General features: G+C 52.4%; 4 protein-coding genes and 1 long non-coding RNA gene across 7 annotated transcripts; 3 read left to right on the top strand and 2 right to left on the bottom strand.

The window, feature by feature from the left end:
- The first annotated feature begins 11,398 nt into the window (after positions 1-11,398).
- On the top strand, positions 11,399-16,220 carry SEPTIN1 (septin 1). Of its 2 annotated transcripts, XM_071084397.1 has the most exons (11): positions 11,403-11,501; positions 11,662-11,752; positions 11,849-11,935; positions 12,144-12,267; positions 12,565-12,699; positions 12,794-12,911; positions 14,301-14,402; positions 14,792-14,891; positions 15,148-15,313; positions 15,655-15,745; positions 15,835-16,220. In XM_071084397.1, exons 1-11 carry the CDS (start codon positions 11,484-11,486, stop codon positions 15,919-15,921), a joined length of 1,119 nt encoding a protein of 372 aa, XP_070940498.1. In that variant the 5' UTR covers positions 11,403-11,483; the 3' UTR covers positions 15,922-16,220. The 2 variants fall into 2 exon arrangements, with proteins under 2 accessions (XP_070940499.1, XP_070940498.1); XM_071084398.1 differs by lacking the exon at positions 14,301-14,402 and having other exon boundaries at positions 11,399-11,501.
- A 143-nt stretch (positions 16,221-16,363) lies between these two features.
- Positions 16,364-19,624, bottom strand: MYL11 (myosin light chain 11). Its single transcript, XM_011743378.2, has 7 exons — positions 19,499-19,624; positions 18,455-18,547; positions 18,138-18,213; positions 17,831-17,935; positions 17,660-17,738; positions 16,653-16,701; positions 16,364-16,559 (listed from the first exon to the last, which is right to left on the bottom strand). Exons 1-7 carry the CDS (start codon positions 19,499-19,501, stop codon positions 16,455-16,457), a joined length of 510 nt encoding a protein of 169 aa, XP_011741680.1. The 5' UTR covers positions 19,502-19,624; the 3' UTR covers positions 16,364-16,454.
- A 4,605-nt stretch (positions 19,625-24,229) lies between these two features.
- LOC105482910 (TBC1 domain family member 10B) lies at positions 24,230-39,734 on the top strand. The gene is made up of 9 exons (XM_011743375.3): positions 24,230-25,485; positions 30,349-30,448; positions 30,732-30,839; positions 30,938-31,044; positions 36,968-37,082; positions 37,206-37,271; positions 37,448-37,637; positions 37,982-38,136; positions 38,226-39,734. The coding sequence occupies exons 1-9, from the start codon at positions 24,542-24,544 to the stop codon at positions 38,889-38,891; spliced, it is 2,451 nt and encodes an 816-aa protein (XP_011741677.2). The 5' UTR covers positions 24,230-24,541; the 3' UTR covers positions 38,892-39,734.
- On the bottom strand, positions 36,284-41,458 carry LOC105482911 (uncharacterized). Of its 2 annotated transcripts, none has more exons than XR_987934.3 (2): positions 40,730-41,458; positions 36,284-40,515 (listed from the first exon to the last, which is right to left on the bottom strand). It is a non-coding gene; the product is annotated as an uncharacterized lncRNA (long non-coding RNA). The 2 variants fall into 2 exon arrangements; XR_987933.3 differs by having other exon boundaries at positions 41,064-41,458.
- Positions 41,445-46,026, top strand: LOC105482912 (CD2 cytoplasmic tail binding protein 2). Its single transcript, XM_011743377.2, has 7 exons — positions 41,445-41,592; positions 42,100-42,203; positions 42,484-42,619; positions 42,745-42,902; positions 43,003-43,438; positions 43,519-43,625; positions 43,711-46,026. The coding sequence occupies exons 2-7, from the start codon at positions 42,126-42,128 to the stop codon at positions 43,819-43,821; spliced, it is 1,026 nt and encodes a 341-aa protein (XP_011741679.1). The 5' UTR covers positions 41,445-41,592; positions 42,100-42,125; the 3' UTR covers positions 43,822-46,026.
- The last annotated feature ends 18,263 nt before the right edge of the window (positions 46,027-64,289 follow it).

Below are 64,289 nucleotides of genomic sequence, written 5' to 3'. Positions count from 1 at the left end.
ACGGGGCGGGGCGGGGCGCCGAGACATGGGAAACAAAGCGGGGCTGGTCCGAGAGGCCGAGGGCCCGGGGTGGGGGTGGGGGTGGGGGTGGAATGGGGGCTGGGCTGGGGAGACCGAGGCAAGAGCAGAGGCTAAAGGCAGACACCGGGTAAATGCTGCTGGGGAAATGGAATCAGACCTGGGGCCCGGAACAGAGACCCTGAGCCAGAGACTCACATCAGAGCCTTGAGTCACAGAGGACGCAAGGGCAGAGAGAGACCGAGGGACAGCGGCTGACCAAAAATACGGGGAGCCAAAGATTGGCCGCTAGAGACAAAGAGACGTAGAAACGAATAAGAGATAAAGTCATTGATGCAGAGTCCGAGGAGCAGTAAGAAGAGGCTGGGAGCCTGGAGAGAAACAGGCCCAGGAGCAGAGGAACAAAAGACGGCAGTCAGCGAAACGGGCAGAGACAAAGAGAAAGAGACACAAAGAAAGAGGCGGCCAGAAAGACTCTGGACAGGTCGGCAGCACTACAAAGGCCAGGCTCAGGGAGAGGCTGAAGAACAAGCCCTGTTTCCCATCCTGGTGGGGCCCTGGCTGGAGCTGTGTTCCCAGGTTCCCAGGCCCCAGGAGCAAGATCCCAGTATCCGCCCACTGGGCGGGCTTGGTTTTGGGGTGGAGAGAGTCTGGAGGTGTCTTCAGCCCCTCTGCCAATGATGGTGGGGGTAACTGTGGTTTGTGTATTAATTCACATTTATTAGCATCTTAGTGCTAAGCCAACAGTTGGGGATAAAGAGTTGAAACACCTGCAAGATTTGTCCTTGGAGAGCTACCAGTCTAAAGGAGCAAGTACACAAATCACTGAAATTAGAGAATTTAGCTGGGCCTGGTGGCCTGCCCCTGTAATCCCAACTGGGAGGATTCCCTGAACCTGGAAATTCAAGGATGCAGTGAGCCATCATCATGCCACTGTACTCCATCCTGGTCAACAGAGCGAGACCCTGTCTCTAAAAAAAAAAAAAAAAAAAAAAAAAAAAAAAAAAAAAAAAAAAAGAGACACACCAACATGGCACAAGTATACATATACCCTAGAACTTAAAGTATAATAATAAAAAAAAAAAAAAGAGAGAGCGGGCTGGGCCCAGTGGCTCATGCCTATAATCCCAGCACTTTGGGAGGCCAAGGTGGGAGGATCACTTGAGGCCAGTAGTTCGAAACCAGCCTGGGCAAAAAAGTGGACCTTGTCGCTACAAAAAACCAAAAATTTAGCTGTGCATGGTAGCACATATCTGTGGTCTTGGCTACACTGGAGACTGAGGCAGGAGGATCACCTGAGCCCAGGAGGTAGAGGCTGCTGTGAACCCCGTTTGTGACACTGCACTTCAGCCTGGGCAATAGAGCGAGACCCCATCTAAAAAAAGGAGAGACTGTTAAGGTAGTTGTATGGACCCGGCCGGGTGCAGTGGCTCATATCTGTAATCCCAACACTTTGGGAAGCTGAGGCAGGCGAATCACATGAGGTCAGGAGTTTGAGACCAGTCTGGCCAACATGGTGAAACCCTGTCTCTCAAAAGATACAGGACTGGGTGCTGTGGCTCATGCCTGTAATCCCAACACTTTGGGAGGCCGAGGTGGGCAGATCACGAGGTCAGGAGATCGAGACCATCCTGACTAACACGGTGAAACCCCATCTCTACTAAAAATACAAAAAAAGTAGATGGGCATGGTGGTGGGCGCCTGTAGTCCCAGCTACTCAGGAGGCTGAGGCAGGAGAATGGCATGAACCCAGGAGGCAGAGCTTCCAGTGAGCCGAGATCATGCCACTGCACTCCAGCCTGGGTGACAGAGTAAGACTCCACCTCAGGAAAAAATAAAATTAAATAAATAAATACAAAGATACAAAAAAAAAAAAGAAAGAAAAGGAAAGAAAAAGAAAACCTTAGGCTGGGATCAGTGGCTCACGCCTATAATCCCCACACTTTGGGAGGCTGAGGCAAGTGAATCACCTGAGGTCAGGAGTTCGAGACCAGTTTGGCCAACAGGGTGAAACCCCATCTCTACTAAAACACAAAAATTAGCTGGGTATGGTGGTATGCGCCTATAATCCCAGTTATTCGGGAGGCTGAGGCAGGAGAATTGCTTGAACTTGGGAGCTGGAGGTTGCAGCGAGCTGAGATCACACCACTGCATTCCATCCTGGGCAACAGAACAAAACTCTGTCTCAAAAGAAAAAACCGCCAGGCACGGTGGCTCACACCTGCAATCCCAGCATTTTGGGAGGCTGAGGCGGGCAGATCGTGAGGTCAGGGGTTTGAGACCAGCCTGACCAACATGGTGAAACCCCGTCTCTACTAAAAATAAAAAAAATTAGCTAGGTGTGGTGGCACTCACCTGTAATCCCAGCTACTCAGGAGGCTGAGGCAGGAGAATCCCTTGAACCCTGGAGGCAGAGGTTGCAGTGAGCAGAGATCACTGCACTCTAGCCTGGTCGACAGAGTAAGACTCCGTCTCAAAATATAAAAATAAAAGAAAACCTAATGTGTGCTAGAAGCTTGAGATCCAAAGATGACTATGGATTATGACCTATCTTCAAAGAGGAAAATAGAGAATAGTTCTGTTTTAATGTGCCGTGAGTTTACATATTAGGAAAGCAGTGAAAGATGAAGATAGAATGTAAGCTTATTTGGCCAGGTGCACTGGCTCACGCCTGTAATCCCAGCACTTTGGGAGGTCGAGGCGGGCAGATCACGAGGTCAGGAGATCGAGACCATCCTGGCTAACACGTTGACACACCCTCTCTCCTAAAAATACAAAAAATTAGCTGGGCGTGGTGGCGGGAGCCTATAGTCCCCGCTACTCAGGAGGCTGAGGCAGGAGAATCACGTGAACCCGGGAGGGGATGCAGCAGTGAGCCCAGATTGCGCCACTGCACTCCAGCCTGGGTGACAGAGCGAGACTCCAACTAAAAAAAAAGAGAGAATTTGCCAGGGATGGTGGTGCAAAGCTCTAGTCCCAGCTACTTGGGAGGGAGAAGTGAGCCCAGGTGTTCAAGGCTGCAGTAAGCTATGATCGCACTACTACATTCCAGCCTGGGCAACAGAACAACACCCTGTCTCAAAAAAAAAAAAAAAAAAAAAAAAAAAGAACTAATCCAAATTACTAAATAATTACTAAATGGGAAGAGAGCTGTCCTGTCCACCACACACTGCCCTATATGAAACTCAAGGTACTGGCCGGGCGCGGTGGCTCAAGCCTGTAATCCCAGCACTTTGGGAGGCCGAGACGGGCGGATCACGAGGTCGGGAGATCGAGACCATCCTGGCTAACACGGTGAAACCCCGTCTCTACTAAAAAAATACAAAAAACTAGCCGGGCGAGGTGGCGGGCGCCTGTGGTCCCAGCTACTCGGGAGGCTGAGGCAGGAGAATGGCGGGAACCCGGGAGGCGGAGCTTGCAGTGAGCTGAGATCCGGCCACTGCACTCCAGCCTGGGAGACAGAGCGAGACTCCGTCTCAAAAAAAAAAAAAAAAAAAAAGAAACTCAAGGTACTGCCTTCCTTTGTCGAGGCAAACAAGCCCCAAATATCGTGTGAATGATTCGTCATAATTAGTTGGAATTAAGCACATAAATGGACTATGGTGTCACTGTTAATTCATATAAACTCTACATTTAACACAATGACCAAGCAAGAGTCTTTTTTTTTTTTTTTTTTTTTTTTTTGAGACGGAGTCTCGCTCTGTCGCCCAGCTGGAGTGCAGTGGCACCATCTCAGCTCACTGCAAGCTCCGCCTCCCGGGTTCACACCATTCTTCTGCCTCAGCCTCCCGAGTAGCTGGGACTACAGGCGCCTGCCACCTCGCCTGGCTAGTTTTTTGTATTTTTTTTTTTTAGTAGAGACGGGGTTTCACCGTGTTAGCCAGGATGGTCTCGATCTTCTGACCTCGTGATCCGCCCGTCTCGGCCTCCCAAAGTGCTGGGATTACAGGCTTGAGCCACCACGCCCGGCGTCTTTTTTTTTTTTTTTTGAGACAGAGTCTTACTCTGTTGCTCAGGCTGGAGTGCAGTGGCACCATCTCAGCTCACCACAACCTCCACCTCCCAGGTTCAAGCAATTCTCCTGCCTTAGCCTCCCGAGTAGCTGGAATTACAGGAGTGCACTACCATGCCCAGCTAATTTTTGTATTTTTAGTAGAGACGAAGTTTCATTTTGTTGACCAGGCTAGTCTCTAACTCCTGATTTCATGATCCGCCTTCCTCAGCTTCCCAAAGTGCAGGGATTACAGGCGTGAGCCACCACGCCCGGCCGCAAGAGCCTTTTCTGCAGGGCAATTCGTTTTCTTTTTGTTATTGTTGTTTTTGTTTTATTTTTATTTATCTTTATTTTTAATTTTCTTTTGAGATAGAGTCTTACTCTGTCGCCCAGGCTGGAGTGCAGTGGCGCGATCTCAGCTCACTGCAACCTCCACCTCCTGAGTTCAAGCAATTCTCCTGCCTCAGCCTCCTGAGTAGCTGAGATTACAGGTGTGCGGCACCACGCTCGGCTAATTTTTTGTATTTTTTTTAGTAGAGATGGGGTGTCGCAACGTTGGCCAGGCTGGTCTTGAACTCCTGACCTCAGGTGATCCACCCATGTTGACCTCCCAAAGTGCTGGGATTACAGGCGTGGCCACTGCGCCTGGACTGTTTCGTTTTTTTGAGACAGGGTCTCGCTCTGTTGCCACTGCACCTGGCCTGGCATTAATATGTAGAAATGCTTCAAATATATAACTTCCTGGGCCAGGTGCAGCAGCTGTAATCCCAGGACTTTGGGAGATCAAGAAGGGAGGATTATATAAGTTCAGGAGTTCAAGACCAGCCTGGGCAACATAGCAAGATCTTGTCTTTACTAAAAATCAAAAAGCTTAAGTGGGTGTGGTGGTGTGCACCTGTAGCCCCAGCTATAACAAACACAAAAACAAAAACAGATAATGTACATGTGCATATATCATGGAAAGATGTAGAGAACAGGCCTGGCACGGTGGCTTACACCTGTAATCCCAGCACTTTGGGAGGCTGAGGTGGGTGGATCACCTGAAATTGGGAATTCGAGACCAGCCTGACCAACATGAAGAAACCCTATCTCTACTAAAAATACAAAACAAAATTAGCTGAACCTGGTGGTGCATGCTTGTAATCCCAGCTACTTGGGAGGCTGAGGTAAGAGGAGAATCACTTGAACCCAGGAGGCAGAGGTTGTGGTGAGCCGAGATCGCGCCATTGCACTCTAGCCTGGGCAACAAGAGCAAAACTCCCTGTCAAAAAAAAAAAAAAAAAAAAAAAGGCTGGGCGCAGTGGCTCATGCCTATAATCCCAGCACTTTGGGAGTCCGAGGTCAGGAGATCAAGACTCTGTCTCAAATTAAAAAAAAAAAAATGAAGTGACAAAAGCATGTTTCCAAAGTTACAGTGTGACCCTATTTTTATAAATATAAACAGTATGTATACATATATATAGGCGTACGAGAAGGATAAATACTAAAATTGGGTTATAGAAAGATAGTGATTGGGAGGCCAAGGCGAGCAGAGCACCTGAGGTCAGGAGTTCGAGATCAGCCTGAACAACATGGTGAAACCCTGAGTCTACTAAAAATACAAAAATTAGTCAGGTATGGTGGCAGGCGCCTGTAATCCCAGCTAGTTGGGAGGCTGAGGCAGGAGAATCGCTTGAACCCGGAAGGCGGAGGTTGAAGTGAGTTGAGATCGCGCCATCGTACTCCAGCCTGGGTGACAAGAGTGAAACTCTCTTTGTTTTGTTTTGTTTTGTTTTGTTTTGGAGACAAAGTCTCACTCTTGTCCCCCAGGCTGGAGTGCGATGGCTGATCTCTTCTCAGTGCAACCTCCGCCTCCCAGGTTCAAGAGATTCTCCTGCCTCAGCCTCCCGAGTAGCTGGGATTATAGGCATGCGCCACCGTGCCTGGCTAATTTTTGTATTGTTAGTGGAGACAGGGTTTCAACATGTTGGCTAGGCTGGTCTCGAACTCCCAACCTCAGGTGAACCGCCCGCCTCAGCCTCCCAAAGTGCTGGGATTACAGGAGTGAGCCACCGCGCCCCACCGAAACTCTGTCTTAAAAATAAATAAAAAAGAAGAAAAAGAAAAAGGCCGGGCGCGGTGGCTCACGCCTGTAATCCCAACACTTCGAGAGGCCAAGGCGGGTGGATCACGAGGTCAGGAGATCGAGACCATCCTGGCTAACACAGTGAAACTCCATCTCTACTAAAAATGCAAAAAAATTAGCCAGGCATGGTGGCAGGCGTCTGTAGTCCCAGCTACTCAGGAGGTTGAGGCAGGAGAATGGCATGAAGCTGGGAGGCGGAGATTGCAGTGAGCTGAGATGGTGCCACTGCACTCCAGCCTGGGCGACAGAGCAAGACTCTGTCTCAATAAAAATAAAAAAATAAAAAAAATTAGGCCAGGTGCAGTGGCTCATACCTATAATCCCAGCACTTTGGGAGGCCGAGGTGGGAGGATCACTTGAGGTCAGGAGTTTGAGACCAGCCTGAGCAACACATTGAGATCCTGTCTTTGACAAAAAAAAAAAAAAAAAAAAAAATTAGCTGGGCATCGTGGTGCACAACTATTGTCCCAGCTAGCTGGGAGGTTGAGGCAGGAGGATCACTTGAGCCCAGGAGTTTGAGGCTGCAATGCGTCATTGTGGTGTCACTACACTAAAGCATGGGTGACAAAGCGAGACCCTGTCTCAAAAATAAATAAAAAGAGATTACAGACGTGAGCCACTGTCTGGCCTACATTTTTTATTTTATTTTATTTTTTATTTATTTATTTATTTATTTATTTTTTTGAGACGGAGTCTCGCTCTGTCACCCAGGCTGGAGTGCAGTGGCCGGATCTCAGCTCACTGCAAGCTCCGCCTCCCGGGTTTACGCCATTCTCCTTTCTCAGCCTCCCGAGTAGCTGGGACTACAGGAGCCCGCCACCTCGCCCGGCTAGTTTTTTGTATTTTTTAGTAGAGGCGGGGTTTCACCGTGTTAGCCAGGATGGTCTCGATCTCCCGACCTCGTGATCCGCCCGTCTCGGCCTCCCAAAGTGCTGGGATTACAGGCTTGAGCCACCGCGCCCGGCCTTTTATTTATTTATTTTTTATTTTTTATTTTTTTGAGAAGGAGTCTCGCTCTGCCAGATCGGGTCTTGCTATGTTGACCAGACTGCTCCTGAACTCCTAGCCTCAAGCAATCCTCCCACCTCAGCCTCCCAAAGCACTGGGATTACAGGCATGAGCCATCACCCCCAACTTTTTTTTTTTTTTTTTTTTTTTTTTTTTTTTTTTTTTAAGACGGAGTCTCGCTCTGTCACCCAGGCTGGAGTGCAGTGGCCGGACCTCAGCTCACTGCAAGCTCCGCCTCCCGGGTTCCCGCCATTCTCCTGCCTCAGCCTCCCGAGTAGCTGGGACCACAGGCGCCCGCCACCTCGCCCGGCTAGTTTTTTGTATTTTTAGTAGAGATGGGGTTTCACCGTATTAGCCAGGATGGTCTCGATCTCCTGACCTCGTGATCCGCCCCTCTCGGCCTCCCAAAGTGCTGGGATTACAGGCTTGAGCCACCGCGCCCGGCCTTTTTTTTTTTTTTTTGAGACAGAGTCTCGCTCTGTCACCGGCTGAAGTGCAGTGGCACAGTCTCAGCTCACTGCAAGCTCCACCTCCTGGGTTCACGCCATTCTCCTGCCTCAGCCTCCCAAGTAGCTGGGACTACAGGTACCCGCCACCATGCCCGGCTAATTTTTTGAATTTTTAGTAGAGATGGGGTTTCACCGTGTTAGCCAGAATGGTCTCGATCTCCTGACCTCATGATCCGCCTCATGATCGGCCTCCCAAAGTGCTGGGATTACAGGCATGAGCCACCACGCCCGGCCCAACTTTTTTTTTTTTTTTTCCTTTAAACATGTTATTCTGTCAAAGGCTGTTGAATAACTCAGAGAAGAATTGATCAGGATCTGAACCCAAAGCAGGTTAATGGCATGGAGAATGTGGAGAAAAGGGGACCAATTTTTCTGAAGGATAGGCGGGAATTGGAAACTCACTGGAAACACTTGCGGGGAGTGAGGGTGGGAGGAGTTCAGATTTTTTTTTTTTTTTGAGACAGAGTCTTGCTCTGTCGCCAGGCTGGAGTGCAGTGGTGCGATCTTGGCTCACTGCAACCTGCGCCTCCTGGGTTCAAGTGATTCTTGTGCCTCAGTCTCCCGAGTAGCTGGGATTACAGGCATGTGCCACCACACCCAGCTAATTTTTGTATTTTAGTAGAAACGGGGTTTCACCATGTTGGCCAGGATGGTCTCGATCTCCCGACCTCCTGATCTACCTGCCTTGGCCTCCCCAAATCCTGGGATTACAGGTGTGAACCACCATGTCCTGCTGAGTTCAGAATTTTAACTAAGACCATAGAGATGCTCAGCCTGGTGAGAGATGCAGGAGGAAGGCCGGTGGTGGAGTGCTCAGAGTTAACATGATCCCTGCCCTTTGCTTATTTATTTATTTATTTATTTATTATTTGAGAAAGAGTTTTGCTCTTGTCACCCAGATTGGAGTGCAATGGCACGATCTCGGCTCACTACGACCTCCGCCTCCCAGGTTCAAGTGATTCTCCTGCTTCAGCTCCTGTGTAGCTGGGATTACAGGCATGCGCCACCACGCCCGACTAATTTTGTATTTTTAGTAGAGTCAGGGTTTCTCCATGTCGGTCAGGCTGGTCTTGAACTCCTGACCACAGGTGATCTGCCCGACTTGGCCTCCCAAAGTGCTGGGATTACAGGCATGAGCCACCACGCCCGGCGTATTTATTTATTTTTTTGAGATGGAGTCTTGCCCTGTCGCCCAGGCTGGAGTGCAGTGGCAGGATCTTGGCTCACTGCAACCTACGCCTCTCAGGTTCTAGCAATTCTCCTGCCTCAGCCTCCCTTGTAGCTGTGATTACAGGCACGCACCACCACACCTGGCTAATTTTTGTATTCTTAGTAGAGACGGGGGTTTCACCATGTTGGCCAGGCTGGTCTCCAACTCCTGAACTCAAGTGATCCGCCTGCCCTGGCCTCCCAAAGTGCTGGAATTACAGGCGTGAGCCACTGCGCCCAGCTACCCTTTCCAGATTCTTAACAGTCCCTAGATGGTATTAAGTAGCATTTTTGTTTGTTTTTGTTTTTTGAGATGGAGTCTTGCTCTGTAACCAGGCTGGAGTGCAGTGGCATGATCTTGGCTCACTGCAACCTCCACCTCCTGGGTTCAAGCAATTCTCCTGCCTTAGTAGCTGGGACTTAGTACCTGAGTAGCTGGGACTACAGGCACACGCCACCATGCCCAGCTAATTGTTTGTATTTTTAGTAGAGATGGAGTTTCACCATGTTGGCCAGGATGGTCACGATCTCTTGACCTCGTGATCTGCCCAACTCGGCCTCCCAAAGTGCCGGCATAACAGGTGTGAACCACCGTACCCGTCCTGGGGTAGATTTGTTTGCTTGTTTGTTTGAGATAGGGTCTTGCTCTGTCGTCCAGGATGGAGTGTAGCGGTGCAGTCTCGGCTTACTGCAACCTCCATGTCCTGGGTTCGAGCAATTTTCTTGCCTCAGATTCCCAAGTAGCTGGAATTATAGGCACACACCACCACGCTTGCTAATTTTTGTATTTTGCTAGACAGGGTCTCGCCATGTTGGCCAGGCTGGTCTTGAACTCCTGACCTCAAGTGATCCACCCACCTCGGCCTCCCAAAGAGCTGGGATTACAGGCATGAGCCACCATGCCCAGCCTGGTGCTGGGAATCTGAAGAAGGAACAATGACCCTGCCTATGGTAGGTGGGGAGATTGCATAGAGGCAGAGCCCTTGGAAAGAAACACTTGAAGGATGAGGAAGAGTTTAACTGATTCGGAAAAAGGAAAAGCTCAATGTGGGTAGAGAGCCAAGGATGTTTGGAAGAGTGAGAGATGGGGTGATGAGGCCAGCTGAAGGAGGCTTTGGCAGTCAGGCCAGAATTCCGACTTGACTCTGAGTTACTGGGGAGTTCCTAAAGGATTTCGAGCAGCGGAGTTCCTTGGCCAGGATTCTGAAGGAAAATCTCTCCGGCAGTGGTTTCCAAAGACCTGGAGTCCTTTTATGAATCCATTGTCTTAGCTGGAAAATGGATGGCCTTACCCACTCCCAATCCCATCATGGCTTCTGGTCCACTTAAACCATGAGAATTTTTTTCTTTTTCTTTTTTTGAAACAGGGTCTTGCTGTGTTGCTCAGGCTGGAGTGTAGTGGTGTGATCACAGCTCACTGCAGTCTTGATCTCCTGGGCTCATGCAATCCTCCCACCTCAGCCTCCCCAGTAGCTGGGACTACAGGATTGTACCATCATGCCTGGCTAATTTTTTTTTTTTTTTTTTGAGACGGAGTCTCGCTCTGTTGCCCAGGCTGGAGTGCAGTGGCCAGATCTCAGCTCACTGCAAGCTCCACCCCCGGGTTCACGCCATTCTCCTGCCTCAGCCTCCCGAGTAGCTGGGACTACAGGCGCCCGGCACCTCGCCCGGCTAGTTTTTTGTATTTTTTAGTAGAGACGGGGTTTCTTTTTTTTTTTTTTTTTTTTTTTTTTTGAGACGGAGTCTCATGCTGTTGCCCAGGCTGGAGTGCAGTGGCGCGATCTCGGCTCACTGCAAGCTCCGCCTCCCGGGTTCCCGCCATTCTCCTGCCTCAGCCTCCTGAGTAGCTGGGACTACAGGCGCCCGCCACCGCGCCCGGCTAATTTTTTGTATTTTTAGTAGAGACGGGGTTTCACTGTGGTCTCGATCTCCTGACCTTGTGATCCGCCCGCCTCGGCCTCCCAAAGTGCTGGGATTACAGGCTTGAGCCACCGCGCCCGGCCGAGACGGGGTTTCACCGTGTTAGCCAGGATGGTCTCGATCTCCTGACCTCGTGATCCGCCTGTCTCGGCCTCCCAAAGTGCTGGGATTACAGGCTTGAGCCACCGCGCCCAGCCATGCCTGGCTAATTTTTAAAGTTTTTGTAGAGATGGTAGAGGGGCACATCCCTCTGTTGCCCAGGGTGGTCTTGAGCTCCTTGGCTCAAGCAGTCCTCCCTCCTCTGCCTCCCAAAGTGCTGAGATTACAGGCGTGAGCCACCTTGCCTGTCCTGGGAACTGGTTTTTAATCAGCTCATCAAAACCTTCATCTCACTTGCTAACAAAGGGAGCCGCTTCCTTCCTCTCTGCACATACCCCATGTCTCACCATGATAATGGAGTTACAGTGGGACTTGGAATCCAGATGTGTGAAAGATGGAGGGGTTGAAGGTGCATAGAGGGGTGATGGGCAAAGGGGTCCAGGAGGTGATAACCCCAGGTATTCTTGGCCTTGGCCTTCCCCACCTCTCTGGGACTGGGCCAGTTTGAGCATCTCAGCTGCCTCTTCTGCCCGCCCACTCGTTAGCCGCACTCAGCTTCCTGCCCCACCAGAGGAAGTGGGGAGAGACGGCAGGTGCAGTGATGGCTGGCGGAGTCATGGTGAGTCCTTATGCCCAGAAACCCAGGCATCTCGGCCCCCAGCCCCCTATGCCTAGGGTCCCCAGACCCCACTGACTCTTCCTAGCCCAGGAACTCAAATGATCCTGGGGACCCTGCCTGCCATTGCCAGCAGCCTTATATTGTCCACCCCCATCCACAGGACAAGGAGTACGTGGGTTTTGCTGCCCTCCCCAACCAGCTGCACCGCAAGTCTGTCAAGAAGGGGTTTGACTTCACACTAATGGTGGCAGGTCTGGGGGCTTTTGGAGAGGGAACTGCAGAGAGGATGCCCTTAGGAGACCCTGGTTGTCCCCTCCCCTGACCAGCTGGGCCTGTTCTGTCCACAGGGGAGTCAGGCCTAGGGAAATCCACCCTCATCAACAGCCTCTTCCTCACCAACCTCTATGAGGATCGCCAGGTGCCAGAGGCCAGTGGTAAGACCCTCCCCACCCTCCCCAGGCAGTGGCCCCTGTCCCCAGGTTACACCCTAGTCTTTTCCATCTGGGGACTCAGGTAGTTGACTACTTTTTTCTGAGACTTTCCTCCCCTGGAAAATGGGTGCAGGCAACTGCGATATTAACAAAGGAAATTAATCTTGCCTCAGAGCCTCCCTGGATCCCTGACCTCTCCCCCCTCCCACAGCTCGCTTGACACAGACCCTGGCCATTGAGCGCCGGGGTGTGGAGATCGAGGAAGGAGGTGTGAAAGTGAAGCTAACCCTTGTGGACACGCCTGGCTTTGGGGACTCAGTGGACTGCTCTGACTGGTGAGGAAGAGGGAAGGGGACAGAGGCTCAGCCTCTCACAGTGGCGACTCCCTGAAGACCAACGGGTCAGTTACAGGGCTGGTTTGTGCTGGCTCCCTATTCCAAAAGGTTGTGTCTGTTTCAGAGGGTCACTGGGTCTCTGTGCTTCTTGATGACTCGCCTAGGCCCCCACCAGTTCCCTTTAATGTCTTTGGAGGGAGCCAAAGAAATGATGTTCTATTCCCACAGTCCTGGCTAGCCTCGCCCCCTGCCCTCTGGCCTTTGATCTCTGACCTCACATCCTCTTCCCACACCCAGCTGGCTTCCCGTGGTGAAATTCATCGAGGAGCAGTTTGAGCAGTACCTTAGGGATGAGAGTGGCCTGAACCGGAAGAACATCCAGGACTCCCGCGTCCATTGCTGCCTCTACTTCATCTCACCCTTTGGCCGGGGGTCTGGTGGGGGGATCCTGGGGGCTGGGGCATTTAGGGAGGGCTGGGGGGTCTCTGCCCCCTGAGGCTGGGCACTGACCAATCCCTGGGTGCAGGCTCCGGCCCCTAGATGTGGCCTTCCTTCGGGCGGTACACGAGAAAGTCAACATCATCCCAGTCATTGGCAAAGCGGATGCCCTGATGCCCCAGGAAACCCAGGCCCTCAAGCAGAAGGTGTGAGTGATGACCTCTGGCCTTTGACCCCAAGTGAGGCCAAACCTGATTTCAGCTTAGACTTCTTTGATCTTATTATTATTTTTTGAGACGGAGTCTCCCTGTGTCGCCCAGGCTGGAGTGCAGTGGCGTGATCTCGGCTCACTGCAAGCTCCGCCTCCCAGGTTTTCACTATTCTCCTGCCTCAGCCTCCTGAGTAGCTGGGACTACAGGCGCCCGCCACCGCGCCCGGCTAGTTTTTTGTATTTTTTAGTAGAGACGGGGTTTCACCGTGTTAGCCAGGATGGTCTCGATCTCCTGACCTCGTGATCCGCCCGTCTCGGCCTCCCAAAGTGCTGGGATTACAGGCTTGAGCCACCGCGCCCGGCCGACTTCTTTGATCTTAAAGTGGCCTTTTTGGAGCATAGTGTCTCAGGCTAGATTGTAGGAGAAGCTTCTGAGGAATGTGGGTGGTAAGCTGCCAGCCAGCGTAGCCATGTCTCTGAAGGCTCAAAATAGGCTAGATATGCAGCCCCTGGGCTAGATGCCTGGCTAAGGCCTATTTGAGGGCGGGAGCATAGACATAAGAACATGGTGACTTCCATCTGGCCCCCACCCCGTGTCTTCAGAGCCCTTTCCCACTGTTTCTGCTTATATATCTCTCAGCCTCTCTCTCTTTTTTTTTTTTTTTTTTTAGATAGAGTCTCACTCTGTGGCCCAGGCTGAGTACAGTGGCAAGATCATAGCTCACTGCAGCCTCAAATTTGTAGGCTCAAGTGATCCTCCTGCCTCAGCCTATTGAATAGCAGGGACTACAGATGAGCACCACCATGCCCGGCTAACATTTTTGGCTGGGCGTGGTGGCAGACACCTGTAATCCCAGCACTTTGGGAGGCTGAGGTCAGTGGATTACTTGAGCTGAAGAGTTTAAGACAAGCCAGGGCAACATGGCAAAACCCCATCTCTACAAAAAATATAAAAATTAGCCAGGTGTGGTGGTGTGCACTTGTAGTCCCAGCTATTCAGGAGGCTGAGATGGGAGGATCACCTGAGCCTGTGAGGTTGAGGCTGCAGTGAACCAAGATGGAGCCACTGGACTCCACCCTGGGTGATAGAGTGAAACCTTGTTTCAAAATATATATATATTTTTGTAGAGATGGGATCTAGCTATATTGCCCAGGCTTCTCCTGGTCTCTTAATGTCTGCCCCATATTAGAATCTTGTGTTTCTCACCATCTATGTCTCTGAGATTTTGTTTTTGTCTTCCTGTACGTCCATCTCTCCCCATCTCTGTCTTTCATGTCTTTCTGTCTCTGACCACCCAGTATCTCTGTGTCTCCCTGTCTCTGGTCATGCAATGTCTGTCATTGTGGCCTGTTTCACACTGTCTCTGTATCTGTTTCCCCTGAGATCCGGGATCAGTTGAAGGAGGAGGAGATCCACATCTACCAGTTCCCTGAATGTGACTCTGACGAAGATGAAGACTTCAAGAGGCAGGATGCAGAGATGAAGGTGTGGGAGACAAAGAAGGAAGGCAGGCTGGGCACGGTGGCTCATGTCTGTAATCCCAGCACTTTGGGAGGCTGAGGCAGGCGGATCCCCTGAGGTCAGGAGTTCGAGACCAGCCTGGGCAACATGGCGAGACCCCGCCTCTACTAAAAACACAAAAATTAGCCAGGTGTGGTGGCGGGCACCTGTAATTCCAGCCACTCGGGAGGCTGAGGCAGGAGAATCACTTGAACACTCCAGCCTGGGCAATGGAGCAAGACCCTGTCTTAAAAGAAAAAAAAAAAAAAGAGGAAGGGGCAGGAAGCAGAGGAGGTGGGTGTGGAGATTGAAGCTGGGAAAGAGAAAGTTTCTGCCATGTGGGCCAGCGGTGACCCCTGCCCCCTGCCCTCCAGGAAAGCATCCCTTTTGCAGTCGTGGGTTCATGCGAGGTGGTGAGGGATGGCGGGAAGCGACCGGTGAGGGGACGCCGCTACTCCTGGGGGACCGTGGAGGGTGAGTGAGGCCAGGCAGGGTTCCTAAGGCCAGCAAGGAGCCCGGGGCCTCTGGGTCAGGCGCACTCAACATGTGAAGTTGGGGTGGGCTTTGGTCCCAGGGGATCCTAGGGGGAAAGGGGTTCTCCTTTCCATGGGCTGCAGACCGCGGACCCTCCGCTAGAGTGGCAGCAGGACTTCCCTGTTGACCCGACCCTACGGGTGGGTGGGACCCGAAACTCCCTGACGTTCGCTGGTCCGCGCCGCCCCCCCTCCAGTGGAGAACCCACATCACTGCGATTTCCTGAACCTGCGACGGATGCTGGTGCAGACACACCTGCAGGACCTGAAAGAGGTGACGCACGATCTGCTCTACGAGGGCTACCGGGCCCGCTGCCTACAGAGCCTGGCCCGGCCTGGGGCTCGCGATCGAGCCAGCCGCAGGTGAGACCCGGGGCCGACAGTCTCGGAGCCTCCAAGGTCCCGCCTCACCCAAGACCCTGCCCTGAGGCCCCGTCCCCACCACCCGTGAGTCCGCCTTCACCACTCAGACCTCTCTCTCCCTCCCTCCCTCTCTCCCTCCCTCCCTCTCTCCCTTCCTCCCTCTCTCCCTTCCTCCCTCTCTCCCTCTCCCTCTCTCCCCACCGGCTTTGCCTCCGGCCCTAACCTCAGGGACCTGGCTCCGCCTCCTAGACCCCAACCTCGCCCCAGGCCCTGCCTCCTGGGCCTCACCCACAACCTCAGGCCCTGCTCCTGATTCCTGTCCCCTTCCCACTGTCCCGCAGTAAGCTTTCCCGCCAAAGCGCCACGGAGATCCCGCTGCCCATGCTGCCTCTGGCGGACACCGAGAAGCTGATCCGCGAGAAAGACGAAGAGGTGAGCATGCACCTCGCTTCCCCCCGACAGAGGCCCCAGGTCCCTCGCTGGCCTCGCCAGGTCACCGCCTGCAATCTCGCCCTGCACAGCTGCGCCGCATGCAAGAGATGCTAGAGAAGATGCAGGCCCAGATGCAGCAGAGCCAGACCCAGGGCGAGCAGTCAGACACCCTTTGAAGCCACGCCCCGCCCGGCCTTACCTCGGCTCCGCCTTCAGTCGGCCTCTTGTCCAATCCCCGCGCCCCACACTGCCCAGCGCCCCCTGGAACCCCGTGGGTGCCGCCCTCGCGCGGGCTAGGGGGAGGTTCTACCAGCCCGGGCCCGTAGCCCCGCCCCGGCGCTGGTCCCGCCCACCCAGACACCGCCCACTTCCCGGCCGGAGCCTGCGGCCCAGTCTCCGACCGCCCCACTGTCTTCCGGGGTGCCCCCCTCTTCTCCCAGACTGTCTTCAATAAAAACTGAGCTTCCCGCGGCCACGCGAGCCTTCTCCTTCCTTGCGGAAAAAGGCGGCGGGCGTAGATTGTGGGGCTGTCCCCCGCAGGCCTCCAGGCCGCATCCATCCCTTTGTGGGGCGCTCCCACCTGAGGCCCTCGCGCAAACATTCTGAAGGCGCCCCCCATAAGAAACAAAGACCAGTTAAATTTTATTGGGAGCCGGGGTGGGGGTCGGGCCGAACGGAAGCGTCAGCCAGCAGAGGCCCGCGGAAGCCCCTACTCCTGGTCCTTGGCGTCGCCGTGCGTGATGACGTAGCAGATGTTTTTGTAGTCGACGTTGCCGCCCACGTCGGGGGGGAAAGCAGCCCACATGTTCTTGATCTGGGGAAACACGCAGGGGCGTCTCGCACCGGCCGTTAGGCTTCCCTCCCCCAGCCCCTTTGCTGCTCCGGCCCCGCCGCGGGGCCCACTCACCTCCTCCGGGGTGAAGCGGTCACACTGCGTGGTCAGCAGCTCCTCCAGGCTGGAGAGAGGTGATACACGGGGAGTTGCGATTGGGTTCCTGGTTCCTTTCCACTCCCTCGCACCTCATCCCCTTTGCCAGCCCCAGCCTCCCCCGAAAACCCAGGTCACTCTACTTCCTTCATTGGCCTCCCAGACACTCGCTTTTGCCCTCTCCGCTCACATTTGCTGTGAAAATGCAGTCTTGCCGCCCATTACCACAATCTTAACTACTCCCTGACCTCTGACAGTGACTAACCCTTCGTAGGAATTTTTTGGGGTTTTTTTGTTTGTTTTGAGACAGGGTCTCGCCCTGATGCCCAGGCAGGAATGAAGTGGTTTGATCATAGCTCACTGCAACCTGGAACTCCTGGGCTCAAGGCATCTTCCTGCCTCAGCCTCTAGCGTAGCTGCGACTATAGGTGTTTGCCACCACGCCGGCGATTTTTTTTTGTTTTTTTTTTTTTGGAGACGGAGTTTTGCTATTGTTGCCCAGGTCGGAGAGCAGTGGCATGATCTCGGCTCACTGCAACCTCCGGCTCCAGGGTTCAAGCGATTCTCATGTCTCAGTCTCCCGAGTAGCTGGGACTGCAGGCGCCCGCCACCACGCCCAGCTAATTTTTGTATTTTTTGTAGAAACGGGGTTTCACCATGTTGGCTAGACTGGTCTTGAACTCCTGACCTCACGTGATCCGCCCGCCTTGGCCTCCCAAAGTGCTGGGATTACAGGCATGAGCCACTGCGCCTGGCCAGCCCGTGAATTTTTTAGTTAATTGTTTAGAAACAGGGTCATGCTGCGTTACCCAGGCTGATCTCAAATTCCTGTCCTCAAGCGAATCCTGTCTCCGCCTCCCAAAGCACTGGGATTATAGGCCTGAGCCACAGGGCCCAGCCTTGGTAGGAATTTAAGGAGGCTTTCAGTGTGGGAGCAGCTAGTGGAGTGGGGGAAGGGTTGGAAGGGTGGGAGAGCTGATGCTTACAACTTCTTCTTGATGGTGCCCTTTCCTTCAGGGTCCAGGACCTTGAAGGCTCCAGTTATCACATCCTCAGGGTCGGCACCTGGGGGGGACAGAGGGCACATGAAGCTGATGGGTCCCTGAAGGATCTGGGAAAAGGCAACTGGGGCCATGGATCCAGGACACTCCACTCACCCTTGAGCTTTTCCCCGAACATGGTCAGGAAGACGGTGAAGTTGATGGGACCACTGGCTTCCTTCATCATGGCATCCAACTCCTCATTCTTCACATTGAGGCGGCCTGGAGGGGGTTGGGGGAAGCGTGGGCTGGAGCAGCCTCCTGGGGCCAGGCCTGTGCTTCCTACTAATTCAGATGATCACATCCGTTTTTCAGCTGGGTAGACTGAGGCCCAAGGTGGAGCTGACAGGGCTGGAACCCAAGGCCACTGAATTTCCTAGACTCTGCAGCCTTCAATATTCCCACCTGGAGGTAGGGGGCTCACCCATGGCTGCGAAGGTGTCCCGAAGGTCCTCCTTGTCGATAATACCATCACGGTTCTGGTCGATCACAGTGAAGGCCTGGGGAGGGCCGGGGTGGGGAGGGTTAGGTCCCCCATGGCCCAGCCTCAGCATCCCTACCCCAGGCAGATCAGATGCTGGCTCCCAGCCAGCTGTCCTCTTCCACCCCAAGCAGGGAGGGGAGGAAGGAATTCTAAACCTTTCCCCTCCTTTGAACAGGTGCACATTCCAGGGAGAGGGCGGGGGAGAGGGCCAGTAGGGCTGTTTTTGGTCAGTCTTCCAGTTTCCCTTGTCCCCTCACCTCCTTGAACTCCTGGATCTGAGTCTGGTCAAACATGGAGAAGACGCTGGAACTTCCACCCTCTACTGCCCTTCTCTTGGCCTTCTTGGGTGCCTGGAGGGTGAGGGTTGAACAAAGGGGCCCATGGATGAGTCCCTCCACCTCTCTGGGAGCAATGAATTAGATTCAGAATTCTTTGAGTCCCTGTTCCTAAAGCAACCCTTTAGCCTGAGTCTCCCCTTCCTTGGGACCTCTTTGCTGAGGGGGCTTGCTTTGATTGCATTCCCCAAATTCCCCTCTGTGGCTCCTGGGTCTCCAACTCTCTATCCCCTACAATGGGTGGAAGCTTCTTCTCAGTGCCCTGAGCCTAGCTCCTCTGAGCCCCAGACTTGCTGAGGCTCAGCCACTCATTTGCCCTGTTTGAGCCTCTTTTCTTTTCTTTCTTTTCTTTTCTTTTTTCGAGACGGAGTCTTGCTCTGTCACCCAGGCTGGAGTGCAGTGCTGCGATCTCAGCTCACCGCAACCTCTGCCTCCCGGGTTCAAGCGATTCTCATGCTCCAGCCTCCTGAGTAGCTGGGATTACAGGCATGCACCACCATGCCGAGTTAATTTTTGTGTTTTTAGTAGAGACCGGATTTCGCCATGTTGACCAGGATGGTCTCAAACTCCTGGCTTCAAGTGATCCAACCGCCTTGGCCTCCCAAAGTGCTGGGATTACAGGCATGAACCACAGCACCTGGCCCCAGCCTCTACTTTCTCATTTGTAAAATGGGATGGGAGTTATTGCCCGGCTGGTGCCAGAGCACTTTAGGAAGATGGAATACAGGAACGAATGGATCAGGTTTTGAGAGGGACTGGGACCCTGTGAGTTGAATGTCTGGGCGGATTATCATTGATTGGATCCTTAAGGCCATCACACCGTCTGTTTTCCATCAGTGATGCCGAGAAAGAGACGAGCATCCTTTTAACTTTTTGTTGGACTGGGAACCAGCTACTTTCTTTCAAAGGGTGAGGCTGCCCTGAGGTCTAAGGGATCTGAGCAGGGGTTAGAGGATTCTCACTCACCATGTCTTCAGTCTCCCGCGGGGCAAGGCAGCGGCTCCAGCTGGAAAGAAGCAGGGAGTCAGCATGGGGCAGTTCCTCTGGGGTTATATAGTCCTGCCCCAGGGAGCCCTTAACATACCAAGGTAACCTTAGCCCTGCGGGTGCCCACCCCAGATACCAAAATAGCCCAACTTAGGGCCTTTCCTTTCTTGGAGGGCCAGCAGCAGCTGGAGCCCAGTGGGGAGGAAGGGGGAGAGCAGGTCTTGCGATGCATGTCTCACTAGGGCCTGGGCAAGAAGGGATGTTCTTTCTCCCAAAGAGGGGCTGGAATGTGCCAGAGTTTAGAGAGGACCCAACCCAAGGCATCATTCTGGGAGATACATGAACCAGATCCTGTACCCCTGAGTGGGGTGGGCTCAGATATATTTATTTATTTATTTATTTTTATTTATTTTTTTTTTTTTTGAGAGGGAGTCTCGCTCTGTCGCCCAGGCTGGAGTGCAGTGGCCGGATCTCAGCTCACTGCAAGCTCTGCCTCCCGGGTTTACGCCATTCTCCTGCCTCAGCCTTCCGAGTAGCTGGGACTACAGGCGCCCACCACCTCGCCCGGCTAGTTTTTTTTTGTATTTTTTAGTAGAGATGGGGTTTCACCGTGTTAGCCAGGATGGTCTCGATCTCCTGACCTCGTGATCCGCCCGTCTCGGCCTCCCAAAGTGCTGGGATTATAGGCTTGAGCCACCGCGCCCGGCCGGGCTCAGATTTAAACCCAGTAAACGTCCGGGTGCAGTGGTTCACACCTGTAATCCCAGCACTTTGGGAGGCTGAGGTGGGAGGATTGTTTGAGGCCAGGAGTTCAGGACCAGCCTGGGCAACATAGTGAGACCCCTGTCTCAATTTTTTTTTTTTTAAGACAGAGTCTCTCTCTGTTGCCCAGGCTGGAGTGCAGTAGTAGCGTGATCTTGGCTCACTGCAACCTCCACCTTCCCGATTCAAGTGATTCTCCTGCCTCAGCCTCCCGAGTAGCTGGGATTATAGGTGTGCCAAGACACCAGGCTAATTTTTTTTTTTTTTTTTTTTTGTATTTTTAGTAGAGATGGGGTTTCATTCACCATGTTGGCTAGGGTGGTCTCAATCTTCTGACATTGTGATCCATCCGCCTTGGCCTCCCAAAGTGCTGCGATTACAGGTGTGAGCCACTGTGCCCGGCCCCCAGTCTCTATTTTAAATTAATAAAATAAACCCAGTAAACATGTATTGAACGCACACAGTGTGCCTTGTGCTAGGCTGGGCTTTGTAGGTGCACTTTGGCAGACACAATCCGTCTACCCCCACATGGTGGAGTTCATAGTCGAGTGTGTGTAAATGTGAGAATGGTAAGAAAGAGCCGTCTGTGGAAGCTGAGGGATCAGGTGGATCTCCTACCTCCCTTCAAGGAGAGGGGAATTTTTTTTTTTCTTTTTGAGATGGAGTCTTGCTCTTGTCGCCCGGCTGGAGTGCAATGGTGTGATCTTGGCTTACTGCAATCTCCACCTTCTGGGTTCAAGGGATACTTCTGCCTCAGCCTCCTGAGTAGCTGGGATTCCAGGCACCTGCCACCATGCCCAGCTATTTTTTTTTTTTTTTTTTTTGAGATGGAGTCTTGTTCTGTTACCCAGGTTGGAGTGCAGTGGTGTGATCCTAGCTCACTGCAACCTCCGCCTCCCGGGTTCAAGTGATTCTCCTGCTTCAGCCTCCCGAGTAGCTGGGACTACAGGCGTGTGCCACCACGCCTGCCTAATTTTTTTGTATTTTTAGTAGAGACGGGGTTTCCCAGTGTTAGCCAGGATGGTCTCGATCTCCTGACCTCGTGATCCACCTGCCTCAGCCTCCCAAAGTGCTGGGATTACAGGCGTGAGCCACCATACCCGGCATCTAATTTTTTGTATTTTTAGTAGAGATGGGGTTTCACCATGTTGGCCAGGCTGGTCTCGAACTCCAACCTCAGGGGACCTACCCGTTTCAGCCTCCCAAAGTGCTGGGATTACAGGCGTGAGCCACCGTGCCAAGCTGAGAGGGATTTTTTTGAGGTGAGATACTTTGTGGTCTCAGGTTTTGTGCTGGACCTTGGTTTCCCCTCTGTAAAAGGGAGAGGTAGTTCCCATCCCACAGAACTTGCATTATAACTAATAATTATCCCTGCCTTGCTGGAACTTACAGTCTAGCCATAGAGACAGGAATGAATGCAGAAAGTGACATACCAGGGCTGGTCAGGAGCCCAGAAGTGGAGGGCTCGGCAGCCCTGTCTAGGAGTATGGGAGTGGCTTCATGAGGGCTAGGGAGTCAGGTGCAGGTGGAGGAGCAGGTGTGTTGGGCAGAGGGCATGGCCTGAGCAAAGGCCTGGAGAGCACAAGATCAGAGGTATTCAGGTTGCCAGAATTGTGATGGGGCTGGTGACCAGCCCCTGAGGGGCCTTCAAGGCCAGGCACAGGATGGAGACCCTGGGGAACCTTGGAAAGGTTTCATGCAGAAGAAGGATGTGATCTAGTATGAGTGTAGAATATTTTCTCTGGGTACTGGTGTGGAGGCTGGAACTCAGGAGGGGAGGCAAAGACCCTAAGAGGACAGCCAGCTGGTCACCTTCTGTGAGGTGCCTTGATGGCCAGTGGCTGCTCACTTCATTCTGGCCAAGAGCCAGCTTGGCTGATTGTGTAGCTTTGATGTACCCTCTCTTCTCCCTCTGGGCCTCAGTGACCCAGTCCCCTCCATGCAGCAGAAGTCTGGAAAAATAGTGGCTGAGAAAGCCCCAGGTTGGCAAGGACAACCATCTCCTCCTCCTGCTCCCTCTAGGACCCGATGTCCTGAAGAAGATGCCTCGCCCTCCCCCCTCCCTCCTCCTCCAGGCCCATGCCGATACCTCTAAGACATTTTCTTTTCTGGGCACTGAGGCCCAGCCACCTGTTGTCTCTAAGAAGAGAGAAGGAGCCACCCTAAACTTAGCAGCTGCCCTTAGCCTCCCACACCAGCCCCTCCCTGCCTCAGACGGCAGCTGCCTCGCCTTATAGGGTTACCATGGGGGTCCAAGCCAGGGAGGAGCCCACTTATTACTGGGTTCTGGGAGAGCAGGAGGACTCCAAAAAGGGGAATGGGAGGAGTGCTCAGGAAGCTTGGGTCAAATGGGAGATGGGAAAGGTGAGGAGATCAGACACTGAATGGGAATTGACAGGACTTGGGACTGAGTTGAGAGTGAGGGACCTTTGAGAACTCAGAAACCAAGGAGGAACTGAAAAGTCGGGAGCTAGGTCTCACTGGAATTCCAGAATGGTGGATGCTATATGGAAATCGGACTATGGGGGTCAGAGAAAGAAGAGGGTGTTTAGAAGTTGGAAGGTTGGAGCTCATAACGTCAGGTCTTTATGCTTGTGATCTAAGGACAACCTGGGAGCGCTCATGAGATTGAGGTCGGGGTTCTCAGTGGAACATGAGGAGCACAGAGGGATGTGGCACTGAGGGGAAGGGGTTGACGGGACTGGGGCCTCGGATCCCCAAAAGAATAATAACACACATATGGGGAGTTCATGGTACTGGGGATTCATGGATTTGGGGTTTGAGATCCTCACTAGAAGAAATGGTGGGGGTACTCAGAGGCGTAAGGTCTGAGGAATTGGAGCCTGGGTTCTGGGGAGGAGCTCAGATAGATGGGAACTGAGGAGAGGGACTTGGAGGTTGGGATTCCGGCAGGAAATGGGTGAAGCAGAGAGATGGGTTGCTTATAGGATCTAGGGGCTCTGGCTATTGCAACCTGGGCCTGGAGTGTTGGGGTTAGTTTGGGGCCGGGATCGGAGAATTACAGAGTAAAGGCTGAGGGTACTGGGTCAGGGCACTGGATCTGTGGTGGGGCTCAGGGTCCCACAGACCACCAGAGTTGGGGGCTCACGAGTTAAACGAAGAATAGGGGCCCGGGAAGGACTCGAGAAGGGCAGCGCGGCACTCATTGGTTGAGGGCTGCACTAATGCCCCCGCCTCTTCTCCGTACTGTCCCCAGCTGTCACCCTCCTGTAGGGCTTGTCTCCGGTTGTCACCGACTATCCCTGGGCTGGCACCGCCTGCTGGCAGCGTCTTTGCCCTTTGGATGCTCCCATTGGCTGAGACAGCTATCTATTTTCCTGTCCTGTGGTCGAAGTGGGAGAACACGATCATTGGCTGACGAGGCGAATTAATCTCTAGTTTGCCCCGCCTCCTCCCAGCTGTCATTCCTAACTGACCATTTTGGGAGACTTAAAGAATTCCTCAGCTCTTCCTATTGACTGCGGATGCTGTCTGTCACCGCCTAAAGAGACATCACTGCCTGTCAATTTGGCCACCACCTACTCCCCTTTTCATTGGCTCCGTTTTTACCGTTCCTATTGGTCAAGAAGCTGCCAGGCCCCACCTCTTACTCGTACAGCCCCTGCCTTCTCCTCCGCCCTTCCGCGGTCATTCACTCTTCAGTCATATTTATTGGCCAGGAGGTTCAGGCTCCTGAGTTTCTATTGGTTATTTCTTTGGTCCCACCTCCCCCTGCCTTTCTTCGTCCTCTGACTGGTCTTACAGCCCTACGCCTTCTCCGTTTCCTCTTTCCAGATGAGCCACCCCTTTTTCGCCTCCGGCCCCGCCTACGGTTCCAACGATTGGCAGAAGCCCAGCTCTCTCTCTCCCACTATTCGTCCAAATCCTCTGACGAGGCGGGAGAAAAAAGGAGCGCGATGGGCCAGTCCGCGCGCAGGCGTGGAACACCGAGATGCTGGCCGCGGAGCCGGCTCTGCGGCGTGTGCGCAGGCGCGAGGTCGGCGGCTCGCCCCAAGCGGGAGGGAGGGGGCGGCGGCGAGAGCGCGCGAGGGGGTGAGACGGCACGAGCTAGACCCCGGCGCGCGGCGCCCCCGGACCCCTGCCCCGCCTCCGCGCGCCCAGCGGCCGCCCCGCCCCCGGCGCGCGCCGAGCCGCGCCCTTCGCCCTCTCCCCTTTCTCGGCTGGTCTCGCCGGGAGGCCCGAGGGGCGGCGCCTTCTGCGGCCTCCCCGGCGGGGGGATGTGAGGGGCGGCCCGCGGCCATGGAGACCGGCCCGGCGCCCCTGGTGGCCCCGCCGCGCCGTCATGGCACCCCCGCGGCCCCGTCGCCGCCGCCCCGGGGTTCCCGGGCCGGGCCCGTCGTGGTGGTGGCTCCGGGACCTCCAGTGACTACGGCCACTTCGGCCCCCGTCACCCTGGTGGCCCCCGGGGAGGCGCGGCCCGCCTGGGTCCCGGGGTCGGCCCAGACCTCTGCCCCGGCCCCGGCCCCAGCCCCGGCCGTCACGGGCAGCACGGTGGTGGTGCTGACCCTGGAGGCCTCGCCCGAAGCCCCAAAGCCTCAGGTCCCCTCCGGCCCGGAACCCTCAGAGCCCGCGGCCGTGGCTGGAGCTGAGACGTCAAGGGCTCTGGCCGCAGGGGCAGACTCTCCGAGGACAGAGGAGGCTCGACCCTCACCCGCCCCAGGATCAGGGACCCCCACCGGGACCCCTACCAGGACCCCTTCCAGAACGGCTCCTGGGGCCCTGACCGCCAAACCCCCGCTTGCCCCCAAGCCGGGAACCACAGTGGCCTCAGGAGTGACTGCACGGAGTGCATCAGGACAAGTGACAGGTGGGCATGGAGCTGCCGCAGCAACATCATCATCAGCAGGACAGGCTCCTGAGGACCCCTTAGGCCCTGGCGCAGGCCCCTCGGGGACTTGTGAGGCTCCGGTAGCTGTCGTGACCGTGACCCCAGCTCCGGAGCCTGTTGAAAACTCTCAAGACCTGGGCTCCACGTCCAGCCTGGGACCTGGCATCTCTGGGCCTCGAGGGCAGGCCCCGGACACGCTGAGTTACTTGGACTCCGTGAGCCTCATGTCTGGGACCTTGGAGTCCTTGGCGGATGATGTGAGCTCCATGGGCTCAGACTCAGAGATAAACGGGCTGGCCCTGCGCAAGACGGACAAGTATGGCTTCCTTGGGGGCAGCCAGTACTCGGGCAGCCTGTGAGTACCAGTGGGCACCCAGCGGGACCGCCTCGGGGAAGCAGAGGTTGGGGGAGGGCGAAACGATACACTTTGCCCAGACTCTGGCAGCCCAGCCTCCTCTGAGGATCCGGGGGTGATCAGCGCGAGCTGCCGTTCCTTGAGCATCCTGAGGTGCCTGTGACATTGGCATGTTAGTGAGTTTCAGACCAGGGGTCAGGAGGTCTAGGTTTAAGTCTTGCCTTTGATGGGTTGTGTGCCCTTGAGCCAGTGGCTTCCCCAGTTCCGTGCCTCAGTTTCTTCCTCTATAAAGTGGATTGAATGAAATGATACCTGAGGTCTTCCCAGCTCTTCGATGGGGAACTCCCGCTACAGGCCGGATATTCTGGAGGGTTGGTTGGGCGAGGGTTCTGGTAGAGACCCTTGGTCCCTTAGGGGTGGAGAGCCTGGGAGGGGTGCAGGCACCTCCTTTCCCTCATAGCCCTAGGTCCCAGGGATGGAGTAGAAAGGTGGGGAAGTCTGCCTGATGGAAGGGAGACGGTGCAGTCAGGACCTTGCTGTGAAACAGGGCAGTCTTGTATCTGCACTGAAGTAAAGGGGGTGGGAGAGGCCTCTTCCCCATTTCCTCATCTCCCCAGCCGGGCTTACTCTTTCCTAGTTCCCTCCCGGGCCTGAGTCACTCCCGAGGTAGGGGGTGATTGCCTCTGACTTCTTCCTTCCCCCTCTCTGGATCCTGCCCGTTGTTCCTGTGCCCCTTTGACCTGCTGGGCCAGTCAGCCTACAGCATCGCCTGGGCCCTCAGGTGTCAGGCCCCAGGTGCTAAGGATAAATAGTCCTTTTAAGGAGTCAGTCATCTGGAGAGAAAGACAAGTACTTAAACAGTTGGTTTCAATAGAAGACCTCAGGTTTAGCCTAGAGATCCCCAGAGGGTTTCCTGAGTGCACACAGGCAGGGAGTCAGCTGAACCTGCTCTGAATCGTGAAAAGTAAGTAGGATTTAGTCTTGGCTATGTGTGCAGGGATGGGGGAAAGCCCTGTGGGAAGGTTTTCCAGGCAGGGTTCGTGAGCCAACCAAAATCAGAAAACCTTTGATTGGGTACCAACATTCAGGGTCTTACACGGGAAAGCAACTGAAGTTTGACCCTGGTGCTTTCCAGGCACGAGGCCTCGGTTTATAGATGAAGAAACAGAATTAGTGCAGTTGAGTGAATTGTCCCCCTCAAATAATCTGGATCTGTGTGACCAGTGGCTCTCTCCTCAATAGCAGGCTGTCCTGAGGAACTCGGGCTGAATTCAGTTTGAGGGAGTCCCTCTTGTGTGCCAGGCACTGTGCCGGGTGCTGTTTCTCTGCTTTGTAGTGTTGTTTCTCTAAGATCAGCTTCTCTGCCAGAGAACTCTACCTCTGGGGCAAGACTGACTGTAATCGACATCATTTTCTCAGCGTTCAGTGGCTCGCTGCTGTCCACAGGATGAAGTCCAGGCTCTTTGGCCCGCGCACAGCCTCTCTGGTCCCCTCTGCCACCACTCCTCACTGGGTGCTTTGCGCTGTGGTTCTGCTGAACTAGTTGTAGTCCTTTCCCCTTCATATTCAGGCTGTGCACCTGCCAGGAGTGTTCTTCTCCCCTTTCTTTGCCTGCTAAGTTCTACTCATTTCTTCATGGCTTACCTCAGATGTCCCCTCCTCCAGGAAGCCTTCCCTGATACCCACTGCCCCCACTCCAATTAGATGCCTCTTTGGTGCATTTTTGTCATTGCATTTCCCATACCATATTACAGTTTACGCGCCTCTTAGGCTGTAACCTCCTTGAGGGCCAGAAGGTGTCTTACTCTTACCAGCCCTTGGTAGAGTTTGGAACTGACTTATGATAGAAATTAATGAGAGATGGTTTCTCTATTTAAGGAGCTTCTAGAACAAAGGAAACTAACATTTAACGAGCCCCTTCTATTTAACAATTGTTTATATGCAGTTTCTCAATAGTGTTCTCATAACTTTATGATGTAGGTGGTGGTGTCTTTTTTAATTTTTTTATTTTTTTCTTTTGAGACGGAGTTTCGGTCTTGTTGCCCAGGCTGGAGTGCAATGGCGCGGTCTCGGCTCACGGAACCTCCACTTCCCAGGTTCAAGCGATTCTCCTGCCTCAGCCTCCCTAGTATCTGGGATTGAAGGCATGTGCCACCACACTCAACTAATTTTGTATTTTTAGTAGAGACAGGGTTTCACCATGTTGGCCAAGCTGGTCTTGAACTCCGAACCTCAGGTGATCCTCCCACCTCGGCCTCCCAAAGTGCTGGGATTACAGGCATGAGCCACCGCGCCTGGCCCGGTGGTGTCTTTTTATAATTGAGGAAGGGACTCAGGTCATCCCTTGCCAAGGCTCCCCAGGGTCTCAGAGACGGAACTGAAATTTGAACTTAGGTGGGTTTGATTCTTTTTTTTTTTTTTTTTTTTTGAGACGGAGTCTCGCTCTGCCGCCCAGGCTGGAGTGCAGTGGCCGGATCTCAGCTCACTGCAAGCTCCGCCTCCCGGGTTCACACCATTCTCCTGCCTCAGCCTCCCGAGTAGCAGGGACTACAGGCGCCGCCACCTCGCCCGGCTAGTTTTTTGTATTTTTTAAAGTAGAGACGGGGTTTCACCGTGTCAGCCAGGATGGTCTCGATCTCCTGACCTCGTGATCCGCCCATCTTGGCCTCCCAAAGTGCTGGGATTACAGGCTTGAGCCACCGCGCCCGGCCGATTCTTTTTTTTAATTTTTATTTATTTATTTATTTTTTTGAGATGGAGTCTCGCTCTGTCACCCAGGCTGGAGTGCAGTGGCCGGATCTCAGCTCACTGCAAGCTCCGCCTCCCGGGTTTATACCATCCTCCTGCCTCAGCCTCCCGAGTAGCTGGGACTACAGGCGCCCACTACCTCGCCTGGCTAGTTTTTTGTATTTTTTAGTAGAGACGGGGTTTCACCGTATTAGCCAGGATAGTCTCGATCTCCTGACCTCGTGATCTGCCCGTCTCGGCCTCCCAAAGTGCTGTGATTACAGGCTTGAGCCACTGTGCCCGGCCTGGTGGGTTTGATTCTTAAGACCCAAGCTTTCTTCTGTTCCACTCACCTCCTAGTACTGACTCCTACAAGTAACTGAAGAATGTTGGGGCACCATAAGTATGAAGCTCTGACAGAACAGTGGGTAAATAGGGCAGGGAGACCTTTATTTGCCTGGGATGATTTCAGGGAGGAGGAGTAGAGTAAATTGCAGGTGACCCAAGGGATCACAAAAGTTTGATAGGACAAAACTCAGATGGTAGTGTCTAAGGAGACAGAAGTACATTTGTTCTGTATTTTTTTTTTCATTATTATTTTTTGAGATGGAGTCTTGCTCTGTCGTCCAGGCTGGAGTGCAGTGGCGCAATCTCGGCTTGCATCCTCCGCCTCCTGGGTTCAAGCCATTCTCGTGCCTCAGCCTCGCGAATAGCTAGGATTTCAAGCACATGCCACCATGCCTGGCTAATTTTTGCATTTTTTAGTAGAGACAGGGTTTTACCATGTTGTCCAAGCTGGTATCGAACTCCTGACCTCAAATCATCCGCCTGCCTTGGCCTCCCAAAGTGCTGGGATTACAGGCGACAGCCACCATGCCCGGCCTATTTTATTATTTTATTTTTATTTTTTGTAGAGACAGAATCACATTATGTTGCCCAGGCTGGCTTTGAATTCCTGGCCTCAAGTGATCCTCCTGCCTCTGCTTCCCAAAATGCTGGGATTACAGGCATGAGCTACCATGCCTGGCCCTCTAGAGTATTTTATTTTATGGATAGTATTACTTTTTTTTTTTTTTTTTTTTTTTTGAGACGGAGTCTCGCTCTGTCGCCCGGGCTGGAGTGCAGTGGCCTGATCTCAGCTCACTGCAAGCTCCGCCTCCCGAGTTTACGCCATTCTCCTGCCTCAGCCTCCCGAGTAGCTGGGACTACAGGCGCCCGTCACCTCACCCGGCTAGTTTTTTTTTTTGTATTTTTTGGTAGAGACGGGGTTTCACCGTGTTAGCCAGGATGGTCTTGATCTCCTGACCTCGTGATCCGCCCGTCTCGGCCTCCCAAAGTGCTGGGATTACAGGCTTGAGCCACCGTGCCCTGCCGATAGTATTACTTAATGGGCACCTTGCTGTGTGTTATTTTGTATAAACTCTCAACAGACCCCTTCAGGCAGGTATTGTTATTTTCTGCACCTTACAGATGAGGAAATTGAGGCTTAGCAAAATTAAGTGATTTGCTCAAGGTCACACGATGAATAAATGGTAAAGCTAGGACTTGGATCCAGATCTAATGCAAAATGTGGCTTTAAAATACTCCATACTCATCCCAACACTTTTGGAGGCCGAGACGGGCGGATCATGAGGTCAGGAGATCGAGACCATCCTGGCTAACACGGTGAAACCCCGTCTCTACTAAAAAATACAAAAAACTAGCTAGGCGAGGTGGCGGGTGCCTGTAGTCACAGCTTCTCGGGAGGCTGAAGCAGGAGAATGGCGTAAACCTGGGAGGCAGAGCTTGCAGTGAGCTGAGATCCAGCCACTGCACTCTAGCCTGGGCGACAGAGCGAGACTCCGTCTAAAAAACAAACAAACAAACAAACAAACAAAATACTCCATACTCTCTCCCCAGATTTGGATGTGTCAGAAGTGAGATTTAAATATGACCTCTGAATAGAGATCCATCAGGGAAGGAAGGCCTTTCAGTGTGCCTTGGGATGACCAAGTGGCCAGACATCGTGATGTTTGGTAGCTCACAGACTATCCAGTTTCTCGTTTGAACTTGGGGAGGTGGCTCGCCTCAGTTCCACCTGCATGCAGGTTTTACCCTATTGCTACTGACCCCTTCTGTGCTCCCCGCACCCTGCAGAGAGAGCTCCATTCCCGTGGACGTGGCTCGGCAGCGGGAGCTCAAATGGCTGGACATGTTCAGTAACTGGGATAAGTGGCTGTCACGGCGATTCCAGAAGGTTTGAGGGCTGAATGGTGGGCAGGGCAATGCGCAAGTTGGGAGGGGCGGCGTGTGCTCCAGGGAAGCCCAGGAAGCTGATAATATCTGCCCTCTAGACCACACTAGGGATAGATGGGCCCTGGCAGGCGAATGGCTTTAAAAATTGAAGGCCAGGCTAGGTCCAGTGGAATCAAGCCTATGGGATGTGGGGGGAGTATCCAGGGAGCCTGTGGACTGCTAGGGAAAGCTTGGAGGCTCTGCCGGTCCTTGAAGCTGTCCCCCCTCCTGCCACTTTGCCTTAGGTGAAGCTGCGCTGCCGGAAGGGGATCCCCTCATCTCTCAGAGCCAAGGCCTGGCAGTACCTGTCTAATAGCAAGGAACTTCTGGAGCAGAACCCAGGAAAGTTTGAGGTGCGTGCAGCTCCAGGGTGTGGGGACATGTGGCCCTGTCTGTGCAAGGGGTATCAGTTCCCCCAGATCCTGAGGTAATCCCCGCTGTCCCACTGCAGGAGCTGGAACGGGCTCCTGGGGACCCCAAGTGGCTGGATGTGATTGAGAAGGACCTGCACCGCCAGTTCCCTTTCCACGAGATGTTTGCTGCTCGAGGGGGGCATGGGTAAGGTGGCCAGACCATGGGGATCAGTCAGCAAACATTGGTTGGAGGATCCACCTTTTATCTAGGTGGATACAAGACTGAATTGAAAGTGGTTTTTGCCCTCCAGGACTTGTAGAAGAGAGATCTGTAATGGACTAAGTGTCAAGCCATGTCAAAGGAACTGTCCCGGGAAGGAGACTTGACTCGGGTTGTGTGTGGGGGCACATCACGGGCTCCTTGAAGAGCTTGCATTTGGGCTGGGTTTTGGAGAGGTGGGAGCTATAGCAGTGGAGCAGGGTTTTCTTGCCTGGGGGTTATGGAAAAGATCACCAGGGACCCTTAAATGCTATGCCAAGGCATTTGGAATTTTGTTCTATAGACCAGGCTTCCTCCAGATGTCAATATATACTGTTCTCTAGTAGTATGCAAGGTGATCTTAGGGAGTTCTCGGATGGACGTTTTTTTTTTTTTTTGAGATGGAGTCTTCCTTTTTTTTTTTTTTTTTTTTTTTTTTTTTTTTTTTTTGAGACGGAGTCTTGCGCTGTCGCCCAGGCTGGAGTGCGGTGGCGCGATCTCCGCTCACTGCGAGCTCCGCCTCCCGGGTTCACGCCATTCTCCTGCCTCAGCCTCCTGAGTAGCTGGGACTACAAGCGCCCGCCACCGTGCCCGGATAATTTTTTGTATTTTTAGTAGAGACGGGGTTTCACCGTGGTCTCGATCTCCTGACCTTGTGATCCGCCCGCCTCGGCCTCCCAAAGTGCTGGGATTACAGGCGTGAGCCACCGCACCCGGCCTAGAGTCTTCCTTTGTTGCCCAGGCTGGAGTGCAGTGGTTCTATCTTGGCTCATTGCAACCTCTGCCTCCCAGGTTCAAGCAATTCTCATGCCTCAGCCTCCTGACTAGCTGGGATTATAGGTGCACACTATCATGCCCGGCTCATTTTTGTGTTTTTAGCAGAGACGGGGTTTCAGCATGTTGGCCAGGCTGGTCTTGAACTCCCAATCTCAAGTGATATGCCCGCCTTGGCCTCTCAAAGTGCTGGGATTACAGGTGTGAGCCACTGCGCCTGGCCAGATGGAATTTTTTTTTTTTTTTTGGAGATGGAGCTTTGCTCTTGTCGCCGAGGCTGGAGTACAGCGGCACGATCTCGACTCACTGCAACCTCTGCCTCCTGGATTCAGGTGATTCTCCTGCCTCAGCCTCCGAAGTAGCTGGGATTACAGGTGCCCACCATCATGTCCGGCTAATTTTTGTATTTTTAGTAGAGACGGGGTTTCACCATATTGGCCAGGCTGGTCTCGAACCCCTGACCTTAGGTGATCTACCTGCCTCGGCCTCCCAAAGTGCTAGGATTATAGACATGAGCCACCACGGTCGGCCAGACAATTTTTTTTTTTGTTTTTTTTTTTTTGTTTTTTTTTTGAGACGGAGTCTTGCTCTGTCACCCAGGCTGGAGTGCAGTGGCCGGATCTCAGCTCACTGCAAGCTCTGCCTCCCGGGTTCACGCCATTCTCCTGCTTCAGCCTCCCAAGTAGCTGGGACTACAGGCGCCCGCCACCACGTCTGGCTAATTTTTTTTGTATTTTAGTAGAGACGGGGTTTCACTGTGTTAGCCAGGATGGTTTCGATCTCCTGACCTCGTGATCTGCCCGTCTTGGCCTCCCAAAGTGCTGGGACAGACAATTTTTTTAATCAATAATTCATCCTTTAGCAAATATTTATTTAGCATCTGCTATCTGCCAGGCACTGTCTAGTCACAAATGATTGCAGTGAACAAAAAACGAAAAACTCCTCTCATGGTGTTTATATTTTAGTGGGGACAAACAATAAATCAGGGAAAGGAACGTATGTTGTATGTGAAATGATGGTAAGCATTAGGAGGTTATTTTTATTTTTACTTTTATTTGTTTTTTGATAGGATGGGTTTTCATCATGTTGCCCAGGCTGGTCTTGAACAACTGGGCTCAAGTGATCTGCCCACCTCATCTTCCTTAAGTGCTGGGATTACAGGCGTGAGCCACTGTGCCTGGGCCTAAAGAGCACTTTAAAGCAAGAGGGAAATAGAGAATGTGAGTGGGGATGGGGTTATAAATGACTTGATCCCACTTATGTTTTAAAAGGGTCATTCTGGCTACCATGCTGAGAACAGACTATAGGCAGACAAGGACAGAAACGAACCAGTTAGGAGACTTCCTGTAATCCAGAGAGGGGAGAGAGCTAGACCAGCATGGTAGCAGCAGGAGTATGGAGAGAAGTGGTTGGATTCTGGATATATTTTGAAGGTCGAGTCAAAGGGATTTGCCAATGGAGTGTGAGGGGAGAGAGGGGAGTAGGGTTTTTGGCCTGAGAAATGAGAAGAATGGAGTTGCTGTTTACTAATATAGATGGGGTAAAGGTAGCTGTGGGGGGCATATCAGGAGCTCACTTTTGGAACGTTTATTTTTTATTTTTATTTTTTGAGACGGAGTCTCGCTCCGTTGCCCAGGCTGGAATGCAGTGGCACCACTTTGGGTCACTGCAACCTCCGCCTTCCGGGTTCAAGCAATTCTGCCTCAGCCTCCTGAGTAGCTGGAATTACAGGTGCCCGCCACCATGCCCAGCTAAGTTTAGTATTTTTAGTAGAGACAGGGTTTCACCATGTTGGCCAGGCTGGTCTCGAACTCCTGACCTCAAGTGATCTGTTTACCTCGGCCTCCCAAAGTGCTGGAATTACAGGTGTGAGTCTCCGTGCCCAGCAGGGAACGTTAAATTTAAAATGCTTATTGGACCTCTAGATGGAGATGTAAGTTCAGTGTACAATATACACAAACCTGGATTTCAGGGCAGACGTTTAAACTGGAGATAAATTGGAAATTAAGAGTCGTCAACTTATAGAGGGACTAAATCTTACCCAGGAGACTGGATGAAGTCACCAAGGCAACAAGTGTAGACACAAAAGGAATCGATGCGCAACATCCAGCGATTGAGCCCTGCAGCTCCAATATTTTGAGAATGGAAAGATGAGAAAGAGCTGGTAAAGGAGACTGGAATGAGAAGCTAGAGGTAGGAGGAGGACCAGGAGCGTGTGATTGGGAGCAAAGTGAAGCGGGGTTTCAAGGGTCAGCTGTGTGAAATGCTGCTGAAGGGTCCAATAAAGTCCAGCCTGAAAATTGACCTCTGGATTGCACACTGGAGAAGTCAATAGTGACCATGTTAAAAACAGTCTTGTGGCTGGGCGCGGTGACCTGATCACCTGAGGTCGGGAGTTCAAGACCGGCCTGGCCAACATGGTGAAACCCCGTCTCTACTAAAAATATTTTAAAAAGGCCAGGCACGGTGGCTCATGCCTGTAATCCCAGCACTTTGGGAGGCCGAGGCGGGGGCGGATCATGAGGTCAGAAGTTTGAGACCATCCTGGCTAACACAGTGAAACCCCATCTCTACTAAAAAAAAAAATACAAAAAATTAGCCAGGTGTGGTGGTGGGCGCCTGTAGTCCCAGCTACTCAGGAGGCTGAGGCAGGAGAAAGGCGTGAACCTGGGAGGCGGAGCTTGCAGTGAGCTGAGACGGCACCATTGTACTCCAGCCTGGGCGACAGAGGAGACTCCGTCTCAAAAAAAAAAAAAAAAAAATTAGCTGGGTGTGGTGGCAGGCGCCTGTAATCCCAGTTACTCAGGAGGCTGAGGCAGGTTGCAGTGAGCCGAGATCGTGCCATTGCACTCCAGCCTGGGCAACAAGAGCGAAACTCTGTCTCAAAGAAAAAAAAAATAGTTCTGTGGCCGGGCGTGGTGGCTCACACCTGTAATCCCAGCACTTTAGGAGGCTGAGGCAGGCAGATCACCTGAGGTCAGGAGTTTTTTGAGACCAGCATGGAGAAACCCCATCTCTACTAAAAATAGAAAATTAGCCGGGCGTGGTCGGGAGGCTGAGGCAGGAGAATTGCTTAAACCTGGGAGACAGAGGTTGCAGTGAGCCAAAATCACGCCATTGCACTCTAGCCTGGGCAAGGGGAGTGAAACTCTTGTCTCCAAACAGAAACAGTTTTGTGTGGAGCAGCGGGTGAAACCCTGACTGGAGAATGGGAGGAAAGAGATTGAGGACAGTGAATTTATAGGTAGGGAAAGAAACAGTGTGGTATTTGGAGAGAGGAGAGGGGTAAAGAGACTTGTTTTTTTTGTTTTGCTTTGAGACAGTCTTGCTCTGTCACCCAGGCTGGAGTGCAGTGGTGTGATCTTGGCTTACTGCAACCTCCGCCTCCCAGATTCCCGGATTCAAGTGATTCTTCCACCTCAGCCTTCCAAGTACCTGGGATCACAGGTGCCCGCCACCACACCTGGCTAATTTTTGTATTTTTAGTAGAGATGGGGTTTCGCCATGTTGGCCAGGCTGGTCTCAAACTCCTGACCTCAGGTGATCCACCCACCTTGGCCTCCCAAAGTGCTGGGATTACAGGCCTGAGCTACTGTGCCTGGCGAAGAGACCTTTTTTTTTTTTTTTGAAACTCAAAGAAATAACAGCACGTAGGTATGCTTGTGGGAATGGTGTAGTGGAGAGAGAAATTGATAGTGCAGGAGCAAGGGGAGGGCTGTTGGAGTGGTGGCCTGTACAGGCGAGAGGGGATGGGATCCTGGGCCCAAGTGGAAAGGAAGTGCTTGCCAGGATCACAGACTCTTCACCCATAGCAACAGGGAGAAGGCAGGGACACAGAAGCAGGCAGGTGGGTGATGGGCGTGGGTGCTTGTGGAAGTTACATATTTATTTTAATATGCATTAGGTAAAATAACCATTATCAAACCTGTCATTTCGTGGATGCTTTTGCAAAGTGGAGAAAAAATGTCAAGTAAATAATAGTAGGGTTGGCCGGGCGCGGTGGCTCAAGCCTGTAATCCCAGCACTTTGGGAGGCCGAGGCGGGCGGATCACAAGGTCAGGAGATCAAGACCACAGTGAAACCCCGTCTCTACTAAAAATACAAAAAAATTAGCCGGGCGCGGTGGCGGGCGCCTGTAGTCCTAGCTACTCAGGAGGCTGAGGCAGGAGAATGGCGTGAACCCAGGACGCGGAGCTTGCAGTGAGCCGAGATCGCGCCACTGCACTCCAGCCTGGGCAACAGCGTGAGACTCCGTCTCAAAAAAAAAAAAAAAAAAAAAAAAAAAAAAAAATAGTAGGGTGGTATGCAGATAAAATACAAATGAAGATCACACTTGAATGCCTGGAGTTTTGGGAAAAGCTATTCTGAGCACTGGTCAGGAGGAGGATGTGTGAGACTGGAGGCAGGGAGAGGATTTGGGAGGTCATTTTTTCTGGGCAAGAAATGGAAGTCTGAGCTGCGAATGGCTGTGGAGGTGGAGAGCAGGCAGGAGTGGAATTCAGGGTGCAGTGCTGCTTAGGCTTGGAGGAAGAGGCTCTTTTCTGATGTGGGGCTGAGTGAATGGAAGTCCTGGACATGGCAGTGGGGCACCCTCAAGAGGAGCAGGTCTAGGGTACAGATTTTATTCTTTTGTATGCAGAGACAAGAGAAAGGGCTGAGGCACAGCTGGCTTCCAAGCCTTCCCCAAGAGCCATGAAATCCAGGGAGACCCATAAGGCAGGCCCTGCTCTGGGGAGCTCCTGCTTTGCGGTAACAAAGACATTCAGTGCTAGAGGAGGGCTGATGCTGCGGCTGTGGAAAGCTTCCTGGAGAAAATGACCTGGAAGGTTTCTGGGATGTGGCAGAGGAAGGAGGGTGAGGGTGCAGCCTGTGCTGGGATGGCAGGGAGCATGTGGAGTGTGTAGCCAAAGGCGGAGCCTTGGGGCCTGGAGTGCTCTGCTGTGGGCTGAGCCTTTAGCTGAAGCTTGCTCAGCAGGACTGGACAGGTGGATGGAAGGTCCTGGTAGTAAAGCTCTGGGATGAATCTGGAACTGGGCTTGGGAACAGAGCTCTTGGCCCCTGTGACTGCCCTCATGGTCTTCCCCAACCCCCACAGGCAACAGGACCTGTACCGAATCCTGAAGGCCTACACCATCTACCGGCCTGACGAGGGTTACTGCCAGGCCCAGGCCCCCGTGGCCGCGGTCCTGCTCATGCACATGCCTGCGGAGGTCAGCTCCCTGGTTCTGGGCCGGGAGGGGCAGGGGGGATCTCAGCCTGCAGTGGTGATGGGGGAGCTCCCTGCTCCCTGCTTCTCAGGCCCCACCCCTCCTCCTTGTTCTTGCTCTTCTCAGCAAGCCTTTTGGTGCCTGGTGCAGATCTGCGACAAGTACCTGCCAGGTTACTACAGTGCAGGGCTGGTGAGTGTCTGAAGGCTGGGTGCATCCAGAGCTGTGGCATTTCCTCCAGGCTGCAGGGAGGTCCTTGCCTTGCCCCACCCTGGCCTTCTCAGCCTCTGCCCACAGGGCCTGCCAGTTCTCCCCTGATGGGGGCACAGCTGACTTAGCCCTCTTCTCATGACTTGTCCCACCTGTAGGAGGCCATTCAGCTGGACGGGGAGATCTTTTTTGCGCTCCTGCGCCGGGCCTCTCCGCTGGCACATCGCCACCTGCGGCGGCAGCGCATCGACCCTGTGCTCTACATGACGGAGTGGTTCATGTGCATCTTCGCCCGTACCCTGCCCTGGGCATCGGTGCTGCGTGTCTGGGACATGTTTTTCTGTGAAGGTACTTCTGTGGCCCTCCAGGCCATGAGGGGCTATGGTGGCTACCAGGGGTTCTGTCATATTTCTGGTGGTCCCTGGACAAAAGGTACTTGTGGGTGGAAGTTTCACCATAAGCAGCTGGGGGCTGGAGAAACAGGCCTGATTTTGGTTCTGCCACCAACCTAGAGCCTGCTCTCCCTGCCAAGATCCTGAGACTGATAGCAGCTCATTTCCTTTCATGGGGCCTCAGTTTCCTCATCTGAGATTGGCAGTAGATGGGGATGAGGGCTGTGAGTCCGTCCTAATCAGGACAGGCTGAGATCCTGGGTCTGACCACCCTGTGCTCTCTACTCTTCACCCCTGCAGGCGTTAAGATCATCTTCCGGGTGGCCCTGGTCCTGCTGCGCCACACGCTGGGCTCGGTGGAGAAGCTGCGCTCCTGCCAAGGCATGTATGAGACCATGGAGCAGCTGCGTAACCTGCCCCAGCAGTGCATGCAGGAGGACTTCCTGGTGCACGAGGTAGGCCTGCACCCTCAGCACAGCCCCTGCCTGCATCAGCCCGCTCCCACCCTCAGCTCCATTCTGGTATGCACTTCCTCTCTGTCCAGGTGACCAATCTGCCAGTGACAGAAGCACTCATTGAGAGGGAGAATGCAGCCCAGCTCAAGAAGTGGCGGGAAACACGGGGGGAGCTGCAGTATCGGCCCTCACGGCGACTGCATGGCTCCCGGGCCATCCATGAGGAGCGCCGGCGGCAACAGCCACCCCTGGGCCCCTCCTCCAGCCTCCTCAGCCTCCCTGGTCTCAAGAGCCGAGGCTCCAGGGCTGCTGGAGGGGCCCCCTCCCCGCCGCCTCCCGTCCGCAGGGCCAGTGCTGGGCCTGCCCCAGGGCCTGTGGTCACTGCTGAGGGACTGCATCCATCCCTTCCCTCACCCACTGGCAACAGCACCCCATTGGGTTCCAGCAAGGAGACCAGGAAGCAGGAGAAGGAGCGGCAGAAACAGGAGAAGGAGCGGGAGAAGGAGCGGCAGAAGCAGGAGAAGGAGCGGGAGAAGGAGCGGCAGAAGCAGGAGAAAGAGCGGGAGAAGCAGGAGAAGGAGCGGGAGAAGCAGGAGAAGGAGCGGGAGAAGCAGGAGAAGGAGCGGCAGAAGCAGGAGAAGAAGGCTCAAGGCCGGAAGCTTTCGCTGCGTCGAAAGGCAGATGGGCCCCCAGGCCCCCACGATGGTGGGGACAAGCCCTCAGCAGCCGAGGCCCGGCAGGACGCTTACTTCTGACCTCTGCCCTGGGGCTGGACTGCATGGCCCCCTTCTTTCCCTCAGCCAAGAGCAGGCCTGGCCCGAGGTGCCACCCCCTAGCCCCTCGGCAGGCTGTCCCTCACTGGGGAAAGTGGCTTGGTTCCCCGTCTCCTCGCCAGCCGCTGATCCCTACACGGGCAGGACAGATGGGCAGCTGCAAACGAGTCTGGAGCCTCTCATTTCCCATGAGGCTCAGCTGGGGTCTTTGTCGCTCCTGCCCCAGTTCCCTCTGGGTCCCCTACTAGGTGCTGTCCTGATTGGCCCGTTGTCATCCCAGGGGTGACTCCTGGTGATGGGAGTCAGCAGTTTCAAATTCTTACACTCCATGGCTCCCCTTACCATGAGGTGGAGCTGGCTTCCTTTTCCCTGTCTTCAGCCCTCCCTGTCTCCAATTCCTGGCCAGGGCTCTCCTTCTGGACCTTTCTGTGTTGTAATTATGTACAGAGGATGGGGTTGGCCTGGGGTGGGGATGCTCGCTTTTGTCTTCTGTCCTTTGGTTCTCCTTCCATAATGCTCCTGTACCCAGTTTATTTAAGGGGACATGCACTGGAATAGGAAATGTCCCCCATATCCCTTCCCGCACCCTGCTGTGCACCCTCCAAACCCACCTTGCTCTGTGTTCTCAGGCCCCCCTGCTTTGTCTCACCAGGACCCCTACCTTTCACCTTGTTCCCTTCCACCCCTCCAGTTAGTCCCTATCTGGGTAAGGGTCTTCCCTTGAGCTCCAGGGGGTGGAACCCAATGTTTACATTCTCTTCTGTCTCTGCCCCCACCCCATGCAGCGCTTTGAGGAATCAGAAAAGAACCTGCTGTTGTACCTGAGTCTGTCTCCTGCCTTGTTACTTGATGGGGGTTGGGGTGGGGTAAGGATGAGGGAGGGAGGGAGAGACAGAGCCAGGACCTGGGTCTCTGTTAAAACAGTCTGCTGTCTTGGCAAGTAGGTATCTCTTGGCTTTGGGTCCATCTCTCAAGTCACTCATCAGACACTGGTTGAGCTCCTACTCCAGCTTTGCCTGGGATGTGCTGTCTCCATTGTCACTGGCTGCCTGGAGCTCTCTAGGTACCACCTGCAGCACCCAGATCTGCTTCCCACAGTGCTCATGCAACTCCTGGAAGCTGGAACGGGTACTCATGGTGGCTAGAAAGCCAGTGTCCTCTGGGCATGAGATGGGTTCTTGGCCAGCTGCCTGGCACAGCTCCCGGTATTAGGTCTTGAGTGGGGGCAGCAGCCCAGCCAGCCACCTCCAGCTCACACCAGCCAGTGCCCACAGCCAAGTCTCCAGGTTTTCCTGGGTTTCTGCAGCCAGCTTGTAGGCCCGCCCACCCCAGGAGTCAGGATGGTAAAGGCATAGGGTTCTTAAGGTGTAGCTCCACCTGGCAGTTCTCCAACGGGATGAGGCCCAGGGGTGCATGATCGGTCTGGTGTTCTAGGTAGAAGAGGTTTCCTTGGAGGATGAACCATCGGTGCTGGTAGCTGAGGTTTCGGGTCCCCTTCTTTAGCAACATGCCTTCCTGGTCTGGGGCCTGTGTTCTGTAACCATGGAAGAAACTGAGCATGGACTTTCTGTGCAGTTCCATCGTGATCCAATATGGGAGGAAATCCCTAGGGAGAGAGAAGTGGCCCATCTAGTTGCCTTGGGGAAGAGTAGGGGAACTCTCACACTGTCCTCGTCCGGCTCCAGCAGGTGCCGCCTGGGCAGTCTTGGCTTAGGGGGATGCAGGCTCCGAGTGTCCTCAAGAGCTAGAGGTTCCAGTACAGGGGCTGACCCCCCGCCACCTCCCCCAGTCCCGCTTCTGCTTGGGCCACATTCTGTTACCTGGGCACGAGTTGCTAGGGCCTGTTTGCTCAGAGGGGCTTCATGCTACAGAAAGGCACTGTTGCCCTTTTCCAGGCCTATCTGAGAGCAGGGCACAAGGGACTTCTGGCCTGGGTACTGGTGCCAATGCCACCTCTCCAGTGATGGCTTTCCCACCTCAGAAGCCAGGAACTCGCCCAGGGTATGGGCGTGGGACAAATGACTTCCCCTGGGTCCTAAAGGGAGCTGTGTCCAGAAAGTGCCCCGAGAGCCGTCCAGGGACCCCGGGCTGGCCATCGGGAGAGCCAGGCTTCCCCTCGGGGAGGGCAAGGCTCCACCTCTCAGGAGAGCTTACCACCGGACCACAGGAGTGGGAAGGCAGGATTTCTAACGAGACGGTAGGAGCGCTGAGCCCTCAGCCCTGGTGGAAGGGTGACTCGAACCCAGCACAGGAAAACGGGGCAGCGACCCACTGGCCCTGCTCGGACTTTGCCCCTCCATCCTGACCCTGGGCAACCCTTTAAGTAGATGCTCTCGTTTTTCTCCAGAGCCTCTACTGCTTGAATGAGGGAATCGAAGGTACTTCCGGCCATTTCTCACGCCCGGTCAGAGTGTAGGCATTCACAGGTCCCCTCTTCTCGCCATTGTCCTCCCACGCGACTGACGTCACTTCTTGCGGGAGAGAGGGTGGAGGCGTCTTCCCTCGCTCACCGCGTACTTCCGCCCGCTCTTCCAGTTAGTTCCCTAACCCGAGTGAAGCCACTTCCGGGCTTCCCAGGCGCCTTCCACAGTCCTCTTCCGGGTGATGGCGGCCGGGTGCCCCGGATGTAGCCTTGGCGCAAGCATCTCTTCTTTTCGCCACCTCGCCTCCCGCGGAGTCCCAGGTGAGCGCGCGAGAGTGGGACAGCCCGGATCCCCGTGGCCCTCTAATTTGTACACAGCTCGGGACAGTTGGGGCTCACCACACGGAATTGGGAGTTCGGAGCAGGGAGGAACGGGGTGGCGAGAGCGCCAGGTCCTGGGTCTGCCCGGGCCCCGCGAGCTCCGAGAGAGCCAGAGTAGGAGGCGGGGGTCAGGCGGTCGAGCCGGTGGCGCCCAGACTGCGGGGGCTGGAGTTGGGAGCGGTCACGTGGTGAAGCCTGTCCCCTGTTGGCCAGGGTCAGGGGATCCAGAGGGTCCGCTCCTCCGTCCCCACCCCATTTAACTCGCGGATGCTAGACCCAAGTCCTGCAGGCCTCCTGGCTGCCAGCTTCTCTTCAGCCCTTGCTTTTGTGCTCCCTCCGCTCCCAAACTGTACCTGTCACAGACCAGGAAAAATATTTGCTGTGCTGGGTCCTCTGGTGGCGAGTCCCCTCCTCACCCCATTCTCTTTCTCTGCATCCTTTCCTCAGCTTGAGAAACACCTCTCTGCCCCGTCATGCCAAAGAGGAAAGTGACCTTCCAAGGCGTGGGAGATGAGGAAGATGAGGATGAAATCAGTGTCCCCAAGAAGAAGGTGAGGGGGCCAGACTCCTTTGTGTGGGGGAAAGAGAGGAGCTAGAAGCCTGAGGAGAAAGAAAGCTGGTGGGAGTGGGGCGGGGCGGGCAGGCAGAGAAAAGCCTAGTTTTTTCAGGTTCTCTGAGGAATGGGTTGGGAGCATCTTCAGTGTGGGTCCTAAAATATTTGGGGAAGTAGTCGAGATCCTGAAATATTTGGGGAATATTTGGGTCCAGATCCGGAAGTATTTGGGGAGGTAGCCAGTAACCTGCATTTCTTGACTTGACTCCTGCTCACAGCTGGTGGACCCTGTGGCTGGGTCAGGGGGTCCTGGGAGCCGCTTCAAAGGCAAACACTCTTTGGATAGCGATGAGGAGGATGATGATGATGGGGGGTCCAGCAAATACGACATCCTGGCCTCAGAGGATGTAGAAGGTGAGCTGTACCCAAGGATACACTCTGCTGGAGAAACAAGTAGGGGCCTCTGGTGGTGTGGAGCGAGGGAGGCTCCGGTCTCTCTTTTCCATGCCTAGAAAAGGGCACCTGTGTCTTTGGTGCAGGTCAGGAGGCAGCCACACTCCCCAGCGAGGGGGGTGTTCGGATCACACCCTTTAACCTGCAGGAGGAGATGGAGGAAGGACACTTTGATGCTGATGGCAACTACTTCCTGAACCGGGATGCTCAGATCCGAGACAGCTGGCTGGACAACATTGACTGGGTGAGGCCCAGGGGCTGGTGTGGCTGGGGCCGGGGAGTGGCGGATGCTAGGCCTGCTCCCATGGCAGTTCGTGGGAAATCACTGCATCTTTCCATGACAGGTGAAGATCCGGGAGCGGCCACCTGGCCAGCACCAGGCCTCAGACTCGGAGGAGGAAGACAGCTTGGGCCAGACCCCAATGAGTGCCCAAGCCCTCTTGGAGGGACTTTTGGAGCTTCTGTTGCCTAGAGAGACAGTGGCTGGGGCACTGAGGCGTCTGGGGGCCCGAGGAGGAGGAAAAGGGAGCAGCAAGGGGCCTGGGCGTCCCAGTTCCCCTCAGCGCCTGGACCGGCTCTCCGGGTTGGCCGACCAGATGGTGGCCCGGGGCAACCTTGGCGTGTACCAGGAAACAAGGGAACGGTTGGCTATGCGGCTGAAGGGTTTGGGGTGTCAGACCGTGGGACCCCACAATCCCACACCCCCACCCTCCCTGGACATGTTCGCTGAGGAAGTGGCAGAGGAGGAACTGGAGACCCCAACCCCTACCCAGAGAGGAGGTAAGCTTGGAGGACAGAGGAGGGGGCAGTGGGCGGGAAGTGAGACACCGGAGGTCAAATGGCTTTGCCTGTTATTTTAGAAGCAGAGTCGCCAGGAGATGGTCTGGTGGATGTGATGTGGGAATATAAGTGGGAGAACACGGGGGATGCCGAGCTGTATGGGCCCTTCACCAGCGCCCAGATGCAGGTGAGCTGGTTTCTCCCTCCTTCTGGCTTGTCCCTGCTTCCCCTACTCTTGTCAGTCCTTCCCCAGCTCTGCCCTCTCCTTGCAGACCTGGGTGAGTGAAGGCTACTTCCCGGACGGTGTTTATTGCCGGAAGCTGGACCCCCCTGGTGGTCAGTTCTACAACTCCAAACGCATTGACTTTGAGCTCTACACCTGAGCCTGCTGGGGGCCCAGTTTGGTGGGTCTTTCTTTCCTGGACTTTGTGGAGGAGGCACCAAGTGTCTCAGGCAGTGAGGAAATTGGAGGCCATTTTTCAGTCAATTTCCCTTTCCCAATAAAAGCCTTTAGTTGTGTATTGGGGCCTTGGCTGTGCTGACGGCCAGAAGCCAGGGGCCTTCTTCACAGCCACTTTGGACTTGCCTTGGTCCCTGAGTGTTTGCTCCCATGAAGATCTTCTTTGGAGGTGCCTGTCAGGTGTCCTGTGGCCTCACTGCTTGGACTCTGCTTGCTGTGTAAACACCCCCAACTGCGCTACTCTGTGTTCCTCTCTGAGGTTTCTTGTTTGATTCCCCTTAGGTCTTTGGCTTTCAGGATGTCAGATTCTTTGTCCTTGTAGCCACCAGGGGATGGAGCCCCAAAAGTGGAGCTTTTAGGCCTGGAAGGACCGGGGCATGGAGAAGACATTGGGTCCCTGTTGGGGGTGGGCATGGAAACGTTTTACTCTTGCTCCACCCTCTCAAGCTCCATAGACACTGGGCAGAAGTGGGATGAGTGGTCCAAGACCGAGATCCCTAAGGTTCTGAGAGCCAGTATCTTCCCTAGCCTGGCTTTCTTCTCTCCTTGCAGTCGTTCCCATAGCCCTTCAGTGAAATGCAAACTCAGTGGCCAAGCGTGGGCCAAGCGTGCATTGTACTGGCACAGAGGGGCAGTGACTCACTGGAGGTCACAGGAATCAAAGGGCTGGCCCAGAACCAGTGGGCTCCTTTCCCAGACCTTTCTTGGCACAAAGCCTTTGCTGCCTGGCCTTTGAGGCCCTGCGGCCTACATTCTCTCGGCCCCACTAGGTGCCTGGCACAGGGCTAGTGCCTTCAGGAAACTGAGGTAGCTGGGCTGGTCCCCTTCCAGGAATTCAGAGTTTGGTGGCAGAGGCATGGGTGTAATTCTATAGCCTGGGCCTGGCACCCTCCACCCCCTACCCCCTACCATCATTGCCTTATGCCTCCCTTGCACCACGTTAGATGGTTTCTTCTGGTTTTCCATTCTGGCTGCCCTTTGGAATCTCCTGGGGAGCTGTAATATCTATTTGGATATTCGGATTGAGTTGGTCTAGGTTGTGGCCGAGGCATTGGGTATTTCGGAAGCCCCTAGGTGTTTTCAGTTTGCAGCCAGGCTGAGAGAGAGCTCCTGGGTCCGACCCCCATGGTTGAGGCACCGCTAGCAGGAGGGCTGGCTCCTGGACCCCACTGTGGTTGTAGAGCTGAGCGTGTGTGTGGCTTTAGTGCCGTCCATTAGTTACGGGGATCTGGGCACCGGAGCTGCAGGACACTTGGAATCCCAGGGCAGAAAGGGCCAGACGAGCAACTAGGAAAGACTTGGGGGCCAGGGCGGAGTGGGGTTACCTGACGCTCTTGTGAGGCCTGCTCTAGTGCCTGCTCACACTGGAATTTCATTCACTCCAAGAAGCCATCAGGGGTAAGATACCTTCCTTTAAACATCACTAAGAAAGAAGAGGCCTGCTAGTGACACAGTAAGATGCCATTGATCTAAAGATGCGTCTTGATTTCAGAAAGGTCTGGAAGTGGAAAGCAGGTGTCAGGGCTGAGGTACAGGGTTCACCTGTAGGCCCCAGGGATGGTCTCTCAGGGGTGCTGAGTGAGTGCATGGTAAATCAATGGAGCCCAGGGGCGCCTCCTGCCGGTGTCCTCCAGGCACTCAAACCTAGCCCTTCCGAAGCCGACCTCACGTGACCTCACAGCCCCTCCTTAGGGCGCCTCACTGACGACGGTGGTAGGTGGAATAACAGCCACCAAAGAGGTCCAGGTTCTGAACCCCAGAACCTGGGAAAGTGTTACCTTGTATAGCAAAAGGGACCCGGCGCCTCTGCTTCAGTTCAGGATTTCATGGTGGGGAGATGACCCTGGGTGGTTGAGGTGGGCCCCGAGTAATCATGGGGGCCCTTATAAGGGAAAGGGAGTCAGGAGGGTCTGTGCGTGAAGCAAGGAAGCTTCTGGCTCTGAAGATGGCAAGAAGGCCCAGAGCCAGGCGATGAGGTGGCCCCTGGAGGAGCTGAAAAAGGCATTGGATTCTGCCCCAGAGCCTCCGTGGAGAAGCAAAGCCGCACTGACACAGCTTCAGCCCGGTGGAAATCATTTTGGACTCCTGACCTCTAGAACTGTAAGATAATAAATTGGTGTGGTTTTCAGCCTCTCAGTTTGTGGTAATTTGTTAACAGCCCCAATAGGAAACAACTACTCATGCATCCAGCGGACGCCTCATGAACCACCCGATCTCGCTAAGTTCTCCCTTCCTGTGACCACATTGCTATTTCAGGTCCCTGTCAGGACTTATAAATGTGGCTGTCTCTTGCTAGGGTGGCCTTTATAGTACATCTGAATCAGCGCTCCTTGGCTTTTTATTTGTTTTGTTTTTAGAGACAGGGCCTTACCTAGGCTGGAGTACAGTGGTGTGATCATAGCTCACTGCAACCTTGAACTCCTGGGTTCAAGTGATCCTCCCACCTCAGCCTCCTATGTAGCTGGGTCTACAGGAGTACACCACTTCACCTGGCTAATTAAGAAACTTTTTTTTTTTTTTGTAGTGGCAGGGTCTTGCTTTGTTGCCCAAGCTAGTCTCAAACTCCTGCACTCAACAGATCCTCCCAGCTCAGCCTCCCAAAGTGCTGGGGTTACAGGTGTGGGCCACTGTGACCAGCATGCTTTTCTTTTTTAGTTGTATATATGCAGTTTATATATATACAGTTTGTAAGATATATATACAGAGATAGATTTTGTTTGAGTAAGCTTTTTTTTTTTTTTTTTTTTGAGATGGAGTTTTGCTGTTGTTGCCGGGCTGGAGTGCAAATGGCACGATCTCAGCTCACTGCAACCTCCGCCTCCTGGGTTCAAGGGATTGTCATGCCTCAGTCTCCCGATTAGCTGGGACTACAGGCACCTGTCACCACGCTTCAGTACCCTTCAGTGGTTTTTTTGTATATTCACAGGGTTGCGCAACCATCACCACAGTTTAATTTTAAAACTTTTTTTTCCTGCCATGAAAGAAACCTGACCCATGAGTAGCCCCTCCCACTACTCCCCACCCTTCCTCACCCCCCAGCGCTGGCAACCACCCATCTACTTCCTGCCTCTAGATTTGCCTCTTCTGGGCATTGAAGATAAATGGAATCATACATGTGGTCTTCTGGGTCTGGCTTCTACTTGGGCCTATGCTTTCAAGTTCAATTATGTTGCAGATATCTTCATCTATCTCGCTTTTTTTTTGTTTTGTTTTGTTTTGAGACTGAGTCTTGCTCTGTTACCCAGGCTGGAGTGCAGTGGCGCGATCTTGGCTCACTGCAACCTCTGCTTCCCAGGTTTGAGTGATTCTGCCTCAACCTCCCAAGTAGTTGGGATTACAGGCCTGTGCTACCATGCCCAGCTGGTTTTTGTATTTTTAGTAGAGACCAGGTCTCACCATGTTGGCCAAGCTGGTCTCAAACCCCTGACCTCAGGTGATCTCACCTCAGTTTCCCAAAATACTGGGATTACAGGTGTGAACCACTGTGCCCAGTCCTCATGTTTATTGTTGAATAACAGTGTATTGTGTGGATGTACAATATATTACTACTAATTGAATTTCACCCTTTTAAAAATTTTTTTCTTACTAATTCAACTTTACACTTTTTAAAAATTTTTCTAGTTTTCCCCTAATGTCCTTTTCTGCTTCAGGATCCCTTCTGGCACCATGTTATATTAAGTGGTCACATCTCCTTAGCTTCCTCAGCTTGACAGCTTCTCAGACTTCACCTGTCTTTGTTGACCTTGACAGTTTCAAGGAGTGCTGGTTAGGTATTTTGTAGAATATTCCTTTTTTTTTCTTTTTGGGACAGAGTCTCTCTCTGTCACCCAAGCTAGAGTGCAATGGTGCGATCTCTGCTCACTGCAACCTCTACCTCCCGGGTTCAGTGATTCTCCTGCCTCAGCTTCCCGAGGCAGGAGGCTGGGATTATAGGTGTGTGCCACCACGCCTGGCTAATTTTTGTATTTTTAGTAGAAATGGGATTTCACCACATTGGTCAGGCTGGTCTCAAACTCCTGACCTCAGGTGATCCATCCGCCTCGGCCTCGCAAAGTGCTGGGATTACAGGTGTGAGCCACCGCACCTGGCCTCAGAATATTCTTTTTAAAAACAACTTTTTAAATTTAAAAAATATATATGTATATATTTTCTAGATATGAGGTCTCACTATGTTGCCCAGGCTGTTCTTGAACTCCTGGGCTCAAGTGAGTCTCTCGCCTCAGCCTCTTACAGTGCTGAGATTACAGGTGTGAGCCTCCACACCCAGTTGAATATTCCTAAAATCTGAGTTTGTCTGATCCTTTTTCTCATGAATAGGCTTGGGTTATGGAGTTTAGAGAGGAGGACCACAGAGGTGAAGTTCTTTGCTTTTCACTTAAAACTTTTTTTCTAAGCCTTTTTTTGAGACCAGGTCTTGCTCTGTTGAGCCAGGTGGAGTGCAGTGGTGCAATCATGGCTCAGTGCGGCCTTGAGCTTCTGGGCTCAAGTAATCCTGCCTCAGCCTTCCTAGTAGCTGGAGCAAGAAACGCATGGCGCCACTCCTGGCTAAATTTTTGCGATTTTTTTTTTTTTTTGGTAGAGACAAGGTTTCACCATGTTGCCCAGGCTGGTCTCGAACTCCTGACCTCAGGTAATCCACCCACCTCAGCCTCCCAAAGTGCTGGGATTACAGGCGTGAGCCATGGCACCCGGGCCTGAATGCAGCCTCTTGCCTTGGCCAGGTTATCATTCAGAGAAGCAGCAGGAGTTGGGGAAGGAAGTCCCAGCACTCCTAGCAGAGGCCTGGGGTGTCAGACTCTGTCCTGGGCACTTGCTGGGGCCCTGTGAGAGACAAGGCCTGCACAGGAGTCCAGCGGGGTTCAAATAAGTGAAGGCTCCGGCTCCTCACGCGGAGGAATGAGGGCTCTTCATGTCTCTGCCACATCTGCCACCCCTGCCCATGAGGAGTGGCTAGTTACCCAGACCTCAGAGCGGCAGTGTGGCCAGCTTGATGACCTGCTGCTAGTCGTGCATGACCTCCCAGGCAGGGAGTCAGCCTGAGCTACTTGCCTTCCGTTCTGCTCCTGGCAGGAACCAAGCTGGAGACCTGGACATGCCCAGCTCCTCCTGATGTGGAGACCTGAGAGTAGTTTCTCTCAAGGATGGATTCCAAGGCAGGTGTTTTGTGTGGGGCCCAAGTAACAACAGTGCTCCATGGAGTCAGCAGCCACTCTGAACTCCCTGTGGAGCCCAGTCCCCAGCTGCCAGGCACCCTCAGGGGTATGCTCTGCAAGGGAGGGTTCAGCGGCCCCTGACCACCTACACCCCCTGCAGCGGGCCACCCCTGCCATCTCCAGTTGGCCGCTGCAGATGGCTGCGACCCTGTCCTCACGAGGCCCCTGTTCCCCAGGAGGCTTCTGTGTCCCCTTATGTAAGATCCCAGCTTCCCAGCTGCCCAAGCAGACGTGGCACATGACCTGCCTGTAAAAGTCAGCAGCAGGTGCTGGCAGCCTCTGGTTTCCCTGTTTTTATTTATTATTATTTATTTTTTTATTTGTATGTATGTATGTATGCATGCATATATATGTATTTATTGAGACGGAGTTTCACTCTTGTTGCCCAGGCTGGAGTGCAGTGGCGTGATCTCGGCTCACGGCAACCTCCACCTCCTGGGTTCAAGTGATTCTCCTTCTTCAGCCTCCTGAGTAGCTGGGATTACAGGTGTCAGCCACCACGCCCAGCTAATATTTTTGTATTTTTAGTAGAGATGGGGTTTCACCATGTTGGCCAGGCTGGTCTTGAACTCCTGACCTCAGGGATCCACCTGCCGCAGCCTCCCAAAGTGCTGGGTTTACAGGCGTGAGCCACCGTGCCCGGCCCTTTTAATTTTTTTTTTTTTCTTTTACTTTTTTCTTTTTTTTTTTTTTTTTTTTTTTTTTTTTGAGACGGAGTCTCGCTCTGTCGCCCAGGCTGGAGTGCAGTGGTGTGATCTTGGCTCACTGCAACCTCTGCCTCCTGGGTTCAAGCAGTTCTCCTGCCTCAGCCTCCTGAGTAGCTGGGATTGCAGGCGCCCGCCACCATGCCCAGCTAAGTTTTGTAGTTTTAGTAGAGATGGGGTTTCGCCATGTTGGCCAGGGTGGTCTTGAGCCACCTCCCAAAGTACTGGGATTACAGGTGTGAGCCACCGCACTCTGCCATTTATTTTTAGAGATAGCATCTTGCTGTGTTGCCCAGGCTGGAGTGCAGTGGTGCGATCATAGCTTACTACAGGCTGGACCTCCCGAGCAAGTGATCCTCCCACGTCAGCCCCTTTATTTTTATTTTTTATAGACATGAGGTCTCACCTGTTGACCAGGCTAATCTCAAACTCCTGGCCTTAAATGATCCTGCCTGGGTCTCCCAAAGTGTTGGGATTACAGGCATGAGCTGCCACGCCCAGCCCAGTTTCTCCATTCTGATGCCATCATACTTGCTCTTACCTTCCTGATATCCCACCCATCCCTATTCCCTCCCCATACAGCTACCCTGCAGCTCTCAGTGGCTTCAGACCTTGTAGCTCCAGTACATTCTTTGGGACACATTTCTCTGTCTTGAACACTTCACATTCCCTTGGATACAATGTGGGCATTTGCCCTCTGGCCTCAGACATCGAAGCCTCTTACCTGGCCCAGCCTTCCCAGGCTTATACACTAAGCCTGTTCTCTGCCAGGCGTGTAATCCCAGCTGAGATGGGCAGGTGGCTTGAGCCCAGGAGTTTGAGACCAGCTGGGCAATATGGCGAGACTCCTTCTCTACACACAAAAAAAGTGTGTATATATATGTTTTTGTGTGTGTGTGTGTGTGTGTGTATTTGACAGGGGAAGAAGAGGGTGTCTGGCATTTATTAGGGACCTAAATAAGTTCAGAATATTATGTTTAATCTCCTTGACTACCTATTGAGTTACGTATCTCTCCCACTTTGCCGATGAGAAAAACGAGGCTCAGAGAGGTGACATGTAACGTCGCATAGCCTGAGGGTGGTAAAGCCAGGATTTTAACCCAGGTCTTTGGGACTCTAAAGTCCAGTCAGAATTTTTGGTGAAGTGTCTGCTCGTATTTTTTGCCTGTTTTAAAAACTGAATTGTTTGTCTTCTGATTGATTTTGTAAGAGACCTTGATCATTATATATTCCAGATATGAGTCCTTTGTCGGATTCTGTTTTGTGAATATTTTCTTGATCCATGACTTGTCTATCTTTCCCCCCCCCCATCATCATCTTTTGAAGAGCTAAAGTTTTAAATCTGATTAAAATTTAATTTGCTGATTTTTTTTTTTTTTTTGAGACAGAATCTTGCTCTGTCGCCCAGGCTGGGGTGCAGTGGTGCGATCTCACCTCAGTGCAACCTCCGCCTCCCAGGTTCAAGCAATTCTTCTGCCTCAGCTTCCCAACTAGCTGGCATTAGAGGTGCACACCACCATGCCTGGCTAATTTTTGTATTTTTAGTAGAGATGGAGTTTCACCATATTGGCCAGGCTGGTCTTTTTTTTTTTTTTTTTTTTTGAGACACAGTCTCACTCTGTGGTCTAGGTCGGAGTGCAGTGGTGCAATCTTGGCTCACTGCAACCTCTGCCATCTGGGTACAAGGGATTCTTGTGCCTCAGCCTCCCGAGTAGCTGGGACTACAGGCTGCCACACCCAGCTAATTTTTGTATTTTTAGTAGAGAAGGGGTTTCATCATGTTGGCCAGGCTGGTCTTGAACTCCTGACCTCAAGTGATTGGCCCGCTTCGGCCTCCCAAAGTGCTGCGATTACAAGTGTGAGCCGCAGCACCTGGCTTAATTTGTTGATTTAAAAAATCGTTTGTGCTTTTTGTGTCCTATTTAAGAAATCTTTGGGCCAGGTATAGTGGCTCATGCCTGTAATTCCAGTATTTTGGGAGGCTGAGGCAGGAGGCTCAATTGAGTCCAGGAGTTGGAGACCAGCCTAGGCAACATAGCAAGACCCTGTCCCTACAAAAATTTAAAAAATTAGCCAGGCATGGTGGCTCGAGCCTGTAGTTCCAGCTACTCCATTGGCTGAGGCAGGAGGATCTCTTGAGCCTAGGAGTTTGAGGCTGCAGTGAGCTCTGATTGTGCCACGGCACTCCATTCTGGGTGACAGACCAAGACTTTGTCTCTAAAGAAATGAAATAAAAAAAATAAATAAAGTAAAATGCATTTTAAAAATTAAAAAAAGAGCCAGGCACGGTGGCTCATGCCTGTAATCCCAGCACTTTGGGAGGCCTAGATGGGCAGATCACCTGAGGTCAGGAGTTTGAGACCAGCCTGGACAACATGGTGAAACCCCATCTCTACTAAAAATAGAAAACTTAGCTGGGCATGGTGGCTGATGCCTGTAATCCCAGCTACTCGGTAGGCTGAGACAGGAGAATCGCTTGAACCTGGGAGGCGGAGGTTGCAGTGAGTTGAGATTGGGCCACTGCACCCCAGCCTGGGCAACAGAGGGAGACTCGGTTTAAAAAAAAAAAAAATTAAAAAGAGCACTTCTGGGAGTGAAAAAGAAAAACCTTTCTCTTGATGCCTAGAGAACTGTGCTAGCTCCAAAGATAAAGCTTTTACTTTAGGCGCTGGCCTCAAATTAATCTTGTAGGAACGTTTTTTTGTTTTGTTTTGTTTTGTTTGTTTTTTGTTTTTTGAGACAGAGTTTCGCTCTTGTTGCCAGGCTGGAGTGCAGTGGCACGATCTTAGCTCACTGCAAGCTCCACCTCCTAGGTTGAAGTGATTCTCTGCCTCAGCCTCCTGAGTAGCTGGGATTACAGGTGCTGGACACCACACCTGGCTAATTTTTGTATTTTTACTAGAGATGGGGTTTCACCATGTTGGTCAGGCTGGTCTCAAACTCCTGACCTCGTGATCTGCCCACCTCGGCCTCCCAAAGTCCTGGGATTACAGGCGTGAGCCACTGCACCCGGCCTTATTAATTATATTTAAGGCTATTCAAGTTTTCTTTTCTTTTCTTTTCTTTTTTTGAGAGAGAATTTCACTCTGTTGCCCAGGCTAGAGTGCACCAGTGTGATCTTGGCTCACTGCAGCCTCTGCCTCCCAGGTTCAAGTGAGTCTTGTGCCTCAGCCTCCCCAGTAGCTGGGACTACAGGCGCACATCACCACACCCAGCTAATTTTTGTATTTTTACTAGAGACGGGGTTTTGCCATGTTTGCCAGGTTGGTCTTGAACTACTGCTGGCCTCAAGTGATCCACCTGCCTCGGCCTCCTGGGATTAGCACTTTGGAAGGCCAAGGCGGGTGGTTCACCTGAGGTCAGGAGTTCAAGACCAGCCTGTCCAACGTGGTGAAACCCTGTCTTTACTAAAAATACAAAAAATTAGCCCAGCGTGGTGGCAGGCACCTGCAATCCCCGCTACTCAGGAGGCTGAGGCAAGAAAATCGCTTGAACCTGGGAGGTAGAGGTTGCAGTGAGTTGAGATTGCACCATTGTACTCCAGCTTGGGCAATAAGAGTGAAACTCCGTCTCAGACAAAACAAAACAAAAGAGAGAGAGAGAGAAAAAAAAAAAACCTACAAAGTGCTGGGATTACTGGTGCGAGCCACCTTGCCCGGCCTATTCAAGTTTTCTATTTCTTTTTCTTTTTCTTTTTAAGATGGAGTCTCGCTCTGTCCCCCAGGCTAGAGTGCAGTGGTGCAGTCTCGGCTCACTGCAAGCTCTGCCTTCCGGGTTCACGCCTTTCTCCTGCCTCAGCCTGGCGAGTAGCTGGGACTACAGGTGCCCACCACCACGCGCTGCTAATTTTTTGTATTTTTAGTAGAGACGAGGTTTCATTGTGTTAGCCAGGATGGTCTCGATCTCCTGACCTTGTGATCCGCCTGCCTTGGCCTCCCAAAGTGCTGGGATTACAGGTGTGAGCCACCGTGCCTGGCCTTCTATTTATTCTTGAGTGAGCTTTGGTGGTTTATTATTTTTAAGGAATTTGTCCATTTTGTCTGTGTTGTTGAATTTACTGGCATAAAGTCGTCTATGAAATTTCCATCAAAAATTTTAATTTTGATGGGTTATTTGTACTTTGAACATGTCATTGGACTGCCTCTGGTTTCTGTTGTTTCAGATAAGAAGTCACTGAGCCACCGCTGGTCGGGTGAGGTGGCTCATGCCTGTAATCTCAGCACTTTGGGAGTCTGAGGCAGGAGGACTGTTTGAGGCCAGAAGTTTGAGACCAGCCTGGGCAACACAGTGAGACCCGCATCTCTACAAAATAAAAGTTAAAAAAAGCCAGCTGCTTGTCAATATTGATGTTTTCCTACACATGATGAGTCTTCCCAATTGCTGCTTTTATGATTTTCTCTTTGTCTTTGAACAGTTTACGATGTAGCTGGCTATGGATCCTTATGTATTTATCCTGTGTGGCATTCTTTGAGCTTCTTGGATGTGTAGATTACTGTTTTTTTTTTTTTTAAATCAATTTTGGGAAGTTTTTTTTTCCATCATTTCATCAAATATTTTTTTCTGCCCTCTCTCTTTGCTTTCCTCCTGGGACTCCTATATGCTTGTTGTGCCTCCCACAGGTCTCTCAGTCCTCCTCTTCCTCCTCCTCCTCCTCTTTCTTCTTCCTTCTTCCTTCTTCTTCCTCTTCCTCTTCCTCTCCTTCTCCTTCCTCTCCCTTTCCCTCTCCTTCTTCTTCCCTTCTCCTCTCCTTCTTCTTCTTCTTCTTTCCTCCTCCTCCTTTTCCTCCTCCTTCTTCTTTCTTCTCTTTCTTTTTGGAGACAGGATCTTGCTCTGTTGCTCAGGTTGGAGTGAAATGGTGGAATCTCAGCTCACTTCTGCCTCTTGGGTGGTCCTCCCACCACAGCCTCCTGAGTAGCTAGGACTACAGGTGCACACCACCACTCCCGGATAATTTTTGTTTGTATTTTTTTTGTTTTTTGAGATGGAGTCTCGCTCTGTCGCCCAGGCTGGAGTGCAGTGGCGCGATCTCGGCTCACTGCAAGCTCTGCCTCCCAGGTTCACACCATTCTCCTGCCTCAGTCTCCTGAGCAGCTGGGACTACAGGTGCCTGCCACCACACCTGGCTAATTTTTTGTATTTTTAGTAGAGACAGGGTTTCTCCGTGGTCTCAATCTCCTGACCTCGTGATCCGCCCGCCTCAGCCTCCTAAAGTGCTGGGATTACAGGCGTCAGCCACTGCGCCCGGCCAATTTTTGTATTTTTTGTAGAGACAGGGATTCACCATGTTAGCCAGGCTGGTCTTGAACTTCTGAGCTCAAGCAATCTGCCCACCTCAGCCTTCCAAAGTGCTATTCATTTTTCTTTGCTTTTTCTCCTCTTTCTTCTTTACTTTGGATGGGATGGTTGTTGTTCTTTCCTTTTCTTTGTTTTTTTCTTTTGAGATGGAGTTTCACTCTTATTGCCCAGGCCGGAGTACAATGGCACCATCTCTGCTCACCACAACCTCTGCCTCCCAGGTTCAAGTGATTCTTCTGCCTCAGTCTCCTGAGTAGCTGGAATTACAGACATGCACCACCACGCCCAGCTAATTTTGTATTTTTCGTAGAGAAGGGGTTTCACCATGTTTGTTAGGCTGGTCTCAAACTCCTGACCTCAGGTAATCCACCCACCTTGGCCTCCCAAAGTGCCGGGATTACAGTAGTGAGCCACCACGCTAGCCCCCACTTTTTTTTTTTTTGGTGACAGAGTCTTGTTCTGTCACTCATGCTGGAGTGCAGTGCAGTGCAGTGGTGCAATCTCAGCTCACTGCAACCTCCGCTTCCTGGGTTCAAGTGATCCTCCAACCACAGCCTCCTGAATAGCTGGGACTATAGGTGCACACCACCATCCCTGGCCAATTTTTGTATTTATTTATTTATTTATTTTTTGGAGAAAAAGTCTCGCTCTTGTCGCCCGGGCTGGAGTGCAATGGTGAGATCTCAGCTCACTGCAACCTCCACCTCCCGGGCTCAAGTGATTTTCCTGCCTCAGCCTCCTGAGTAGCTGGGATTACAGGCGCCTGCCACCACACCTGGCTAATTTTTGCATTTTTAGTAGAGACGGGGTTTCGCCATGTTGTCCAGGCTGGTCTCGAATTCCTGACCTTAGGTGATCTGCCTGCCTCAGCCTCCCAAAGTGCTGGGATTATAGGCGGGAGCCATTGCGCCTGGCCAATTTTTGTATTTTTTGTAGGGACAGGGTTTCACCATGTTAGCCAGGCTGGTCTTGAATTCCTGAGCTCAAGCAATCTGCCCACCTCAGCGTTCCAAAGTGCTATTCATTTTTTTTTGCCTTTTCTCCTCTTCTTTAGTTTGGATGGTTGTTTTTCTTTTCTTTTCTTTTCTTTTTTTGGGGGGATAAGGTCTTGCTCTGTTGCCTAGGCTGGAGTGCAGTAGTGCATTCATGGCTCACTGTAGCCTCAATCTTCTGTGCTCAAGCCATCCTCCCACCTCAGCCTCCCAAGTAGCTGAGACTACAGGTATGCACCACCACACTTGGCTGAGTTTATTTATGTATTTTTTTTTTGGTAGAGATGGAGTCTTGCTATGTTGCAGAAGCTGGTCTCGAACTCCTGGGCTCAAGGGATCCTCCTACTTTGGCCTCCCAAATCACTGGGATTACAGGCATGAGCCGCTGCACCTGGCCCAGCTTGGCTAGTTTCTGTTGATCTTCAAGTTCATCAATTCTGTCTTCTGTCACCTCAAGTCTATTGTTAAACTCCTATAGTGAATTTTTCATTTCAGTTACTGTTCTTTTCAACTCTGGAATTCCCTTCCCCTTTTTTTTTTTTGTAACCAGTCAAACCATTTGTGTGTGTGTGTGTGTGTGTGTGTGTGTGTATATATATGTGTGTGTGTGTGTATATATATATGTGTGTGTGTGTGTGTATATATATATATATATTTTTTTTTTTTTTTTCTTTTTGAGATGGAGTCTTGCTCTGTTGCCCAGGCTGGAGTGCAGTGGCATGATCTCAGCTCACTGCAACCTCCACCTCCCGGGTTCAAGCAATTTTCTGCCTCAGCCTCCCGAGTAGCTAGGATTACAGGCACCCACCACCACACCTGGCTAATATTTTTGTATTTTTAGTAGAGATGGGGTTTCACCATCTTGTCCAGGCTGGTATTGAACTCCTGACCTCGTAATCCACCTGCCTGGGCCTCCCAAAGTGCTAGCATTACAGGCGTGAGCAACCGCGCCCGGCCTCCAGTCAAACCATTACAGTTCAGTGGCATTAAGTACATTCATAATGTTGTGCAACCTTCATAACTATCCATTTGCAGAACTACTTTTTCATCATTTCAAACAGAAACTCTACCTATTAAACAATAACTCCCCATTCCCCCATCTTCCCAGCTTCTGGTAACCTCTATTCTTCCTGTCTCTATGAATTTTCCTACTCTAGGTACCTCATATAAGTGGAATCATACAATATTTGTCTTTTTGTGTCTGGTTTATTTCACTTAACATAGTGTTTTCAAGGTTCATCCATTGTTGTAGCATGTATTAGAATTTCATTCCTTTTTAAAAAAATTATTTATGGCCAGGTGCAGTGGTTCACACCTATAGTCCCAGGACTTTGGGAGGCCAAGGCGGGAGGATGACCTGAGTCTAGGAATTCAAGATCAGCCTCGGCAACATGGCTAGACCCCATCTCTACAAAAAAATACACAGATTAGCTGAGCGTCATGGCACACACTTGTAGTCCCAGCTACCTGGGAGGCTGTGGTGGGAGGATCACCTGAGCTCAGGGAGGTTAAGGTTGCAGTGAGCTGTGATTGCACCACTACACCCAAGCCTGGTTGACAGTGAGACCTTGTCTCAAAACAATAAAACGAAGTAAAATAATTTCTACCCCCTTATCAAGATTCTCTATTTTTGATTCATTGTCATCACACTTTCCTTTTGAGTCTTTAAACATGGTTTACTTTAGTTCTGTGAATGTGTTTTTATTATTTTTTAAAATTTTTATTTTTATTTTATTTTCTTTTTGAGACGAAGTCTCACTTTTGTCCCCCAGACTGGAGTGTAGTGGTGCAATCTCAGCTCACTGCAACCTCTGCCCCCCAGGTTTAAGCGATTCTCTTGCCTCAGCCTCCCAAGTAGCTAGGATTACAGGTGCCTGCCACTACACCCGGCTAATTTTTTTTTTTTTTCCTGAGATGGAGTCTCGCTCTGTTGCCCAGGCTGGAGTGCAGTGGCACAATCTCGGCTCACTGCAAGCTCCGCCTCCCGGGTTCATGCCATTCTCCTGCCTCAGCCTCCTGAGTAGCTGGGATTACAGGCGCCCGCCACCACGTCCGGCTAATTTTTTGTATTTTTAGTACAGACGGGGTTTCACCATGTTAGCCAGGATGGTCTCAATCTCCTGATCTTGTGATCCACCTGCCTCAGCCTCCTAAAGTGTTGGGATTACAGGCGTGAGCCACCACGCCCAGCCAATTTTTGTATTTTTAATAGAGATGGGGTTTCACCATGTTGGCCAGGCTGGTCTCGAACTCCTGACCTCAGGTGATCCACCCTTCTCGGCCTCCCAAAGTGCTGGGATTATAGGCGTAAGCCACCGCACCTGACCTTTTTTTTTTTTTTTTTTGAGACAGAGTCTCTCTGTGTTGCCCAGGCTGGAGTGCAGTGGTGCCATCTTGGCTCACTGCAACCTCTGCCTCCCAGGTCCAAGCGATTCTCCTGCCTTAGCCTCCTTAGTAGCCCAAGCTACCCATAAGCTCTAGGCTGACCCTAAGGCTGCAAGCACAGAAAAGATCCCAAAGGACCAGACCTGGCTGACTGAAAAACAGCCTGAACTTTGTGCTCTACCAAGTGTGCACCACCATGCCTGACTCATTTTTGTATTTTTAGTAGAGATGGAGTTTCACCATGTTGGTCAGGCTGGTCTTGAACTCCTGACCTCAAGATCCTCCTGCCTCGGCCTCCCAAAGTGCTGGGATTACAGGCGTGAGCCACCACGCCTGGCTATTTTTATTTTTATTTTTTTTGAGATGGAGTCACGCTGTCACCCAGGCTGGTGTGAAGTGGCATGATCTCAGCTCACTGCAGCCTCCGCCTCTCAGTTCAAGCAGTTCTCCTGCCTTAGTCCCCTGAGTAGCTGGAATTACAAGCATGTGCCACCATGCCCAGCTATATTTTTCTTTCTTTCTTTTTTTTTTTTTGAGACGGAGTCTTGCTCTGTTGCCCAGGCTGGAGTGCAGTGGCGTGATCTCGGCTCACTGCAAGCTCCACCTCCCGGGTTCATGCCATTCTCCTGCCTCAGCCTCCCTAGTAGCTGGGACTACAGGCACCCGCCACCACACCCAGCTAATTTTTTGTATTTTTAGTAGAGACGGGGTTTCATCATGTTAGCCAGGATGGTCTCAATCTCTTGACCTCATGATCCGTCCGCCTCGGCCTCCCAAAGTGCTGGGATTACAGGCATGAGCCACCTCGCCTAGCCACGCCCAGCTAATTTTTGTATTTTTAGTAGAGACGGGGGTTTCACCATGTTGGCCAGGCTGGTCTCGAACACCTAACTTCAGGTGATACACCCGCCTCGGCCTCCCAAAGTGCTGGGATTACAGGCGTGAGCTACTGCATCTGGCCATGAATGTGTTTTTAACAACTGCTCAGTCTTTGTCTTGCTATATGCAACATCTGGGGATGATCAGTGACTTTCCACTGCTTACTTTTTTCCCCTTGCGTTTGAACTGGATTCTAATGCCCCCTATAGGCGGTTGTTGTCATTGCTTTGTGTTTGTTTTATAATTTGCCATGGTGTGTGCCCACTGGTGTCTCTGCCTCATTTTAAAAAAATTCTTGTTTTTGTTTTCAAGTTTGAATTCTTAGGAATACCCCTGTGTCTGTGTAGCCTTAGGTCAGCCAGATAGAGGCTGGGCTCACTCACCTTGAGCCAAGGAGAGTTCTCCTCTGCCAATGGATCTGGGTGTGGGTGGGAGAGCACAAAGTTCAGGCTGTGTTTCAGTCAGCCAGGTCTGGCCCTTTGGGATCTTTTCTGTGCTTGCAGCCTTAGGGTCAGCCTAGAGCATATGGGTAGCTTGGGCTGTCTCTGCTTTCTGCTGCAAATGAAACTAATATGTGTGACCCAATTGCAAATACATCAGGTTTCTACTCGCTTGCCACTAAGATTGTCACTTGCACTGACATTGCTGGGCATGGGTATCGTCCCTTTCTCCCAATCAAATGACCTCCCTTTGGCAGTAAAGCTGCCAGCCCTTAAGGTGTGCCCACCGTGGCAGAACCTCTGCAGCTATCCAGCTGGGAATGGGGAGAGGGGGAGCCGTCCTGGCAAGAACACCACAGAACCCCCCACTGTTCTCACTCAGAGGTGAGCAGTTTTCAAGCATATATATGCCTCTGAGACTGCTATAGGTCTTTCTTTGTTTTTCTAACATGTAATTACTTTTGTGTGTGTGTGTGGAGACACGGTCTCACCATGTTGCCCAGGCTGGTCTCAAACTCCTGGTCTCAAGCGATCCTGGTGCCTTGGCCTCCCAAAGTGCTGGGATTACAGGGGTGCATCCCGCACCTGGTCTAAGGGCTTTCTTTTCACCTTTGTTAGTCATGACCAGAATTGCCCCTAGTCTGGTTAATTTGGCCCCACAACTGAGCAGCCTGCTTCTGAGTCTTCTACAGGATGCCTCTATGCTCGGCGGTCTTTCTTTTTTTTTTTTGAGACGGAGTCTCACTCTGTCGCCCAGGCTAGAGTACAGTGGCATGATCTTAGCTCACTGCAACCTCCATCTCCTGGGTTCAAGTGATTATCCTGCCTCAGCCTCCCGAGTAGCTGGGACTACAGGTGTGTGCCACCACACCTGGTTATGTTTTTTTTTTGTATTTTCAGTAGAGATGGGGTTTTGCCACATTGGCCAGGCTGGTCTCAAACTTCTGACCTTGTGATCGCCCACCTCGACCTCCCAAAGTGTTGGGATTACAGGCATGAGCCACCATGCCCGGCCAAGAGAAGGGAAAAATTCATTACCATGAAATGTGTGAAATTGCAATGGGAAGGCCGGGCGCGGTGGCTCAAGCCTGTAATCCCAGCACTTTGGGAGGCCGAGGTGGGCGGATCACAAGGTCAGGAGATCGAGACCACAGTGAAACCCCGTCTCTACTAAAAATACAAAAAAAAATTAGCTGGGCGCGGTGGCGGGCGCCTGTAGTCCCAGCTACTCAGGAGGCTGAGGCAGGAGAATGGCGAGAACCCGGGAGGCGGAGCTTGCAGTGAGCCGAGATCGCGCCACTGCACTCCAGCCTGGGCAACAGCGTGAGACTCCGTCTCAAAAAAAAAAAAAGAAAAAAAAAGAAATTGCAATGGGAAGAAAACATACTCCAGGTGAGGGTCGAACTCACAACCTTGGCATAACCCACACATATACTGCTGTATAAGTACCAAGCGTTAACCGATTGAGCCACTGGAGCACGTGGTGGTCTTTCCACTCTGGTTGGTAAACCCTGTGCTAGCCTTGCCCGGTCTGAGCCCTGGGATTGTCCTGTCTGCTCTTTTCCGGTGGTCATTCTGCGGGCTCCCACACGGGCCGCACAGTGCTTAGCTGGACTGTGGCCCCTCTGCAGATGGCTGGAGCTCTCCTTGCATTCCTTATTACTCTGCCTTGCGAATCCCACCTGCCTTGGCCTCTCTGAAATCCAGTCTCTATTTCCTCCACTCGGGGAGACTGCTGGACCCTGTGAGTCCCTTTCCTGTGCTACAGCCTGGAAATTCTCTCCAGACAGGAAGCTGGCCAGTCCTAGGATTCATCTCCTTTGTTTCTCATTTCTCAGTGCTCACTGCCCTGTGCTGCTGGTGTGCAGTGTCTGAAAGGCCAAGATTTTGGGTGGGTTTTTACTTGTTTAAGATAGGTAGGTATATCTGGCCGGCGTTACTCCTCCTTTCTGGTTGGAAGACCCCACTTAGATTTTTTTTTTTTTTTTTTTTTTTTGAGACGGAGTCTCACTCTGTCACCCAGGCTGGAGTGCAGTGGTGTGATCTCGGCTCACTGCAACCTCTGCCTCCCAGGTTCAAGTGATTCTCCTGACTCAGCCCTCAGCCTTCCAAGTAGCTGGGATTACAGGCATGTGCCACCATGCCCAGCTAATTTTTGTATTTTTAGTAGAGATGGGGTTTCACCATGCTGGCCAGGCTGGTCTCAAACTCCTGACCTCGTGATCTACCTGCCTTGGCCTCCCAAAGTGCTGGGATTACAAGCGTGAGCCACCGTGCCCGGACTTTTTTTTTTTTTAAATTAGAGACAGGATCTCCCTGTGTTGCCCAGGCTGGTCTTGAACTTCTGGGCCCAAGCAAGCCTCCTAAAGCGTTGAGATTACAGGCATGAGCCCCTGCACCTGGCCTTAGACTTTTCTTTTTTTTTTTTTGAGATGGAGTCTTACTCTGTTGCCCAGGCTGGAGTACAATGGCATGATCTCAGCTTACTGCAACCTCTGCCTCCCGGGTTCAAGCGCTTCTCCAGCCTCAGCCTCCTGAATAGCTGAGATCACAGATGCCCACCACCATGCTCGGCTAATTTTTGTATACATATATTTTTTATTTCTTTTCTTTTCTTTTTTTTTTTGAGACAAAGTGTAGCTCTGTCGCACAGGCTGGAGTGCAGTGACACACTCTTGGCTCACTGCAACTTCAGCCTCCCAGGTTCAAGTGATTCTCCTGCCTCAGACTTCCGAGTAGCTGGGATTATAGGCGCCCACCACCATGCTCGGTTAAATTTTGTATTTTTAGTAGAGACAGGGTTTTGCCAAGTTGGCAAGGCTGGTCTCAAACTCCTGACCTCAGGTAATTCGCCCACCTTGGCCTCCCAAAGTGCTGGGATTACAGGTGTGAGTCACCACACCCGGCCTAATTTTTGTATTTTCAGTAGTGACGAGGTTTTGCGATGTTGGCCAGGAGGGTCTCAAACTCCTAACTTCAAGTGATCTGCCCACCTCAGCCTCCCAAATTGCTGGGATTACAGGTGTGAGCCACTGAGCCCAGCCTAGACTTTTCGATTACACTATGCTGTGTCCCATCCCAGCCCAACCCTGCCTGGTGCCCCAGCATCCCTGGCAGCAGAGAAGGTTGAAGGGGAAGCTTCTGATTTTCCATAAATCTCACTGAAGTTCTTCAGGGAGGTCAGCAGGGGGCACCATTCTCTGTGCTCACGCACTCATGTGCAATGCGGACTAGCAGCAGGTGTGAGGAAGGGCAGGGATAGAGCCTGGCCTTGAATGTCACAGCCATGAGATTTCTGTGACCCTACTGCCACCAACTTGTCTGGTATCCACGAGGAGGCAGGACATGTGACACCCACCTGGATTCCCTGGAATGTTTGTCTTCTGAGGCTTTGGCCTCTGATTGTTCCTGAAGTTGCCTTTGGTATAATAACATCTAACATTTAGTAAATATGAAAAATGTGCACTAGGCTAGGTTTCGTATATGGTAGTCCTTGTGATATGATTGTCATGCAGGTGTAGACCCTTTAGTAGCTAGAATGTGGGGCCTTCTGGGGTTTCCTGAAGGAGTGGCCAGAGTAACCAGGGTGGGAGGGTTTGGGGGAGGGCCTTGGGCCATTGGCTAATTAGCAAGAGGCACAGAAGGATTTCAATATTTTAGCAACTGGGAGGCTGGGCAAGGTGGTCATGCCTGTAATCCCAGCACTTTGGGAGGCCATGGCAGGAGGATCACTTAAGCCCACAAGTTCGAGACCAGCCTAAGCAACGTAGTGACACCCCCGTCTATTCAAAAAATTTCAAGAAGTGGCACACGCTGTAGTCCCAGCTGCTCTGGAGGCTGACGCAGGAGAATCAATTGAGCCCAGGAGTTTGCAATTACCACTTCACTTCAGCCTGGGCAATGTAGTAAGACCTTGTCTCTAAAAATAAGTGAATAAATAAATACCTTCTTGGAACAGTTGTATTGAGGTTTTTTTTTTTTTTTTCCCTTTTCAGCAAGCATCTTTTGGAAAGTATTTATTTTGGTCGGGTGCGGTGGCTCATGCCTCAGCCTCCCAAGTAGCAGGGATTACAGGCGTGTACCACCACACCTATCTCATTTTTGTATTTTTAGTAGAGATGGGGTTTCACCATGTTGGCCAGGCTGGTCTTGAACTCCTGACCTCAAATGCTCCACCCGCCTCGCCCTCCCAAAGTGCTGGGGTTACAGGCGTGAGCCACTGAGCCTGACAAAGTCTACTCTTACTCTTAAAAAAAAAAAAGAGGCCAGGCGCGGTGGCTCACGCCTATAATCCCAGCACTTTGAGAGGCGGAGGCAGGTGGATCACAAGGTCAGGAGATCAAGACCAGCCTGGTCAACATGGTAAACCCCATCTCTACTAAAAATACAAAAAATTAGCCGGACATGGTGGCAGGTGCCTGTAATCCCAGCTACTCAGGAGGCTGAGGCAGAAGAATTGCTTGAACCTAGGAGGTGGAGGTTG

Source organism: Macaca nemestrina, chromosome 18, assembly GCF_043159975.1.
Source record: "Macaca nemestrina isolate mMacNem1 chromosome 18, mMacNem.hap1, whole genome shotgun sequence".
NCBI classification, from domain to species: Eukaryota; Metazoa; Chordata; class Mammalia; order Primates; family Cercopithecidae; genus Macaca; species Macaca nemestrina.
This window is presented reverse-complemented; position numbering and strand designations above follow the sequence as displayed.

What these genes read in the sequence shown, in the direction of transcription:
- MYL11 (XM_011743378.2), bottom strand. An exon ending in GGACACCTTCGCAGCCATGG is followed by an intron (nt 17,936 to 18,137) that starts GTGAGCCCCCTA and finishes AACCCCCTCCAG; the next exon opens with GCCGCCTCAATGTGAAGAAT. An exon ending in GTTCGGGGAAAAGCTCAAGG is followed by an intron (nt 17,739 to 17,830) that starts GTGAGTGGAGTG and finishes TGTCCCCCCCAG; the next exon opens with GTGCCGACCCTGAGGATGTG.
- SEPTIN1 (XM_071084397.1), top strand. An exon ending in CTTCACACTAATGGTGGCAG is followed by an intron (nt 11,753 to 11,848) that starts GTCTGGGGGCTT and finishes TTCTGTCCACAG; the next exon opens with GGGAGTCAGGCCTAGGGAAA. An exon ending in GGCAGGATGCAGAGATGAAG is followed by an intron (nt 14,403 to 14,791) that starts GTGTGGGAGACA and finishes CCTGCCCTCCAG; the next exon opens with GAAAGCATCCCTTTTGCAGT.
- LOC105482912 (XM_011743377.2), top strand. Translation starts at nt 42,126, where the DNA reads ATGCCAAAGAGGAAAGTGACCTTCCAAGGCGTGGGAGATGAGGAAGAT. An exon ending in TCAGTGTCCCCAAGAAGAAG is followed by an intron (nt 42,204 to 42,483) that starts GTGAGGGGGCCA and finishes TCCTGCTCACAG; the next exon opens with CTGGTGGACCCTGTGGCTGG. An exon ending in GGCTGGACAACATTGACTGG is followed by an intron (nt 42,903 to 43,002) that starts GTGAGGCCCAGG and finishes TTTCCATGACAG; the next exon opens with GTGAAGATCCGGGAGCGGCC.
- LOC105482910 (XM_011743375.3), top strand. Translation starts at nt 24,542, where the DNA reads ATGGAGACCGGCCCGGCGCCCCTGGTGGCCCCGCCGCGCCGTCATGGC. An exon ending in TGTCACGGCGATTCCAGAAG is followed by an intron (nt 30,449 to 30,731) that starts GTTTGAGGGCTG and finishes ACTTTGCCTTAG; the next exon opens with GTGAAGCTGCGCTGCCGGAA. An exon ending in TCATGCACATGCCTGCGGAG is followed by an intron (nt 37,083 to 37,205) that starts GTCAGCTCCCTG and finishes TGCTCTTCTCAG; the next exon opens with CAAGCCTTTTGGTGCCTGGT.